Here is a 72,089-nt window from a genome sequence, read left to right as displayed (position 1 = left end):
GCTTTAAAATAGTATCAATCTAATCATTTTGCCAAGGAATGTAACCCCTAGAACAAAGGATTTGCAGTGAGGATGATTTCTGCCAGATACAGTATTCTTTCTTAGGCTCATGTCCATTATGAGGCCCATGAGGGAAAAGGAGATAGGCGGGCCCCTGTCAGAGGTTCTGGTCTTTCCCTCAGAGCCTTCGGAGTCAGATCGCAGCACTACTCAATATTAGCTGTATGATTGTATTAGAGGTGCCAGTCCTTGCCTCCCTGTTAACCTTCCAAGAGAGTCTGTGGTAATTTGTTACATCGGCAACAGAAAACTGATACACCTCCTGTTGCAAACATGGCCATCAAAAAGATGTGAGTAGTCATGTTTCCCTGTCTGACCACAGCCTGAAAAGGTTCTCCAGTTTTAAGAATCCCTGTGATCAAATTGGATCCACCTGGATAATCCAAGGTAATCTTCCCATCTCAAGAACTTTGTCATATCTACAAAATCCCTTTTGCCATACTCATAGGTTCCGGAGATTAGAAGTGGACATCCTTGGGGACCATTATTCTGCCTACCACACAGGGGAAACCTGACCCAAGCTGAACCAATTATATTCTCTTGTTGGATAATCCGAATTTAGAAAATGGTACCTGAATGGAAATGTTATACCGAATTAGGCTGGCTTACAGAGAGACAGAGAACACTAATCGTAGCTAATATTTATTGAGGGTCTTCTACCTGCCAAGCTCCATGATAAGTGATTTACAGAGATATGTCATTTATTCACCAAACAGTCCTTTGAAATGGTGCTATTATTCATCCTCATCTTACAGGTAAGGGAACTAAGGCAAAGAACCATTAAATAATAAGTATAAGAAACAGGGTCTCTCTGATCCCACAGGCATGCCATAACCACTGCCCAACACTGCCTCTTGGCATGGGTAGAGGCCATCTGTTATTCATCACTGCCACCCCACCGGACCCAGCTCAGTGCCGGGCACAGGGAGGTGGTCAGTCAGTGCTGGCTGGTATTGCGTGGAGCCGAAATGCCAGGGACGGTGAGCCCCTCTGCTGTGACTGACTGGGTGTCTGATTCTCCACTAGTGAAGGAAGTGCTGGATCAAACTCGCTCCTCTGGCTCCACTACCTGTGTCCTACTCATTGGTCCTGCTTCCTTCCCCTCCTTCCTAACTGCGCCTTATGGATTAAAACTTGGAGATTAGAGCAGATGAAGGGAAAACAGAACTCTGAATGACCTACATGAGATTAAAGGGATAATATGAAGTCCAGGAAGTAAAAACAGAGAGATTAAAATGTACTTTTTGGGAAATATTTAACCTAATGAGAACAAAATGTTTTCTGAAACTGGCATATTGCAAACAATGTCAAGGTTTCAAGTGCTGGTTCAGTGACCTTTTCATTCTGAAATAAGGTTGATTAAATAATACACTCTGTGCATGGTTTAAAGAATCCAAATTGCATGTTTAGAACTGAGAAATATGTCATCTCTGCCAACTGCTTTGTCAATGAAGCAAAGAATTCATTGAAATCTCCTGGAATTCAGAGAACAGAAGTTAAGCAAGTGCAGCAGGAAAAACATGCTTAAAAAGCTTCATGCAGAACTAGATTTTCTGTAAGTATAATGCATAAAGGAATGGCTTAATGCTTATATTTAGGTTAGGAATGACATATACTATGCTGACTTATCTTGGAAAAACAATATGTCTAAATATTTCAAAATGTATGCATCTTATCAACATCTGTATATCTATGAAAACTTTTGTTGAGGATTTATTACAAACTAAATATAACTGAATTAATAAATGTAAGATTAAGAAAGTCTCTCATCATGAAGTTATCATTATATAAAGAAGTCAACATTTACAAAGGCTGTATATACTTTGAGGTCTTAAACACCTGAAAGTTCAAACTGACAAATAGTTTTATATAAAAACTTAGAATCAGAGGACTCTGAATCATTTCTCTTACATTTCAGACCAAATCACTAAAGCATCAAGTCAAAGCACTAGAAATGTCAGAATTGGGCTGACAGGTTAGCTCACTCGGTAGCACATGGCGCTGATAACACCAAGGTCAGGAGTTCAGATCCGCTTACTGGCCTGCCTCCAAAAAAAGAAAAAGTAGAAAAAAAAGAAATGGCATAATTAAGCAAGCCAAATAATAAAATTGCAAAAAATCTTCTTATGCATATTATAACATTCTTCATAAAAGTTCCACAGAGCTTCTATATAACAGTATCTTCATCTTTTGAAAGTCAGCATAATCCTTATAACAAATGAACACATGCAGTTTTGACAATTTACTAGCATTAAAAACATATATTATGCTTCAATTTTATGTATACACATATGAGTAAAAAATTATATATGTATATGTACAGAGAGAGAGAGAGGAACTGTACACATTCAATACAGCTATTTCCAGTACATTTGTTGTGCTGGAAGTTGATCACATAGCCGTAACAATTTAAGTTATAGTTTCCGTGGTTTCTTAGCACAGCAGTATGGTTTGTACCAGATAATAAGTGACCAGTTCTCAAATGTTTTATTCCAACCTTCTTTATTAAATATTCATTCTGATTAGCATCTATAGTTGACTAGTGAATTCTAAATGAGGTAGAAAAATGATTGGCAAAAAAAGAATAATTAAATGTATCAAAGCCTGGCTAAAAAAAGAAAATCAATAAAGAACTCAAAAGGAAAAAGCATAAACTAATATTACTGAAGAAAAGAACAGTGATTAAAAAGGTGCTAAATCCCGCATGGGCCACATCAGGCGGTACTAAGTATTTAGTTTAATGCTTTCACATCTGCTTGCATTCACTAGGCCTCCACTAGGCCTCCACTCCCTCAAAAGTTAACAGTAACTCATAGAGTTGTTATGAGGATCAAATGATTTAATAAAATAAAGCATATGGTGCCTGGCACATAGTAAGAGCTAAATAAATGTAAGATATTAGCATTTATTATTATTATTATTATTTAACTTTTCAATAAGGCATTTTAAAACACCATAGGAAAAAGGAAAGAATAGAACTTTGGAACCAGGTAATACTGGATTCTATCTCATATCTGTGAATTATCAGCAATGTGATCGTGGGAAAATTGTTCATTCACCCTGAGACTCAATCTTTCATCTGTAAAGTAAGGCCTATAATTATTTTTATCATTTCCAAAGCATATTGACAGGAAGAACACTTGAAAGTTATATTACAAAAATGAATTGTGAAAAAATGCATTTCAATTGAATATTTCTTGGCACATTTGAGTGTACATCAATCTTGCCGTAGAAACTTTCTGACTGGTAACTTTACAACAGTGAAAAAGGAATGGATGTGAATGAACGTTAATTTAATTCAACACTGAAGTTCATGACTTAAAATATCTAAGCAAATTTAACTCCTAAGAATATTATTAAGCTGCCCTGCACAGAGATCCAAACCCAGTTTTCCTAGACAGAGGAAGCAGAAGAGAAGGAAAAAGAGAAAAGGAGAAAGCTTCACTCTTTGGTTTTGATTTCTGCATCTCTTGACTCAAATCTAACCTAGAAAACAGTTTCTACATATAGAACAGACAAAATAGGGTATACATGCTAAGTTCCAAATGAGTTATACAGACAAAAAGCACCTCATTCATTATGTGAAGAGGGAGCTAGAGGTGGTGAAAGCTTGCAGTAAAACTGAAGCAGGAGCCCTACCAGTGAGGCAGGAGAGAGAGGAGGGTAAGGGGAAGATACGTAGAATAAACACAGATTGGTTTGGCCGGGAAAAAACTGAGTCAAGGGCAATTGGACAGACACACGCTGCACCTTTTTATAGATACTATCAAATATTTTCAAGATAGAGCTTCATGCACTAACCCACAGTTGTGAGTAGACAACCACTTCCAGTACTGCGTTAGGAAATACTAGAAATAGATATCTTCAGGAGAAAAATAAATTATAAGAATGGGCTGAAATTCAACTTTATCTGAGTATCTTATTATGGTTTAATTCCATTTCTTTCTTTTTTTATATGAACCAGTAATTGTTCACTTCATATCTATGAGGTGCTTATTATTTTCCAGGAATTGCACAAAATGTTTTCCATACAAAGGTGCCTTTTCAAGTGGCCTTCATTCCTGCATGTGTCTGTGCAACCTCACCCCCTCCTCTTATAAGGACACTAGTTACATTGGTTTAGAGCCCACTCTAATCTAGTATGATCTCATCTTATCTTAGCTAATTACATCTGCAAAGATCCAATTTCCAAATAAAGCCACATTCTGAGATTCCAGGTGGACATAAATTCTGAGGGGACACTATTCAACCCAGTACAGTCCTCTCTCTGGTCCCCCAAAGTTCACATCCATCCCCTGTCTCTTGTGCAAAATACAGTCACCCCATCCCTACAACCCCCAAAATCTTACTCTATCCCAGCATTAACTCTAAATTCTAAATCCCATCTAAATATGTTCAACTCAAAAAGTTCCAAATCTTATCATCTAAATCAGGGGTGGGTCAGACTCTGGGTATGATCCATCCTGGGGCAAAATTCCTCTCCATCTGTGGACCTTTGAAACTAGAAAACAAGGTGTCTGTTTCCAAAGTACAATGGTGGGACAGGAACAGGATAGACATTCCCATTCTGAAAGGCAGAAAATGGAGAAAATAGAAAGAATAAAGGGGTCTCAGGTCTAAACAAAGTTCTTGACCCAACAGTGCAAGTTCCATTAGGTTTCAAGTCCTGAGAACAGCCCTCTGTGGCTCAATCCACGCTGTAGACCTTGGAGGCTCCACTTTCTGGGTCTGTTCCTCTGGCTTCTGCATCCAAAGCTCTCCACTTGGAGTCATTTTTCCTTTGTCTTGAAGGGTTGTACATGTTTGTAATTGAGTAGTTTTATCAGCCCATTTTCTATCTGTAGAATCCCAGAAGGCTAACAGATCTTCCTTCATTTCATCCTGTTGTTACTGGCTCCTTCAGGACAATCTGACAGTGTTTCTGCTGACAAAATGATCTCAAAAAAACCTCATCTGTCTTTTGTGTATGTCCAAGATCCACACCCTTGTACAAGAGAGTTCTCCACAGAGCCTTCTTGGCTTAGACGGTTGATAGGATTTATAAATCACATACCTAATCTCTTCATCAGAGGTCTGTCCAGCTGTACCCTTAGCTCTGTTTCCAGAGCATATTACCTGGATCATCAAGTACTGGCTTCTTTTTGCATAATAGTTCCTTCCTCATTTTACCTTTTGCTTCCTGTATTTACTCTAGGCAGCAAGGAGAAGCTAGGCCATGCCTTCCACACTTTACTTAAACATCTCCTCAGCTAAATATCTAATTTCATTGGTTACAAGTTCTGCTTTCCAAGCAGCACTAGAGCACAATTCAGCCAAGTTTTCTGCCACTTTATAATAGGGGTCCAAAAACACATGTCTCATTTCCTTCTGAGACTTCACCAGAAACCTTTAATATCTTTATTTCCATACTGATCATGACAACATATATATTCTCTAAGACTACAGAAGCTTTCTCTACCATGCTCTTCACTTCCTTCTGAGTCTTTACCAGAATCACTTTTTAACAACCATATTTCTCCCAATAGTCTCTTTAAAGAAACCTAGACTTTTTCTCTTTCACCTCAGAATTCTTCCAGCCTCTATCCTTTACCCAGTTCCAGAGCCACTACTGGATTTTTAGGTATTTATTACAATAGCAGCACACTTCCTCATACCAAAATTTGTATGAGTTTCTTAGGGCTCTATAACAAATTACCACAGACTGGGTGGTTTAAAACAACAGAAATCTATTCTTTCATAGTTCCAGAGACTAGAAGCCCAAAATTAAGGCATCATCAGGGTTGGTTCCTTCTGGCAGCCCTGAGGGAGAATCTGTCCCATGCCTTTCCCCTCAATTCTGGTGGTTGCCAGTAATCGTTGGAATTCCTTGGCTTGTAGTTCTATTGCTCCAATGTCTGTTCTCATCTTCCCACAGGCTTCTTCCTTGTGTGTACCTCTGTGTCCTCTTTTCTTCTTATAAGGACACGAGTCATATTGAATTTAGGGCCCATCATAATCCAGCATGACCTCATCTCAACTGATTATATCAAAGACCCTATTTTCAAATAAGGGCATATTCTGAGATTCTGGGTAGACATAAATTTGGAGGGATGCTATTAAACTCAGTTCATAAGGAATGTGCATGTTTAGTTTTTTAAGAATCTGCCAAACTATTTTCCAGAATGGCTGTGCCATTTCACATTTCCTCTGGCAATGTATGATTGCTCCAGCTTGCCCACATCCTTGTCAGCACTTTCTATTATTACTATTTTTAGTTTTAGTTCTAATAAGTATGTACTGATATCTCATTACAGCTTTAATTTGCATTTTCTTAATGGCCCATGATGTTGACCTCCTCCTTAGTGAAATATCTGTTTGTGTCCTTTGCCCATCTTATAATTGGATTGTTTTGTTTGTTTGTTTGTTTGTTTGTTTGTTTTAACTGTTTAATTTTGAGAAGATTTTTTATATTCTGGATATAAGGATATGAGTTGAATATTTGCCCCCTCCAAAGCTCATGTGGAAGATTGATTCCCCAATGTGGCAGTACTGAAAGGTGGGTCCTTTAAGAGGAGATTGAATCATGAGGGCCCTGTCTTATGAATGAATTAACCCATTAATGGGTGAATAGATTCATATGTTATCATGGATGTGGACTGGGGGTTGCTTTGTAAGGAGAACACATGAAAATGCTCTTGCCATTTTTGCCATGTGATTGTCTGTAATACCTCAGGACTTTGTAGAGAGTTCCCACCAGAAAAAGGTGCTCACCAGAAGTGCTCCCTGGGCCTTTAACTTCCCAGCCTCCAAAACTGTAACAAATAAGGCCTCTTTTCTTTATGCATTACCCAGTTTCAGGTATTCTGTTATAAGCACCAGAAAATGGACTAATACATAAAGCCATAGTCAAATATGTAGTTCGCAATTATGTTCTCGCAGTCTATAGCTTGTCTTTGTATCCTCTTGACAGGATTTATCACAGAGAAAATGTTTTTAATTTGATGACTTCAATTTACTAATGTTTTTTTTTTTTATGATTTGTGATTGTGGTGTTATATTTAAGAATTCTTCATCTAACCCAAGGTTCTGAGGATATGCTCCCATGTTTTCTTCTAAGAGTATAGTTTTATGTTTTTATATTTAAATTGATGGCCCTCTTTAGGTTAATCTTTTATATAATGTGAAGTTTATATAAACACACACACACAGAGACACACACAACACTTAGCTTGCACATCACAGTAAATCTAAGCATATCTTTTCAAAAAGTCAACAACTTCTGTTCAGAGCAATAGTCAAAATTATTATTTCCATATAATCTAAAGCAATACAAAATACTAGATTGGCCTAATAACTGTTAGAACCTTAGCAACCTACCCACAGCTTACGATAGCTTAAAACTGATTCTGAAATATTCTGAGAATATTTAAGACTTATTTAATTAAGGATTAAATAAAAGGGTACATGTGAAGTTTCAGCAGAGATCATGGCTTCCAATAACTACTCAAGAAATTATAGATATTAATTGCAGAAGAAACAATAAAAATTCATATTCTTTTCCACATTAGCATTTCTTCTTTGAGAAATTTCAGGCACAATAAAACAGAACTGAAAATGGTGCTGACAGTCAACAGCAACTGACTTGGTGGGACTTGAACACAATTCCTGGGGAGACTTTCCACAGACACAGGGTACAATATAGGCACCATAGCTTTACATTCTTGCTGTGTTTGTTCTAGACAGAGCTTTAGGTTTTCTTTCATACAGAAAATCCTGTTTCTGAATATCTTCTTTAAAAAGTCAGACTGTTACCTGTTACTTACTTAGGTATGTTATTTAAGGTTGTTTTGTTTATTACCATGAGAAATCTGTCATTTCATCAACTAAGCAATAATTAATAATTTAACTTTGTATAAATGAAATTTTTCTTTCAACAGTTGTTTTTTATAATAATTTCTGATATCTGGCAGTTAAGTCCTCCAGTTTATTGTCCTGTGAGTCTGCACTGGCTATTCTAGATCAATTGCATTTTTATAAAAATTGCAATTACCTTTAATAGATAGATATCTGTATTAGTTTATTTCTGTTGCTTATAACAAAGTACTTGAAACTGGGTGATTTATAAAGAAAATGAAATTTATTGCTTACAGTTTCTGAGGCTGGGAAGTCCAAAGTCCAGGGAACACATCTGGCGAAGGCTTTCTTTGGTGGTGACTTCAGTGATGGGGATATCACATTATGCAATGGTGGAGCAGAGAGAACAGAGAGAGAGCAAAAGATAGAAAGACAGACTCTCCACTCTCTTCTTTTAAAGCCCTTAGAACCACACCCCTGACCACCATTTTTAATCCATTTACTATGGCATGGTTCTACAATCTAATCACCTCTTCAAGGCTCCACACTTCAATTACCATAACAGGGTTTTCCACCCTCTTAATAGTAACAGTTGGGGGCCAAATTTCTAATACATAAAACTTGGGGACACAATTCAAGCTTCAATGAGTTTTGAGGGGACATAATTCAATCCACTATGTATCTATTACATGCATGTATCTTTATCTATATACAGTTTATGACCCAAAACTTCTACTTCTAAATACTTACCCAAAGTAAAAGAATGTAATGTTCACCAAAAGACATGTATAAGAATGTTCATAGCAACTTTATTTATAATAACCAAAAACTAGAAACAACAATACTAAAAACTAGTATTTAAAAGTTATAAAATATTTGGAGTGATGTGATTTTAAGAATTTTTATTTTCCCCTTTATGCTTTCTGTATTTTCTAAGTCTTCTAAAATGAGCATATATCACTTATAATAACAACAAATACTACTTTAAAAAAGAGATATATGAGAAGCATTTTGTCTAAAATTTACATATTTACACTGAAGATGATGCTTCAGGGTGAGCACAAAGTATAAAAGAACCGTTTCAATGTAAACATTTATTTCTAATCTTCTGCAGTTAGAGGGCAGGGAAAAGCTGGGAATCAGATTTGGGACTCAGTTACAGGGGTAGTGGGACTCCAGGGAGGCTAAATCTTCACACTCAGAAAGTGTGCTGTGCCAAAGTCAGGAATATGGGTGGAAATTGTTAATGGCCAGAAAGAAGAGAATGAAACTGAAAAAAAAAGTCAGAAGAGTAATAGCCAAATACGGAGGAAAAACCAGGAGCATGTTGAGCCAAGAAGTCAATGGAAGAGTTTGAAAGGGAGGGAGTGATCAGCAGAACTGAATTATCAGGATGACTACAAAAAAAATATGCCTGTTGCCTTTAACGAAATAGAGATAGCAAGTACAATAAAATATGGCTTTCAATAGAGTGCTGGAGGTGAAAATAGAATCACATGTGTGGAGAAGTGAGAGGCAAATGAAAAAAAGGAGACAATGAGTATAAAGGGTTTTTTCTTGAACTACTCTGATATAAAAAAAAAGTATTAAAAAAATCGTGTCTTTTCTTAAATGGTACAACCCTGGTTTATTGCTGACTTTGCAGTCACTGCCAGACACATCCTGAATCACCATAGAAACTTTTTGAAGCTATAAAGTCCCAACTACAGAATCAAGTTACATTTTGGTGCCCAATGACTCAAATTATAAAGTCAAATTCATATTGCTCTAATTTAAAAGTCAACTTATGAGTTAGGCAAATTGCAAAGTCCCTATTACTTCAGGACAATTACATTTCTCAAGCCCAATCAATGAAAGCCCAAGTTAGTAGTATGTGACTTAGAGCTCCTAACCCTCAATTCAGAGAGCCACTTAAATATCCATATCGACTCTCCCAATGGAGACATTGCAAAGAGATGTGGGGCAAAAGAGGGTTTGTTTCTATGTTTTCTTTTTTAATAGAAGAGAGATGAATATGTTTAAAGTTGACATCGCATTGAGAGGAAGAGGAAATAAACGACTGAGTTTCCTGAGCAGAGACAGGTGATGGAGGAAGAGAACAGGGTGGGTGTGAGTGCGGCTACATGACTAATAAGAATCTGAGCGAGTTCCTGTCTATCTTCTGTTTTAATCCATTGAGTCAGTACTTATTGCGTTCCTACCATGTATCAGGTACCTAAGGCAGAGAAAAATAACAAGAGTTCAAGGTCCCTACACTCACAGAAATTTAATTCTAGAGGGGAGATTTAGGCATTAAATAATAAGAAATTTGAGATATACTTAAGAGGCAGACCTGGCACAGCTTGTTAATGGATTAAATATGGAGAGGGAAAGGCTTTTGTCTAGAGCAACTAGGTGAATTTTCTGCATATAATAAGCTCATCTCCTGAAGGAAAAGGGAATGAAGGAAGACTGGGGATGATGCTCAGAGATTTGGGTGTTGAAAGACTGAGATAGCTATAGCAAGAAATTGGACCACAAGTTGGCTGGGAATTGCCAAACAATGTTGTTGGATTGCCAAACAATGCTGAGGCTTCATTTGATCTCGGTGATCAAGAATTTACAATGGAGCCAATCTGAACTGTGACTTTCTCCACCCACCTTCAGCTGCTCAAACACATCCACATGACTGTCATAATAGCTGACAAATCCTTCTCCAACTCCACAAATTTGGTTAGATTTCATTGGCCCAGGAGTGAGCACCTGACCCATGCTAAACAAAGACAGCCTCCCTTACATTTTTGAACTAAGATGAGACACTTCTGAACAACCAATGGGTCAATAAATAAATTAAAAGGGGGAAAATTTTAAACATCTTAAGACAAATGGAAATGAAAACACAGCACAACAGAACATGTAGGATGCAGCAAAAGAAATTCTAAGAAAAAAGTTTATAGCAATAAGCACCTACATCAAAAAGGAAAAGAGATTGCAAATGAACAACTTAATTTTGGCTCAAGAAAACAGAAAAACAAAACAAAAACAAACTAAGCCCAATGTTAGCAGAAGGAAAGAAATAATAAAGATCAGAGGAGAAATAAACAAAATAGAGACTAGAAAAACAATACAAAACTTAATAAAACTAAAAGCTGGTTTTCTGAAAAGATAAACAAAATCTGCAAATCTGTAACTAAATTAACCAAGAAAAAAAGGGAAAAGACCCAAAAAATGAAATCAGAAATGAAACAGGAAACATTACAACTGACACTGCAGAAACACAAAGCATTATGAGAGACTACTGTAAAAAATTATGTGCCAAAAAATGGATAATCTACAAGAAATAGATGAATTTCTAGACACATAAAACCTACCAAGACTGAATCACAAAGAATAAAAAATCTAAACAGACCAATAATGAGAGAAAAGATTGAACTGATAACAAAAAGTTTCCTATTAAAGAAAATCCCAGCACTTTGTCTTCACTGCTGTGTTCTACCAAACATTTAAAAAACTAATACCAATTCTCCACAAACTTTTCTTAAAAATTGAAGAGGAGGGTATCCTTCCAAACTCTTTTTACAAGGACAGAATTACCCTGATACCTAAGCCAGAAAAGGACCCCACAAGAAAAGAAAACTACAGGTCAATATACCTCATGAACATAGATGCAAAACTCCTCAACAAAATACTAGTGAACAGAATTCAAGAACACAGTAAAAAGATTATTCACCATGATCAAGTGGGATTTATCCCTGGGATGCAAAAATGATTCAACATACACAAACCAATAAATATGATACACCATATTAACAAAAGGAAGGACAAAAATCATATGATTATTTCATCAGATACCAAAAAAAAAAAAAGCATTTGACAAAATTCAACATCCTTTCATGATATAAACACCCAACAAATTAGGTACAGAGGAATGTACTTCAACCCAATAAAGTTCACATATAGTAAGCCTACAGTTAACATTATCCTCAGTGGTGAAAAATTAAAAATCTTTCCTCTAGCATAAGGATTCCAGTTTCACCACTTCTATGCAACATAGGATTGGAAGTCCTTGCCAGATCAATAAGGCAGAGGAAAGAAATGAAAGGCATCCAAATAGGTAAGCTGTTTGCTGACAACATGATCTTATACATAGAAAATCCTAAAGATTCCACCACAAAACTGTCAGAACTGATAAACAAATTCAGTAAAGTAGCAGGATACATAATCAATATGTAAAATTAGTAGCATTAGTAACAAACTTTATGAAAAAAAATTAAAAGAAATTAAGAGAACAATCCCATTTACAAAAGCTACAAAAATAAAATACTTAAAAATAAATTTAACCAAGGAGGTGAAAAACCTGTACACTGAAAAGTATAAAACATTAATAAAAGAAGTTTAAGATACAAATAAATAGAAAGATATCCATTTCATGGATTGGGGAATTATTACTGTTAAGATGTTCATACTACCCCAAATGATCTACAGATTCGGTGCAATCCCTGTCAAAATTCCAATGTCATTCTTTATAGATATAGAAAAAAATTCCTAAAATTCATATGGAACCACAAAAAAATCTAAATAGCCAAAGCAATCTTGAGCAAAAAGAACAAAACTAGAAGCACCACACTACCTTACTTCAAACTGTACTACAAAGCAATAGTAATTAAAACAGCATGGTACTGGCATAAAAATAGATACATTGATCAATGGAACACAATAGAGAACCCAAAAGTAAACCCACAAACACACAGTCAATTGAATTTTGACAAAGGTACCAAAAATATACCACAGGAAAAGAATGGTGTCTTCAATAAATGGTCTTGGGAAAACTGAATAACCACATGCAAAAAAACAAAATTGAACTCTTATCTCACACCATATACAAAAAGTGAAGTCAAAATAGCTTAAAGACTTTAATATAAGACCTGAAACTGTAAAACTACTAGAAAAAAAAAAATAGGTGGAAAACTACATAACCTTGGTCTCAGCAATGACTTCTTTTTTAGGTTTAATCCCAAAGCACAGGTAACAAAAGCAAAAATAGACAAATGGGATTACATCAAAATTAAAAGCTTCTACACAACAAAAGTAACAACTAACAGAGTGAAGAGACAACCAATGGATTGGAAGAAAATATCTGCCAGCCACACATCTGATAAGGGATTAATATCCAAAATATAAGGCACTCAAAAAACTCTTTGGAAAGAAAACAAATAATCCACTTAAAAAATGGACAAGGGTTAGTGATGTCACCAAGAGGGCAGAACAGACAATCCCTGGCATCATATACAAGGATACAATTAGCAACATTTTAAAGACAAAATAGCCATCTCTAGTTCACCAGAACTGGGGATAGCAGGGAGAGAAACCCACTGAGCTCACAGAAGAAAGAGGAAAGATTACTTCAGATGGCTCCATCCCCTCCCCCAGCCAGCAGAGCACCACTCACAGAGAAGTTACACTGGATCTGTGGTTTTCAAGGTGAGAAGAGGGAAGCTGAGGTGGGCCCTTGACTTACCCATTGGTCTGGGAATCTTCACAGGAAGCCTACCGCCTCTCCCAAAAGAAACATTTGGAGTGCCAGGAGGACTGACTGAACCTCTAGAGGTGTACAATTATATAAGAGACAGACAATGTGGAAAGATGTAAATACAGACAACAAAAAGTCAAAAGGTGAGGGGGAGGAGAGAGTAATTTCAAAGTGTAGGGATTGCTTTTGTTTCTTTTCTTTTGTGTGTGCAATCAAACTTAATTTGATATCAGTTTAAAATAATGTTACAACTATAAGATTTTTTTGTAAGCTTCCTGGTAACCATAAAACAAAAATGTATAATGGATACCCCCCAAAAAATCATGGGACCAAAATATACTACTAGAGAAAATCACTTATTTGCAAAGGAAGACAGTAAGAGGGAAAAAAATGATTTACAAAACAATCAGAAAACAAATAACAAAATGGTGGTAGTGAGTCCTTATCTACCAATAATAACTCTGAATGTAAATGGATTAAGTTCCCCAAAAAAAGATTTAGAGTGGCTGAATGGATTATAAAACAAGAACCAAGTATATACTACTTACAAGAAACTCAATTCACCTATAAAAACATATGCTCAGACTGAAAGTGAAGAGATGTGAAAAAGATATTCCATCCCAATGGAAACCAAAAAAGAGTAATAGTTGCTGTACTTATATCAAACGAAATAGGCTTTAAGTCAAAAATGATTAAAACAAAAAAAAGAAGGCCATTGTAATATGAAAAAGGGAGCAATTCAGCAAGAAAATAAAACAATTATAAATACATATGCACGTAATATATAAAACATATGTTATTAGACCTAAAGGGAGAGATAGACGCCAATAAAATACTAGCTGGGGACTACAATACCCCATTTTCAGCAATGGATAGATATCCAGACAAAAAATCAACCAAGCAACATCAGTTAAACTCCCATCTAGGCCAAATAGAACTAACAGACATTTACAGAACATTCCATTCAACAGCTTCAGAATATACATTTTTCTCAGCAGCACATGAAACATTCTCCATAATAGCCCATATATTAAATCACAAAAAGAGCCTAAGCAAATTTTTAAAAATTACATCAACTCTCTTTTCCAGCCACAACAAAATAAAATTAAAAATTAACAGCATAGAAACATTATGAACTGTACAAATACATGAAAATTAGACAACATACTTCTGAACAACAAATAGGTCAAGAAAGAAATTAAAAAGAAAATTTAAAAATTTCTGGAGACAAACAAAAATGGAGCCACAACATATTAAAACCTATGGAATACAGTAAAAACAGTTCTAAGAGAGAAGTTTAATCCCAAATTAGTACAAGGAGAGAAATAACAAAAATCAGAGGAGAAATAAATGAATAAATGACTTAAAGAATACAAAAGAGCAATAAAACAAAGAGTTGGATTTTTTAAAAGATAAACAAAGTCAATAAACCTTTAGCTAGACTAACAGAAAAAAGAGAGAAGATTCAAATAAATAAAATTAGAGATGAAAAAGGAGATGTTACAACTGACAGCACAGAAATACAAAGGATCATAAGAGATTATCACAACTATATGCCAGCAAACTAGAAAATCTAAAATAAATGGATACATTTCTCAGCACATACAAACTTTCCAAGGTTGAATCATGAAGAAATAGAAAACCTGAACAGACCAATAACAAATTATGAGATTGAAGTAGTGATAAAAAGTCTCCCAACAAAGAAAAGCCAAGGACTCGATGGTTTTATTGCTAATATCTACCAAACATTTAGAGAATAACTAATACTAATTTATTTCAAACTCTTTCAAAAAGTTGAAGAGGAAGGAATACTTCCAAACTCATTCTACCAGGCCAGCATTATCCTCATGTCAAAACCAAACAAGGACACAACAAAAAGAGAAAACTACAGACTAATATCCCTAATGAACATAGACACAAAGATTCTCAACAAAATACTAGTGAACAGAATCTACCATCACATTAAAAAGATCACTCACCACAATCAAGTGAGATTTATCTCAGAGACACAATGATGGTTCAACACATACAAATCAATAAATGTTGTACATTACATCAACAGAATGAAGGACACAAACCACCTGATTGTTTCAATAGACACAGAAAAAAATTGATAAAATTCAATATTTCTTTCTAATAAAAACACTAAACAAAATTAGGTACAGAAGGAATGTACTTTGACACAATAGAGGCCATATAAACAAAAAAACACAGCTAATATTATACTGAATAAACAAAAGTTGAAAGCTTTTCCTTTAAGATCTAGGACAAGACATGAAAGCCATTTTCCCCACTCTTATTCAACATAGTACTGAAAATTCTAGCCAGAGAAATGGTAAGAGAAAGAAATAAAAGGCATCCAAATTGGAAAGAAGGAAGTGAAATTATCACTATTTGCAGATACATGATCATATACATAGAAAACCCTAAATACTCTACCAAAAAAACCACTGTTAGAACTAATAAATGAATTGAGTAAAGTTTCAGGATACAAAGTCAACATACAAAAATCAGTAGCTTTTCTATAGGCCAATGTCAGGTCCCGACAGGCCAATAGCAAACTATCTGAATAAGAAGTCAAGAAAGTTATTTTATTTGCAGTAGCTACCAAAAAATAAAATACCTAAGAATAAATTTAACCAAGGATGTAAAACATATCTACATTGAAAACTATAAAACATTAATGAAAGGAATTGAGGAAGACAATATAAATGGAAAATTATCCCATGTACATGGGTTGAAAAAATTAATATTTTTAAAATGATCATAATACCTAAAGCAATCTACAGATTCAACACAATCTGTATCAAAATACCAATGGCATTCTTCACAGGAATAGAAAAAACAGTCCTAAAATTTGTATGGAACTACCAAAGACCTTGAATAGACAAATCAATCTTGAACAAAAAAAATAAAGCTGAAGGCATCACATTACCATATTTCAAAATATACTGTAAACAAGGCAGCATGATACTGGCATAAAATAGGCAAATGCACCAGTGGGACAAAATAGAGAACTGAGAAATAAATCTATACAGTCAACTGATTTTCAACAAAGGTGCCAAGAATATTCATTGGGGAAAAGGACAGTCTCTTCAATGAAAGGTGCTGGAAAAACTGTATATCCACATGCAGAAGACTGGAACAATGCCTATTTCTCACCATATAAAAAATCAACTCAAAATGAATTAAAGACAAATTTAAGACTCAAAACTATGAAACTACTTAGAAGAAAACATATGGGAAACCCTTCATGAAACTGAACTGGGTAAGGCCATTTTCAACAATACTTAAAAAGCACTGGCAACAAAAGAAAAAAAAAGACAAACAGAATTGTATCAAATGAAAAAGCTTCTGCACAAAAAAGAAAGAGAGAAAACAAGGCTACTTACAATAGCTACCAAAAAACTAAATTAAATACCTAGGAAAAAAATTAACCAAAGAGGTGAGAGATTTCTACAATGATAACTACAAATCACTGAAAGAAACTTAAAAGGACATTAAAAGATGAAAAGATATTCCATGCTCTTGGATTGGGAGAATTAACATTGTGAAAATGTGCATACAACCCAAAGCAATCTACAGAGTCAATGCAATCCCCATCAAAATATCAGTGACATTCTTCACAAAAATAGAAAAAACAATCCTAACATTCATATGGAACAATAAAAGTCACCAAATAGCTAAAGCAATCCTGAGCAAAAAAAGTAAAGACAGAGACATTACAGTACTGGACTTCATATTACACTACAAAGCTATAGTAACCAAAACAGCATGGTATTGGCACAAAAACAGACACTCAGGCCAATGGAACAGAATAGAGAACACAGAAACTAATCCACAGTACTTAGAGCCAAGTGATCTTTGACGAAGGCACCAAGAACATACATTGTGGAAAGGACAGCCTCTTCAATAAATGGTTCTTGGAAAACTGGATATCCATGTGTAAAAGAATGAAACTAGACCTTCACCTCTCACCATATACCAAAATCTACTAAAAATGGATTAAAGATTTTAATACAAGACCTGAACTTATAAAACTTCTAGAAGAAAACAGGAGAAACACTTCAGGAAATAGGACTGGGCAAAGACTTTATGAATAATACCCCAAAAGCACAGGCAACAATAGAAAAAATAAACAAGTGGAATTATATCAAACTAAAAACCTTCTGCACAGCAAAGGAAACAATCAACAGAGTGAAAAGACATCCTACAGAAAGGGAGAAAATGTTTGCAAACTATACATTTCAGAAGGGATTAATATCCAGAATACACAAGGGACTCAAACAACTTAACAGTAAAAAATAGTAGTATGATTTTTAAAAATGGTCAAAGGAGCTGAATAGAGATTTCTCAAAGGCAGACATTCAAATAGCCAACAGATACATGAAAAATTGCTCAACATCATTAATTATTAGGGAAATGTAAATCAAAACCACCTTGAGATATCATCTCACCCCAGTTAGACTGGCTATTACCAAAAAGACAGAATAACAAAAGCTGGTGAGGATGTGGAGAAAGGAGAACCCTTCTACACTGTTGGTGGGACTGTTAATTAGTACAGTAATTATGGAAAACAGTATGGAGGTTTCTCAAACAACTACAGATAGAACTACCATATGACCCAGCAATCCCACTACTGGGCATATATCCAAAGGATTGGAAATCATCATGTCGAAGGTATACCTGCCCTCCCATATTTGTTACAGCTCTGTTTACTGTAGCCAAGATTTGGAACCAACCTAAATGTCCAGCAACCAATGGCAGGATAAGGAAAATGTGGTACCCAATGGAATACTACTCACCCATAAAAAAGAATGAAATTCTGCTATTCACAGCAACTTGAGTGAACTTGGGGAAAATTATTTTAAGTGAAATAAGCCAAGCATAGAAAGAGAAATACTGCATGTCCTCACTCACAAGTGGGAGCTAAACAATACATAAATAGGAGGGAGGGAGGGAGGGAGGGAGGGAGGGAGGGAGGGAGGGAGGGAGGGAGGGAGGGAGGGAGGGAGGGAGGGAGGGAAGGAAGGAAGGAAGGAAGGAAGGAAGGAAGGAAGGAAGGAAGGAAGGAAGGAAGGAAGGAAGGAAGGAAGGAAGGAAGGAAGGAAGGAAGGAAGGAAGGAAGGAAGGATCATAATAATAGGTTTGAACTTTCAAAAGGAGAGAACAGAACTGTGGTTACTAGATGTGGGAAAGTGGGTGGGGGTTGGTGAGAAATTTGTTAATGGACACAAAGAATGCTTACATTTTGTAATGATGAATATGCTAATTATCCTAATTTGATCATCACACATTGCTCACAGGTATTGATATTCAACTCTGTACCCCACAAATATGTATAATCAATTGTTTTAATAAAAATAAATTAATTTAAAAAAATAAAAAGCTTCTGCCCAGCCACAGCAAAGGAAACAATCAACAAAATGAGAGAGAGCCAACCTATAGAATGGGAGAAAGTATTTGCAAACTATGCATCTGACAAGAGGTTAACACCCACAATATATAAGCAACTCAAACAACTCAACAGTAAAAATAATACTAATAATAATGATTCAATTCAAAAATGGGCAAAAGACTTGAATAGACATTTTTCAAGACATACAAATGGCCAACAGGTATATGAAAAAATCTTCAACATCCCTAATCATCAGGAAAATGCAAATCAAAACCTCAATGAGATATCACCTCATACTTGTTAGGATGACTGTTATCAAAAAGACAAAAGACAGCAAATGTTGGAGAGAATGTGAAGAGAAGGAAACCCTTCCACACTGTAGGTGGGAATGTAATTAATACAGCCATCATGGAAAACAGTATGGATATTCCTCAAAGAATTAAAAATAGAATTACCATGTGATAAAACAATTCCTCTTCTTGGTGTTTACCTGAAAGATTTGAAATTAGTATGTTGAAGAGATGACTGCACTCCTGTGTTCATTGCAGTACTATTCAAAGTAACGAAGTTAGGGAATCAACCTAAGTTTCCATCAGTGGATAAACGGATAAAGAAAATGTGGGATATACATACAATGGAATACTGTTCAGCCTTTCAAAAGGAAGACATTCTGTCATTTGTGACAACATGGGTGGATTTAGAGTACATCATGGCAAGTGAAATAAGTCCAAAACAGAAAGACTATACCACATATTTTCACTGATATGTAGAACATAAAACAATTGAACTCATAGAAGCAGAGATTAGAATGGTAGTTACCAGAGGCTGGGAGATGGGGAGAATGGGAGATCATACTCAAGGGGTACAAAGCCTCAGTTATATAGGAGAAATTTGGGGGGGGGGGGTTGTTGTTTTTTTTTTTTTTTTAGATGTACTGCACAGTGTGGTAAATATAGCTAATAACTGAGTACTGTACATTTCAATATTGCTAAAAGAGTACATTTCAAATGTTCTCAGCACAAAAATGTTAAATATTGAGGTAATTAATATGTTAATTCACTTTTTTTAATTATTCAGAAATCATACTATCACTTTGTACCCCATAAATATATATAACGTGTCAATATATAATAAAAAATTTCAAAGCATCATCAGTAAACATTCTGAGATCTGTTAACATATTGCAGCATTTATTCCAAACAAAAAACTAAGGGTTCAAATGTTTCGTTTTATTTTTTCTCTTACATATATAAAATAGCAAGTAATATATACAAATGGCCAACAGACATATGAAAAAATGCTCAACATCACTCAGCATCCGGGAAGTGCAAATCAAAACCACACTGAGATACCACCTAACCCCAGTTAGGATGGCTAAAATCCAAAAGACCCTGAATGATAAATGCTGGCGAGGTTGCGGAGAAAAAGGAACTCTCATACATTCTTGGTGGGACTGCAAAATGGTGCAGCCTCTATGGAAAATGGTATGGAGGTTCCTCAAACAATTGCAGATAGATCTACCATACGACCCAGCTATCCCACTGTTGGGAATATACCCAGACGAATGGAAATCATCAATTCGAAGGTATCCCTGTTCCCCAATGTTCATCGCAGCACTCTTTACAATAGCCAAGAGTTGGAACCAGCCCAAATGCCCATCATCAGATGAGTGGATACGGAAAATGTGGTACATCTACACAATGGAATACTACTCAGCTATAAAAACGAATGAAATACTGCCATTTGCAACAACATGGATGGACCTCGAGAGAATTATATTAAGTGAAACAAGTCAGGCACAGAAAGAGAAATACCACGTGTTCTCACTTATTGGTGGGAGCTAAAAATTAATATATAAATTCACACACACACACACACACACACAAAACCGGGGTGGGGGGGAGAAGATATAACAACCACAATTACTTGAAGTTGATACGACAAGCAAACAGAAAGGACATTGTTAGGGGGAAGGGGGGGAGGGAGAAGGGAGGGAGGTTTTGGTGATGGGGAGCAATAATCAGCCAAAATGTATATCAACAAAACAAAATTTAAAAATAAATAAATAAATAAAATGTTTTAAAAAATATTAATAAAAAATAATAAATAAAAAAAATAATAATAAAATAGCAAGTAATAATTTTTCACAGAGAGCAATTCCTTAAAGTTAAAAAAAACATGAGAGCGAGAGAGATCAGATTTCTCTTGTTGCAGTTGTTAGATTTAAGAATCAAACATTTTTTAGTGGTCATATTTCCTACTATATGGCAAAAGCAAGTCACTGATGATAAAATGAAACCAATGTTCTAAGAGGCACCATAATAATAATGGGTAACACTTATATACAGTCCCTGATGTGTTCTAAGCACAGTTCTAAACATCTGTCATGTGCTAACTCTCTTGATGTCCATAACAAACCTATGTGGTAGGTATTACTGGAATCATTCGCACCTTATTGATGGGGAAACTGAAGCACATGGTTGGTTTTCTTGTCTTATGTCACAGCACGTAAGACATAAAACTAATATTTGAACCCAGGGCTTCCAGTGCTAGTGTCCATGCTCTTAATCACTATGCTTCACTGCTTCACGTAAGACAGAGGAAAAATCCTGTTAAAGTTCAATTGGTTAGAGTTTCTGCTCCCAGTGGTATTCCTTTCCACTTTCTTTGGTTGTTCATTTCTTTCATGGTTTCTTTTAGTCAAAATCTTTCCTCTTTTCTCTAAGCTTATTCATGTTGGGTTTTTGTAACTTAGAAACAGAGTCGTGACTAGTGATATGGTTCACTGACATCCTTCAGTTATGGAACTCACTGAGTGGAGTGGGCTAGGGGGCAGTAAGGATTTCACCGTCCTTGACTTGGAAGACAGATGCGGTTGTAAAGCAATTAAGTGGTCAATTATCACCTGTCATCTTTAGGACTCAGACCACATGCCCACTAAAGCTCCAAATTTAGACTACATGGCAGGAAAAAAAAAGACTACTGTTGTTACTGAACCAAACTTGGGTCCACTCACCTGAACACAGCTAACCCAAGAGAGTGACACCCAGTTGAAGAGAGATAAATTAGGCATTTAATTAGAAGGCCAAAAAATTGGAGCAGGGGCGTCTAATGCTGAAAAAAAACCAGCCTCCCCAACAAGCAAGGATTTTTAAAGAAAAATCTTGTGGGTTGGGGCTGAGGCTGGGCGAGGAGCCTGTGGATGTTTCTGATTGGTTGAATCTCAGAAGACAAAGCAAGAGCTCTGGGACACTGTCCACCAATCTTCTGGCTCCAATCAGCCTGGTATCCTTGTCATCTACATCTGGTCAGCATTTTCATCTGGTGGGAAAATTTGGGTCCCATTCCCTGTAAAAATGTCTCAAGGATACATGTTAAGATAGTGCCTTTGATCCTTGGAGTCTAGTGCCTCCCTCCTCATGGCTTAGGCTACATAGGCTACACCCACAGGTTTGGCTATTTCTTTGTACTCCGTTCCTTGAATACTAGTCATAAAACTCAGCGCCCTAATTGTTAGTTGGGGAGACCAGTTCCCAGATTTTAAATCACTGTAATTTGGGGGACCAAGGCCACAGCATGCTTTCATTTAAATTTTTGAGGGGCTTTATGGAGGAGGGGGTTTCACCGTCATTACAGCCTTTAGAAGGTACTGCAAGATAGGCAAGCCCAAACTGTTTTCCTTCATCTGAGCAGTATAGTTCACACCAGAAAATTCTTTTTTTTTTTTCAAGTGTGTTGCGTATCACATTATTCAAGCTTTGCTGAACAGGAACAATGTGTAGATTGCAAGAGCAGGTGCGTGGGTGCAGAAATCCTGGGAACCAGGATCCTGCTGAACAAGGTTATTTAAGGAGAGAGAGGAACAAACAAGCCCACGTCCCTTTAGCCCCATCCAAGTACCTCCCTTCTTGTACCATCATGCCCATAGAGGTGATACTTCCCTGTATAAAGCATACCCATCTGGAATTCCTCCTAAGCGATTCTGTTGGCCAGGTTTTGGAGTGGATGAGCCAGGTCTCCCCATCCTGACCCTAGCCCAGATTCTGGTTCAAGTGTTAAAACAAAAGCTTCAAAAAATCCTAGGGGGAAGGGCAGGTCCCCACCTTGTATGCTAAGACAGACGCAATGTAAAGGGCCAGGACTCTGAGAGAATTTCTGATATATTAGCAGATACAAAACTCTTTGAATGAAACTAATAAACAACTGACTAGTGGTTTAAGACAGTTCTGTTGCCAGAAAAGCTCCAAACCTAGAGACATACAATTGCTGAACCTTATCCCATATTACTGTCCCATCTCAGTCTTACCTAAATTACTCTCACCTGACAGTAGCTGTGAACTGTGAAGATAATAGGGCCTCAGCAGAGAAACTTCTTCATTGGCCTCCTCAGGGGAGGCTCTGAGTATATTGGACAAATGATGTCTAAGGGTGGTGAATCAGAGGCAGAAGAAGTGACCACCCAAAGAACTCACTCTTACTCTGTGAATTGACAAATGACACCCTAGACATTTTTTGATCTGGTGTTTTGTTAAGTATCCTTGTCCAGAAGAGCTTCAAGGGGTAGGGCCCAGGATTATGACTTTTTAATAACCTCCCTATATTAGTCTATTTTGTGTTGCTATAACAGAAATACCTGAGACTGGGTAATTTATAAAGGAAAGGGGTTTATTTGGCTTACAATTCTTGGACAGCTACGTCTGGTGTGGCCCTCAGGCTGCTTCTACTCATGGAGGAAAGTGGCAAGCAGCCAGCGGGTACAAGCAGATCACATAGCGAGAGGAAGCAAGAGAGAGAGAGGGGAGGTGCGAGGGTTCTATAAACAACAAGCTCTTGCAGGAACTAATAGAGCGAGAACTCGCTCATTAATCCCCCTTCCCCCTGGGAGAGCATTAATCCATTCATGAGGGATCTGCCCCCATGACTCAAACAGCTTCCAGCACTGCCACACTGGGGATCAGATTTCCATATGAGTTTTGGTGGGGACAACACATCCAAACTCTATCACTCCCCCAAGGGATTCTTATGCCTTACGATGTCGAGAAACACTACACCAAGCAACTAGTAAAAGGTAAACATGGTGATCACCACCCTCATCGTTATCATTATCATCACCGTCATCATTAGCACTACCACACCTGCGTATTATTTCCTTTCACCTTACCTAGGTTGAGCTTACTCCCCTATTTTGAATATGCTACCCATTCTTTATTTTACATAAAATCTTCCTTCTAGATGCAGCTAAATTCTCACCTGAATAAAATTCTCTCTAATCATTCACGGTGACCTCACATCACCTTTAGCATCACATTTATCACTTATTTCTCAGCTTTTTTATAGTAGTTTGTATCATTGTGCTTTTCCACTTCTTTGACTCCTGGAGACCCAGTCTTATGCCTTTCTTTATCATCTAATCTAACGATACCTTTCATGCCATCGATACTCCAGAAATTCTTATTAACTAATTACTAGCTGATCTTTCTCTTAGGTCTCTCAAACATTTTATTCAGTTTTCTATAATCACGCCCTTGCCTTTTCACTTATTTGCCTACTCTCCAAACTTCTTCTCTCCTCAGTCAGCATCCCTGTTCTTAACCTCCTTCCTAATTAACCATCCTTTCCTGTTCTTTCACATTCCTTTCTCCTCTTTACCTTTACACTTCACCTTTCTGGTCTTCCCCATGTTGGTGAGTCACTGTGTAGTAGTTTTTAATGACTTTCAGTAAATGATCACTATAAATACTCACTCTAGTTTAACAAGCTGTAGAGTTAAAGTGAAGTTCTCTTGGGTGTACTCATAAGACACAAAGGAAACCAGAAAATTCATCATGGACACTTCAAGCAAAGTAAGTATGCTACCTTTTAAATAGATCTATATCATCTTCGTTAGTTATCAAACAAGTGCACATTGAAACAAAATTAAGATGCCACTTTCTCCAATAAGATTATCAAAGATTTCTAATAATATCCAAAGTTTTCCTGGCTGTGGGAATTCATGCACCACAGCTGGAAGGATAAATTGGTGGAAATTTCTTGTGTGATAATTTGATGATATTTTATCAATCACCTTTAAAATGTGCCTATTATTTGACCTAGGAATTTATTCTGACAAAATATAACTGGTCCCCAATTTATGCTGGAACAAAAGCAATATGCATTCAGTAGAAACCTGACTTTGAGTTTTGAATTTTGATCTTTTTGCAGGCTAGTAATGTGCAGTACAATACTTTTTCACAATGCTGGGCAGCAGCAGTGAGCTACAGCTCCCAGTCAGTCATGCAATCGCAAGGGTGAACAACCAATACTCTGCAGTGAACTGTGTTGCCCGATCATTTTGCCCAACTGTAGGCTAATGTGAGTGTTCTGAGCATGTTTAAGGTAGATTAGGCTAAGCTATGATGTTCAGTAGGTTAGGTGTATTAAATGCATTTTCAACTTAAGATATTTTCAACTTATGATGGGTTTATCTGGACATAACCCAATCAGAAGGTGAAGAGCATCTGAAACTTTTTATAAGCAGGTTAACGGCAGCATTATTTTTAAGGGTATACCATTGAAAGCAATATATGTCAAATACTAGGACACTGATTTTATAAATTGTAGTACATTAGTCTATAAAGTCCTAAGTGATCATTTTTAAATTACCTGCAAAATATTTATAATGCTAAGCAGAAAAGCAGACTATAAAACAGCATGCTCAGTATGAACATACAAACACACATACACATGCATAGAATATTGATGGGAAGAGCTTACCCTAAAATATTAACAGTGGTAATAGCTGGGTGCCATTTTTCCCAGTTTTTTCCCCTTTACATTTTCCAAGTGTTTTCTAAGTTTTTTGTATTGAGTGTGTATTGCTTTTGAGATTATGAAATTTTTTTGTAAAGTATGTTTTTTATATGCTCTTGGTAGATAAAAGACAAATTATTTTATCCTCAAAAAGAAGTAGTACTTTCTGTATCATTTTATTTGAACTTATTATGTGGCATTTGTCCCTTTTTCCTATATTACAAGGAATGTACTATCTCCTCCATTGGAATCTAAATTTCTTAAAGACACAACAGATTTACAAAGTTCAATACACCTTACAATTACTAGTGCAGTAATTGTACCTGCAAATGAAACACACATAAAACTATGAGGAGAACTAGTATCACCAGATATAAAGATATATCAAAAAGTTAAAGTATACAAATCATTGAGGTGCAGCTGCAGTAATAGACTGAAAGATATAAGGAAAAGTAGAAACAGCCTCCAAGGAGAAACTTGTGAATACAAGAACTTTTCCTATAGCAAAGGTGTTAATTTAAAAAGAAAGAGAAAAAATATTAGTCACCAGTTCATGCCAGGACAGTTCATTTAGATTCTAACTTCACACAACAAAATAATTTTCAGTAGAATTTAAGAGCTAAATGTTTAGAAATCAAACTATAAATATCTAGAAGAGAGGATAAGAAATATTTATTCTTTATATGGAGAAAATTTTCAAAGTATAGAAATGGAAGAAACAGCAAAGGACAAGATATTTTTATGAACCAAAATTTCAAAACATACACATGTAAAATTTCAGTTTTTTAAAATTTTTTTATTGAAACCTATTAATTGTATATGGTTGTGGGGTTCAGAGTTATATTTCTATACATGTATACAGTGTGTGATGATCTACCTCTGGTAATTAGCATATTCATCATTCGAGACTTAATCATTTCTTTGTAATGTGCACTTTTAATCTCCTCTCTTCTAGTCCTTTAATAACATGTAGTAAATCATTGTTAGTTATAGATTTCTGGGTTGACTATACACCAATAGGACTTATTTTCCCTCTCTAGCTGTAAATTTGGGTCCATTAACCAACCTCTCACTCTCCTCTTTACCCCCACCCCTTTCCCACCTTTAGTAACCACAGTTTTTCTCTCTCCTTTTAACAGTTCAACTTATTATCACTATTTATTTGTTTGTTTTCTTTTGTTCTCTTTTTTAGCACACACATATGTGTGACAATATGTGGTATTTCTCATTCTGACTTATTTCACTTAACGTAATTTTCTCCAAGCTCATCCATGTTGCTACAAATGGCAGAATTTTATTCTTTTATGGCTGAGTAGTATCTGATTGTGAATGTGTACTACATTTTCTTTATCCAATCATCTGTCAATAGACATTTAGGTTGGTTCCATATATTGATTATTGTAAAGAAAGCTGTGATAAACATGGGAGTGCAGGTATCTCTTCAACATGCTTTCCATTCCTTTAGGTGTATACCCAATAGTGGGATTGCAGGGTCGTAAGATAGTTTTATCTGTCATTGTGTGAGAAACCCCCATACTGTTTTCCAAAATGGCTGCACCGATTTACAGTCCCACTCACAGTATATAAGGATACCCTTATACAATGCATAAGGATATTGGCCTGTAGTTTTCTTTTTTGTTGTCTTTACCTAGTTTGGGTATCAGGAAGATGCTAGGCTCATAAAATAAGTTGGGAGAATACCCTCTGCTTTGGTTTTTGAAATAGTTTGAGAAGAATTGGTATTAAAACTTCTTTAAAGGTTTGGTAGAATTCAGCAGTGAAGCCATCTGGTCCTGGGCTTTTCTTTGTTGGGAGACTGTTGGTTACTGATCCAATTTCATTGCTTGTTATTGGTCTATTCAGGTTTTCAATTTCTTTTTTGTTCAGTCTTGGTTGTTTGTATATGTCCAGAAATTTATCCATTTCCTCTAGATTTTCAAGTTTGTTGCCATACAGTCGTGTATAATAGTTTATAATGATTCTTTGTATTTCTGTGGAATCAGTTGTAATGTCTCTTTTTTCATTTCTCATTTTTGCCTTTTGAGTCTTCTCATTTCTTCTCTTGGTTAGTCTAGCTAATGGTTTGTTAATTTTGTTTATCTTTGAAAAAGCCAACTTTTTTGTTTCATCGATCTTTGCGTTTTTTTTTTTTTTTTTTTTTTTAGTTCTGCTCTGATCTTTAATATTTCTTTCCATCTACTAATTTCAGGGTTGATTGTTTTTGCTTTTCTACTTCTTTGAGGTGTAACATTAGGTTGTTTATTTGGGATTTTTTAAACTTTTTGATGTAAGCACTTATTGCAGTAATCTTCCCTCTTAACTACTGCTTTTGCAGTGTTCCAGAGGTTTTGATATGTTATGCTTGTATTCTCATTTGTTTTAAGGAATTATTTGATTTCCTGCTTTATTTCCTTTTTAATCCATCAGTCACTCAGGAGCATGTTGTTTAATTTGTATAGTTTTCAAAGTTTCGCTTGTTATTGATTTCTAGTTTTATTCCGTTGTGGCCTGAAAAAATACTTGATATGATTTACAGTTGCTTCTTCTAATTTTTGGAGTAGTTTTTGAAGGGAGAAACTCTTACCTGTAGAAGTGTTCCATATTGACAGTCAGGTTGGACATTTTAGGTTTGGTTCCAGGTGAGTGCGGTAGTGTAGTCTTCATGTGACTTCTTTGACTGTATTCAGTCCTGGAGTTGTCTGTATGTGCCTTCATGGCCTATGCAGTGGGGCCCTCGGTGGTTTCTTGTTGGGGTGGTTGACACTGGGCAGGGTCATTACAGCTATGAGTAGGGCCTCAAGTACCTTGGGGGTGTGCAGACGTGCTCTGTGCTTTCAAAGCTGAGGTAAGTAATCCTGTACGGGGTCATTGGGGTCAGCATTCAGGCATCAACTTCTAGGGTAGGTGCTGTGGAAGTGAGCTAACATGGGCGGAGTTGCTGGGATACTGAATGGATCGCTAACCCCTGAGAGCAGCTCTGAGGCACTTATCTGAGTCCCTGGGTGAGGTCAGTGGGCACCCTGGAGCTTCCTCACCAGAGTATGTGGATCTAGACAAGTTTACCAGAATCGTGAGACTGTGTACACCCGGGAGGAGTCGGCTCACTCCCGGCACCTTCTGGGCTGGGCAGGCTTGCTGAGTCAGCGAGTCTCTATGTTCCCGGGAGAAGGTGGGCATGGATCCAGGTAAGTTTCTCAGAGATTTGTGGGACTGCGTGTACCCAGGAGGGGCTGGCTCATTCCCTGCACCCTCTCTGGCAGGGTGGGAAGCTCTGACAGGCTCACCAGAACTGGGAGGGTCTCCATGTCCTGGTTGCTATCCCAAAACGGCAATGTTCAGCAGCAGCCTGGGGTCAAAGGGGGTGGGGAGACTCAGCGTGCACTTCCCCTCTTGTCCCAACAGAGCAGGGTCTCTCCAGTCTCTGCGCCAGTCTTAGTCAGATGCTTCCCCTGTATTTCCACACTGCTGTCTCAAGTTTCCAGATTTTGGAGGGTTTTCCTCACTACTTTGCTGGATTTTTTAAAAAATCATTTCTCCTACACATTCTGTTCTACAGGTGACTATCTACTTGTTGCTTTAGACCTTTGCATTAGAAGTGAGGAGTGGCCACCTCTAGTCAGCCGTCATGCCAGAAACCACTCATACAAAATGAAAGGTCAAAAGTCAGAAGGGGAAAACCATGTATGACAAGCTGACAGACAACAGGTCACTCTTTTAACGTGTAAAGAACTCAAAAACGTTAATAAGAAAAACTAAGATACCAGTATATACTTACATGAAACATATGGCCAAACTTTCCACAGAAGAGGAAAACACAGATGATGAACATAAATGTAGAAAATATTCAACATCACTAGCATTGAAGAAATACAAATGAGAAGAAACAGTGAACTTTTCCTGCTTATCAGATATTTTGCGTTTAATGACTACAGTCAGTGCTAATGAGGGTGGAATATATGATGGTCTAGACATTTTATCACACTTCTAGGGAGTATGCCAAATGAGTCATACTTTTGTACAGAGATTTGGAAATCGATTTAGCACTAATAACGTCTATTTCCCAAATAATTCCCGCTTAAGGAAACAAAGCAATTGAAAATTATCAATAAAGTATACTGTATAATTTTGATTTATATTATAAAGTGTGCTTTATAATAGTCAAAGCAATGGAAATAATTTCATGTCTAGGTAATTACTGATTAAGCAAATTAGGACATATTCAAAGTCATGAAAAAATTCTTATGAACAAGTAAATGGCAACAATTCAATAAACGATAGCTGTTAGTAAAAAAGCAGAATAAAAAATTGCTTATACAATATGATCTCAACTATATAAAAATTATTTTAAAACAATGGAAGGAAATATACCCAAATTTAAGGAATTTGTTTCTGAACTTATGAGTAATCTTTTTTTCTTTTTCTTTATGACTTTTGCTTTTTTACATATTATAATAAGTTATAGTCATTAGTATAACCAGAAAAAAAGTTAAATGTTATCACCAAATGATGTCATTTTATTTTCCTTGTGTCTGCAGACAATCACATGCAGGGCAGCCATTGCCTGGGCAACAAATTCTCCTCTGTCAATTGAAGAAGTGCAAGTTGAGCCCCCAAAGGCTGGGGAAGTTCGTATTAAGGTAAATTTAAGACCTTTGAAAGCAAATAAAAGGAAATTCTGTTTTATTAAAAATATATAGAAAGACATGCAAATGAGTTCTATATTTCATTTGCATTTTGAGTCTATCCACTTTGTTTAGTAAAAGCAGAAATTTTAAAACTAAGACAATTGAATAAAGTTAATGAATGTTTGAAATATTCTTAATAACTGTAAGAACTGGTAACTCACTCACCACCAATTTTTTTTGTAATTATTAGGATTCTTACTTAAATTATATAATATCAGATGCTTATATGTTTTACAGTGTGACCTAGAAGATTTTTTAAGTGTTAAACTTTTCTTTTTTTGGAAGGGCCAGAGAATGCATTTCCCCATACTTCTATGATACGAAGTTGATACTCAAATGCATATTCACTGACTAACAGACCAATTATCCCACTCTATTGTTTTGTGCTCACACATTTTAAGAGTCTCAGAAAATTTGTCTAAAAAAGTGTACCATGTGGTACATTTCAATTTCCAGGAGTAAACAGCAAGGACTCCATGATTTGAAAGAATTTACAATTATCAAATACAGCTTAGAACAGAAATAGAAAAACATAGACCTATCGAAGGTTTCTTATCACTCTCAAATCAAACTCTCCATCAGTGTATCTCAAATTTTATGAAATTGTTAAATATCCTAGATTAGGAATGTTATTGATTAGAATCTCATTACACATTAAATTCACCTATCTTTTTAATTAAGTCCAGGAAATTTAATGCTTGGTTCAATGAATACAACAAATATGAAAAGCCATATCCTTCTAGTCCATAGCATATCTAACCCAGGTAGGAGAAGGTATAAAGAAATGGTTACAAGAGTAACAGAGAAAACTGATTATAGAGATTGAGAAGATAACAGGAAGAAAAAGGACGGAGGAACAGAAGCAGGGGATAGAAAAAGACAGAAGGGAATGAAAGACAAAACAGGAGAATAGGGGAGCTCACACTCAGTGAATTGCCAATGCCCGGTGCTGTGCCGAGGACTTCATCCCACCAGTGAGGGGAGGTAAAGACCAGAGTGAAGAGCGGTGAGAACGTACACAAAGGAGGGAGTTCAATAATTTGTTTTAACTGACTGCTCTTCAAACACTATATTCTTCTATTTATCATTCATCCAAACAGCAGTTAGTTAGTGCTTGTTGTGTGCTGGTTCACCATCCACTGAAATGTTTCCTAGTTCATTAGCCACCGTTCTCTGCTCTTGGAATGATATACCCCTTAACTACAAAGGCTGCCTCCGAAATAATAAATCCAGAATAGCCCACCAGGGTGAAGACTGCATAGCAGAAACTGAGCAATATCACTCTGAACCCTGGATAAAATCAAAGTTAAGAACTGGATCTGCCCCTCAGCACTGACGATCCCACCCCCAGCTTATGCGGTGAACAACTTCCCATAGATAATAATTCTTATTTGATATGCAGAACAAAACTGATAAGGAGATGCCAGCCCGCTGCATACCTAAGATAACTCTGTACTCTTTGAGAGCATCTTGAAGCCGTTTTAACACTGTGAGAGCCAAAACCACAGCATATTTCTCATGAGCATATCTTCTCACCTATTTGCTACAATCATACCATAGGTGTTCCCAGTGTTCCAGCTATAAAATGCTGCCTCTCCCAAGTTCACATACTGAAAAACTAGTCCATATGCTTTTCTGTCAGTATTCCAAGCTGAGCAGTAATATATGGGCTATGGTACATGAAATGTTTCATTTTTATGACCCGAAGTCATGGGGTTGGGCCTACCCACAGATAAGAAAACTTAGGCCATTAATTAAGAAGTTTTCAAATTTCTGAACATCAGTTAAATTTTGCAACAGTTAGCTTACTTAAGTTCACTTTTCATTATTACCTTAAAGAATGTTTTCAATGCTTCAAAATTTAAAATTTTGAAAATTTATTTTCCCAAAGCACTGGAGAAACATTCCATAATATTGGGCCTAAAATTATGTGTTTCTTAATGGTGGTACTATTGATATTTGGTTTAAAGAAACCTTTCGTTGTATGAGACTGTCCCTCATATTTTAAAACTCTGATGACAGGATATACAGACTAGATTTCAAAAGCTTAAATTTATTACCAGGTCTGAGCATGAGCCATGTGCTTTGCATAAGTCATCTTAAGTCTTTGAATGTCCCTTTCCTCATCTCTAAGTTGGAGGTGATAAGGCCTGCCCTCTGTTCTTCTGAGTGTTATTATAGAGATAATATGAGATGATTTATGCGGGGAAAAATTTGTTCATATTTAGTCTCAAATAAAAATAAGAGAAAAATCCCAGAACCAATTGACCCTATATCACTCAATTCTCATACAGATGACATCTTCAGGGATCTGTGGTTCTGATGATCATGTCTTGAAAGGAATAATCCCAGTGAAGTTTCCTTTAATCCCAGGCCATGAAGGAGCTGGGATTGTGGAGAGTATAGGTGATGGAGTGAACTCCGTGAAACCAGGTAGGAAGTGGGGCAGCAAAAACCTTCCCCCCAACAGCATGCCAGAGAACTCCTGCTGCACAGAGAAGGAACTTAAAATGCACTAACATATTTATGAAAAAACATAAATTAGTTTGCTCTGGATTATTCTGACTAATCATATATCATGAGTTTGGCTCTAGATTCTTCTAACCAAAGACATATCATGATATCACATGCATCCGGTGATTCCAAAAGTCACATCACTGTGATGTCTGTCTGCTGTTGCTGTCATCTCTGGCAATCCAGTGGGATAGTGACTGAGCCAAATCTATATATCCACAGCTCAGTGAAGGCTGAGATAGAACCAGCGCACTTCTAAATAAATTGAAAGTTCTGTAGGGATAGGGACTGCTCTTATACTATAGATTCTTGTCCCCCAGAATGCTTAGCATGGTGAGTGTTGAAATGTATTAGCACAGTGCTGGAATACATTGAATGTCTGACAAATGAATGGATGTTCTAATCAAGTAGAATGTAGAGCTTGAAATTTAGTTGACAGGATGATAGTGACATTTTGAAGAATCAATAGAAAGCAATTATATGCTCTTCCCAGGCTTATCAAAATGAATCTTAACATTGCTGTTCTTAGCATGTCTGAAATGATCAGAGTGAATAAGAGCAATCACTCAGATTAAGGTAATGTGGGAACTCCACAGTTTGGAGCCAGCTACATAAAGAGATTTAAGAAAGTGCATAGTCAGGACATTCATGAAGCCGTCATCAGTGTATTCATCTAGCAAGAAATTATGGAGTGTCTACCAGGCATAGTAGGAGAGAAAAAAGTAAAAAGGCGTGGTCTACATCTCCAAGAACATAATGCAAATAGGAGACATAAATACTCTATTTCCTCTTTAGCTAGAAAAATTCTAGTGGAAGTTTTGTGAGAAATGATGACAAGCATTTGAAGGTAAAGGACAGACAAGAGAGCAGAACCTTTCCCAAATCTGAGATCCATTTCCTTTGGAATATTTTAGGGCCAATGAAAGTAAGGTGTGCCTTACCTAAACATACAAGAGATTTTTTCATGCCGTCCAATCTCTGCAAGAAGCCAAAAGGGAGTCATTTCTGTATTATAAAAATTTGTAAGAACCGATATCGAGACAATGTTGTAGACCTCTGACCAGGTCCTCATAAGTCTGTGATGACTGTGTTAATTTTCTTCCCAGACCCCACTCAGGCTGTCACCCTAGTGCCCAGGAGGGCTAGCTACTGATAGGATCCAAACATAATCAACATTCTCTCCATAGCTCTGCAGCCTAAAAAACCACCCTCTGTACTAAGAGCTGCAGAAACAGCCTTTCTCTGCAGAGGAAGAGTTATTCCTTTGATTCTCTGGGGTTACCACATCTTAGGACTTAACCCCATTAAAGAAAACATGTCAAAAGCCTGCTATGTTTCAGTATGTCATAGTGGGGCAGGGGACTCAATGGAAAGAGCTCTGCCATTATCTAGTGGGCTACTTTAGGCAAGTGGCAACTGCTGTGACACTAAATCCTTCAAATGAAACACAGAAGGGTTAAACTGGATGACTTATCTCTAAGATTAATTTCTGGATATTCTATTTCCAGAGTAGGGAGAAGCAGACCTACAACTATCTATCCAGCAAGGAATATCCCCAAATTCCCATTTGCCCTAAAGAAAAATGGGATTTCTGAAACCAGGCGAAATGGTTTCTCCTTTGAAATAGCTATGGGTGTTATATTGTAAATTATATTTGTAAACATACTATTTTTATTTTTATTCCAATCATATTTTCAAATTATTGATCCTATCACTTTTTCCTCTACATAGGAGATAAAGTCCTTACAGTCATTATTCCACAGTGTAGAGAATGTAGTTCCTGCTTACACCCCAGAGGCAACTTCTGTGAGAAGCAAGAGTAAGTAGATTTGTCTCTCACTCTTTTATTGATTGCTTATATTGTACAAGCATTAACTGTAGCTAAAGATGCTCATTTCTCTCTTTGCAAATCCATGTATCTTGGCTGGTACCTATGCCTGTGTTTATGTCACTGCACAACAGTATTCTGCCTTCTTCTGGATTAATGATGGATGGGACCAGCAGATTTACCTGCAAAGGAAAGAAGATTTATCACTCTTTCCGCACAAGTACATTCACTGAATATACCATTGTGCCTGAGATTGCAGTGGCAAAAATTGATGATGCTTCTCCTATGGATAAAGTTTGTCTCATGAGCTGTGCAATGCCTACAGGCTATGGGGCTGCTGTTCATTCAGCCAAGGTGAGGAAGTTACTTGATTGTTAGCATATGTCACAGTGATTTGCCTGGAAAAACATCAAAACTAAGCCAAATCCATCCAAATGGTTCAACTGGTATTCCAAAAGTCTCAATGGTTATTTTTACCTTTTTGTTTATTTTCTTAATTACACAGGTGCCCAGCTTTGGTTTGTAATCCAAGTATGCCTTATGAATCTGTAGGTCACCCCTGGTTCCATCTGTGTGGTCTTTGGACTTGGAGGAATTGGCTCAGCCATTGTCATGGGCTGCAAAGCCTCTGGTGCTTCTAGGATCATTGGAGTTGACATCAATGAGGAGAAGTTTCCTCGGGCAAAAGCCTTAGGCGTCACTGATTGTCTCAACCCTCAGAAACTCAAGAAGCCTGTCCAGCAGGTGGTGATGGAAATGACAGGTGTTGGTGTTGACTTTGCCTTTGAGGCCATTGGACTCACGGAAACCATGGTATGTAGTCTTAACATGTAGATGTATTTTACATAGCCTCATAGAAGTCTCCTGGAAATATATTTTAGACCTGTGGACCCCAAATCCAAAAATAGAATGTAAATTCACTCTAAAACATTTTGAAAACTTTTCCATTTTGAAAATAAAAGCAATATACAGTTAGACATATGTCACTTAGTACACAAAGATTAAACATGCAAAACGCTAAAATACCAGTATTCCCTTTTCTCTGTTCCTGGCTCTTTCTTTATATCTATGTATTTTATACTTAGGTATGAATACACATATGATATTTACGTCTGTCTTCTAAAAGGACCTTTCATTCACTTGGAAAATTGCTTGTCAAACTACTATGTGTAAGTGCGTTAAGCTCTAGGGATACAAAGGGAAATAAAATAGGCACCATCCTCCTGGATCTTGCAATTTAGAGGAGAGAGTATGTACCTACTGTACTTGGTCAAAGAATGAAGGAAGCAGAGGTAGTGATGTAGACGATAAGGTAAATAAGGTGAGGCAAATAAGGTGAAATGGAGGAAAAGGGAAAGAAAACAGTTAAGAACCAGAAAAGGAAATAAAATAGATGTGAAGATGTATGCTGTGCATCCTCAGAAAATTGAATTAGCAAAAAAAAAAAAAAAAAAGAAGCTACACACACACACACACACACACATGTATATTTGTTTTCTCTTGTTTGAATAGAAATGAGTTGGGCAGAGAAGCCTGGCAAGTGAAAAGGTCAAGCAAAGAATACAGTAATGTAGCCTTTGATGCAGTGGGTAGTTTTATTTAATACACTACTTACTGTGTGCCAGATAGTGTCCAAGTGTTTTAAGAATGATAAATCATTTATCCTCATAACAACCCTGCAAAGTAGGTAGTTTTATTCTTGTTTTGGCTAATGAGGAAACTGAGGCATAGGGAGGTTAAGTAACTTGCCTAAGAATACACAAGTAGCAGTCTCTTGTTTTTACCACTAAATGCTACTAGTTCTCTAATGAGATTCCCATCATTCACCATGTTGAGGCTGACTTTGAAGTAGCATCTGCCCAACAGGAGGTTCATTAAGCCTATGGTCATTATTCTCATTATTAGATAGCTGCTTGGGAATCCTGCCACCTGAGCTATGGTGTCTGTCTGATCATTGGGGTGGCTCCACCAAATTCGAAGCTTTCCCTTGATGCAACACCAATTATCACTGGGAGGATACTGAAGGGCGTCTGTTTAGGAGGTAGGTATGTCAATAGTAGGGCCCTCACAGTTGCTCTTGTGAGATCCCTTTCAGCTTTGCAGAAACATGAAAGCCAAAGTTTCTCTCCTTGGGGAAACAGAGATATAATGGTAAAACTTTCCAAAGACTCCTTCTCTAATGGGTTGGCGTATTTTGCAAATCAATTTTAATTAAATTAACTAAATAGGGGGGTTTCAGTTCCAATAAAATTTTAATCTCCTGCAAAAAAAATTGGGGGGTTTTCCCAGAGACTGGAATAATTCAGATAACTTTGGTTCTACACAGGAGGATTCAATGTTTATTGTGCTATATTAACAGCAATGCCTTTTATTTACATGCACTTATTTGGTATTTTGGCACTGGTTTTTGTCTTCCCAGAGGAGACCTTATTTCTAACCAATACTGACTAACATCTTTAGTGAATTAACACTCCCATATCCACGCACTCATCTGGTGGTGAGTTTCCATGCCACCTCCACACATGAATCAAGAAGGGAGAAAAGTGTGTGCAATGGTAAGCCCAGGAGGTGGGTTGGAGACAGCTAGTTTAAAAGGGTCATTTTTCAACTCAGTAACATAAATGTTGGCCCAATTTTTCTCCAAAAGATTTCAAGATATCATAACTATCTATAGCAGCCACACTTAGCAACAGCTTCTGAGGTACAAGTAACTTCTCTTCCATGTTCAGTGGCAAGTTTTCAGAGAAGAACCTTACCCATCACATGACTTACTTGATTTATTTTTTCTTATGGTTGGCTTGGAATTTCTCAAATCTTATTACTATATCCTTTTTGTTTTGCAGAATATAAAACCAGAGACTGTATTCCCCAAATAGTGACTGCTTATCTGCAACATAAGGTTAATGTCGATCCATTAATAACCCATCAGCTGCCTTTTGACCAAATCCACAAAGCCTTTGAGTTGTACCATGCTGGAAAAACGTGAGTGTTTTGTTTGATGATCTTCTGTATGCCAATAACTCACAGAGAAGAGGACCCTTCAAATATTTCCCACAGTTTTTCTCTTTTCTGAGAAAGAGATGGTTACTTGGATCTTTGATATCTTTCACACACTTAACTCTATTTCATACTCTCACCAGGATAAGAAAAGGTTTTACTGCAGGCCCCTCTTTGGGAATCACCTACATCAACTTATTTCAGAGTGATCTTCAAGAATTCAGTATGACACTAAGAACGACTGTATCCCACATTGATCAATTATTTATTTTTTTCTGGTTAAAGAAATGAACTAAAAAAATGAGGTGACATTTCTGGAGTCAAAAAAACCTTGCAAGGAATCTCAGAAAAAAGGTTTAGATTCCCACCCAGGGCGCAAATCCTTTCTACATCATTTCTGATGATGGTCAATCTGCTTCTGCTAGCACACCTTCAGGGATGGAAAATAAGTGCTAATTTATTCATGTATTTATTCAACACTTTTATTGTTGATGCACTCTTTTCCAGGATTGTCATGAGTGCTGGAGATAGTAGAGAACAAGCAAGTAGCTGTAAACTAGTAATCACAACTGTGATGGACGCTTGGTTTTCTCATTCTGATTCTAAGCAAGTCTCCCTTTTATATTCTCTTCCCCAAGCCTACCTACATCCTTTGCTTGTTTAGTGATTTTAAAAATCTAGATCTTTAACTTTTCAATCTAGTTCTTAAATTTTAATCCTGCTAGTCCTTCTTGGTTTAAACTTATCATATCAGCCCATTTAAATCAGGAATGAAGATCTGAGAAAAATTGTGTGAAATTTCAGAAACAGATTATCAAGGATGGGAGCGGGGATTCAAGAGGCAGTGGACACACTGTAAAAGGAAAGAACCAGGGGAACCCCTTTTTTTCTTCCCCTTCCAGACATGGGACAAAATTCTAGGCTGAAGGAAGCTGATTAGAAGCTGCAGCAGAGGCTTGGGATGTGATTGTGGTCATGTATCCAGAGAGAGAGGTCCTCAAAGCAAGGACCTTCCTTTCAGGGGTAATGTTGAATCCCAATCCAGACCCTAGTCAGATGGTGATATTTCACATAGGTGAATTAGGATGAAGATGGAGGTAGGGATGGGAAAAGGTAGGCAATGAGGTACTTTCCCATGATATGGTGTATAATCATTTTGCTGAAATCACGATTTCCCAGGCAATTCAGTTATTTCATTATTGCACTTGTATGTTTCAGCATCCGTTGTGTTCTGCTATTCTGAGATCCCAGGCAACAAAAGTTGTGAAGATGTCCTTGGAGACTCCTTTCCTGTCCTGTTCCACCTCCCTGATGATTCCAGTACACTAGAAAGAGAAGCATCAGAGATGGAAATGTAGTACGGCTGTGCAAAAAAAAAAAAAATGTGCCTCTTGAATGCCATTATAATAAAATAAGTTCTGAGAGCTAATGTCATATCACACATTCTGTGACTTTAAAAAGGGAAATGATGGGATTTAATGGGTGATAATGCTGATATGTCCATCAACCCAACTGATCTCTGTCATCAGTCCATGGAAGTTGCCTCTGAGTTATCCTTTGTTCCCATGCTCAAGGTACCTTCATATCTGGCAGATTTTCCTGCATCTTTCATGCCACTCTAGGGTTGACATGATGATTTTGCTGCTTCTGCAACATGCTGGGGTATCATAAATCAGGACACTGTAAGCCATTTTCTATCCTGGGGTCTTTGCTCCATCCTATGCCTCTACCCATGAAGTGGTGAAGGATGGTCCCCATCTACTTTCAAACACACAAGCACATTTGGGAAATCTTGCTACCTCCACACTTAGGAGAAGATATGGGATCCTCTCAGAGGGAACTATCCACATTTACAACCTCATCTCTTCCTTTCAAGCCTTTTCTCTTTACCAAACTGGTATATTTATTTCCTCTTTTGGGGATGGGAGATAGGGAAATGAGGAAGAAAGAGTTGACTCTTCTTATCCTGCTTTTTCCTCTTCCTTGAGTCATTTCCACTCTCTTTAATACTTCACCTTTGGAAACACAAAATACAAGAGGAAAATTTATTTTACTACTCTGTTCAATTGCAATATCCCTTCCTGAGACTTGAGCCCAGAATGGTCTAGTTGACTTAATGGAGAAATGTCCAAGTATCAAAGAGAATACATGAAGACAACAAAAAAAGGTGAATATTTTAAATATGATCGTGCCAAAATAGCTCTGTCACCTTAACAAGCCCTTCCCTCTCTGAATATCAATTTTCACCTTGTAAAATGGGGAAAATGAGAGTAATATTGTATGATGATTTTTAAGACTGGAAATTGGGTGTATAGTGTAGAAATAAAACAGAAAAAAAACCTCCAAAAGTGTAGAGAATAAAATATATAGAATTTAAATAGAGGAAAAAGATGAAGCAAAGACTATTTTAAACTAAAAAAATAAAAATTAAAATTAAGTGTAGAATTAAAACTTTTTAAAGAATAAAAAGACAAGTAAGACTACGAGGAATTGAGCTTCAAAAAAATAAAATAACTATTTCAAATAAAGTATAAAAACAACCTAAAGGCATGAGAAAGGAAAGATAATAAAATGGTAATAGAATATATTAACTAAACATGAATAGAAAAAGAAAAGAGCTCAGAGCACAGTCGCATCTTTTTCAGAAGTTTGGGATTGAAAATGTCCAGCCGCTGAGGACAGTTTCCCGAGGTGGAGGACCTCCACACTTGTAGAGAAGCTTGGGAAGCAAAAAACATGAAGCATGCAGCAGGGCCAGAGCAGAAAGCACCTAGATGGAAGGATTTCCTTGGCCTTCACCGAGATCCTCATGTCCGTAGGCATGATTAGAGAGACATCAGGTTGACCCTACAGTCCCCAAATTATCCAGCTCATGCACAGACCACAAAATCTGTCCAAGAGGGATTGAGTACTCAAGAAATACAATTTTATGCATCACTTAGCGATGGGCATATATTCTGAGAAATGCATCATCAGGGGATTTCATCATTGTGTGAACATCACAGAGTGTACTTACACAAACCTGGATGGTATCACCTACTACACACCTAGGTTATAGGGTATAGCCATTATAATCCTATGGGATCACCATCGTATACGTGGTCCACTATTGGCTGAAACGAAGTCATCATTACACCGTGCATGGCGGTACTCACATTCTTTGTTTGGGACAACGACTGGCTAAATTTAGTGAGAAGGGGGGTATTAAGTAAGATTTCTTATATTCACTGCACTCAAAATAAAATTCCAGACATATTAAAAATTTAAATGGAAAAATTAAATGATAAAAATATTAAATTAACATAAACATGAATTTTTTCTTAAAACGTGAGGGTGGAAGAGGCCTTTCTTAGCTTGACACCAAAGATAGAAAGCATGAAGGAAAAAGCTTAAATATTTGCTTACTAAAAAATTAAGACTTTGATCTGGAGAAAAAGATTATAACAAAGCAAAAGATCCATGAAACAGTGGAGGGAAATTTTGTGACATACGTGACAAATATATAATATCTTCTGAAAGAAATAGTAATGTATAAATATCTAATATGTAAGTATTACTTACAAATTAATAAAAGTGTGATAAATACTCCAATAGAAAATTGAGTAAAAGTCATTAATAGGTAATTTGCCAAATAAATACTTAATAAAAAATGAGGTAATAATTCGCATATCAGGTTAGCAAAACATAAAATGAGTAACAGTATATGCCAGGATGTAGAGAAACAGGAGCAACTGCACTTCTATTTGGAGGCAATTTGGCACAATGTATCAGACGTCTTTAGTGTTCACTAAGCCAGTGATTTTTCCTCTGGCAATTTATCTTAAGTACACAACTAAAGAAATGGATGTTTTCATTCAGTTCAATACTTATTTTCAAGAACATTCTATATGCCATACATGGCTCTAGGTGGGGGGGGGGGGGGCATTAGCAATAAACAAAACACTGTGCTCCCCACCCTCAACTCTCATGGAAGTACAGGCAAGAAGGGAAGACTTTCGCTTAAACATTCAGTTACAATACAGCCTGGGCAGATCAGTGTACTACTAGTCTTAAGGAGTCCAGGAAATTTTCCAGGGGAAATTATCTCAGTGGAGTAGGAATTAACCTGGCAATGAGTGGTCAGGAAGAGTATTCTACAGAAATGGAATAACATTTGCAAATGCCCAGCTGCAGGAGAATGCATGGTATACGTAAGGAACTGAAGTTCATTGTGATATGCATGTAGAGAACAAATTTGGAAGTGGCAATGGATGAGACCAGAGAGATAAGAAGTAGGCAAATCTTGAAGAACCTTGTATACGAGGGTATTTCAATAAATTCATGGAAAATTGGAATTGAAAGATAATATGAATCTTTCCACGAACTTTTTGAAGACCTCTCATACGTGTTTGTACAAGGATAGTCTTATAAACATGGTTTATAATAGTAAACAATAGAAACAACCTAAATTTCCAGCAGTTGTGATTGATTAAATAATGATTTATCTATATAATATTATGCCACACAGTTTATTTAAATGATGAAATAGCCCTCCCTTTGTTGATATGGTAAGATAATTACAATATATTGTTAAGTTTAAAAACAAGTTGGGATAAATAAGGCAGTCTTCAAAAGCATATGTGTGTTATGATCTTGTTTTGGTATGTATAAATGAACGAACGAACGAATGAATAAATGAATGAATGTGGGAGTCGTTGTGCCAAATCTTAAAGTGGCTATCTCTGACTAGTAGATCACGTTGATTTGTGAGAACACATTGAGCTGCTTTTAAATACATCGTTAGGAGTATTACAGAAATCTTTTCCCTGTTCAGTTATGATATCCTCTATGGTAGATCAAGGTGGGCAACACCTCTGTGGATCCTCCAGATAGAAACTGTCAAAGAATAACTCGAAGACATTTAGTTACTTTGCAAACAGAGTATTCATCGCCTGTGACAGAGTCGATTGGTCAGAGGACTAAAGGAAGAGAGTCAAAAATGAGACTTAGCTGAGAGGGGAGAAAAATTCTGCAGAAAACAAAATCTGAGAAGAACAAATAGTATTTGCACATAGGTAGTGGGGTAGGTAAACTGGTTAGCAAGAAGCTAGCAAAGAAATCAGTCTGGGCATTCTGTCTTTGAATAAGCTTACTCGGGCTGTCAAAGAAAATAATTTCAGTTGTCTATGAATTCTCCAGGAACACTGAGAGTTTCTCTGTGGAGCATATGTGTCATGCTGTCTCCGTAATGTCTGCCAGTTTCCTTCCACAGAACCATATCATTAGTTAGGCCATGTGTGCATTTCCTCCTTAGAATTTCTCACCAGGTAAAGTCCACCCAATGCAGGTATCATAACAATAATGTATGTAGGTATTTAACTCTCAGACAACTTGACAATAATCTTTTGAACTAAAAAACTAGCCATTCTAATTCATAAATTGGCAAAAGTTGAAGACATTTTACAAACTTCATGTGTTTCATTTGGATGTCTAGAAACCTAATTTTGGATTCATTTTCACATCACTTTATTTCTTAAAAATAATAAATTTAAAGTAAGTGAAAAGATCCAGTATTTTTAAAAGTTAACAGATTTGGGCCGAGCCCGTGGCACACTCCACGGGTTCGGATCCTATATAGGAATGGCCGGTGCACTCACTGGCTGCGTGCCGGTCACGAAAAAGACAAAAAAAAAAAAGTTAACGGATTTGAATTGTTAACTGGAAGATGAGTCCTTAAGCCTATGACTAATCATGGTAGCATATTCTAATTTTGAATATTTTGTATTATGTTTATCATGTGGATTAAGCACTGCATTTTGAAATTGGTTTGGCCTGTTTAAGTGTTTAAATCCAAATAGTTGAGATTTTTTAATAGATGAGGCTAGAATTTAGAAAGCACTCGAACAATCAGAAATTGCAAAGTATCAAAATACTGACCTCAAACTTCCCACTAACAGATTTTCTGAAATTCCACCTGGATCCAGCTGATTTACTTGTTCTGGGTCAATCAAGACACAAGCAATCACGAGAAAGAAGGAAGAAAAGAAAGACCACAGTGGTGCATTGGACTTGCAGAGGGAGAGAACAGACCTTGGGCTACAAAGTGGAGTTGGGAGGAAGGCGGCGGGTGAGGGAGGTTGGGGATAATTGGGTGGGGGAGATGGAGTACAAACACAATGTGCGGTAGTGGGCATGCTCCCAGAATGAATCTGGCCTTCACAGTTTGGGCATGAGGGGTAACAATCAGCTTTGTGTCTCATGAATATTCATAACCAATAAAAAATAATAAATAAAAAAGGATGTGGGGTGGGAAATCACAATCACTTCAAGTGACTGCATCTTTAGAAAGTGAAAAGAGTTTAGAAATATAGAAAAAAGAGTTCATCCTTATATAAATGCATTTTTCAATAACATTCTCATAATTACCTGTAGTTCTTAAATAAAACAAAATGACATTCCAAAAGTGTATTAAGGTGTATTTCAGGGACTCCCACTGTCTAAAATAGCTTTCTCCTCCTCTGCTGAGACAGATGAAAGAAAGAATCTTGGCCTTGGCCATCCTTCAGCACTCTGAGGCTTTTGAAAGGAAAGATTTCCTTATTCTTGATATTAAGGGGCTATCCCATCTCCTTAGGTTCATCATTCTTAATGAGCATAGGTTTGGAACAATTTGTAAGTCTCTTTTGTGAACAACCTATCCCCTCTCAGAGACCCTCCCACCTGGGACAATTTCTTATTAGCTAGCTTCTCTTGATCTCACACAGTGAGGAACATATGCGGAGCTAAACTCCCAATGTAAAAGGACCTGAAGAGCTATCTAAGAAGACCCTCTAAAACACACAAAAAAAGAAAAAAGAAATGATCACAGAAAAAAAGAAATAATGAGGACAACACAGGATATCAAACATGCAACTAATAGAAATTACAGAGAAGAAGCAAAAAACTCAGAAAACTATCAAAGAAATAAATAGAGAACTTCCCAGACTTGAAGATATAGAATACATCAAAAAACCCTCATCAAGTTCCCAAAAATATTAATGTAAAAATGCCCACAAGTGAAATATAATTATGACATTTCAGAACACCGAGGCAGAAAAGATATTTTTTAAAAAAGAAGGAAGATGGAGTAGGAAGTGACATCAGGAAGATGCCAACTGGAAACGCTTACCGCTTTCCCCCTACACACACAAAAATCCTAAACAATGAAAAAACAAATACAACTTGACCAAAATAACTAAAGGAGAGCTTCAGAGAACAGCAAAGAAGCAGAAATCCTGTAGAGCACAGAAACCCAGGATGACTGCCTACAGAAGGGAAGAAAACACCTTGCCTCCACCACCCCAACACCTCAGTCAGGATCAGCTTAGAACAAGGAGGGACTTCTCCCTGCAGGAAAGAGATAAGCAAGAGGACCCCAGCAGCCCTCATCACCACTGTGGACACTTGCAGTCTTTGCTACTAGAGATTCGTGCAGTCCTCACAGTCTCTGAGCCCAGCTGAGGGAGCTCCCCAGAGTCCATGCACTGAACTACACCCAGAGAAAGAACTAACGTTGTGTCCCCACGCCCCCGTGGCCTATGCTGCTACTGTGCTGTGCCTTCTTAAAACCAGAGCCATTGCTAAAGTGTGTCTTTCTCCAGGGGTGAGTAGCCATTGCATCTCTTCATCCCTGAGGCTTTGCCACTATTGCAAAACCTGGTAGAGCTGGGCTGGGCTGAGCTGCTGCTATGTCCTACCCCCTAGGCCCAAGCCAAAGTGGCACCCCACCCCCCAGGGACCTCAGGCCTCCAGCACACCAGAGCAGGCAACAGCTCTCCCTTCCACCCATGTAGCCATGCTTTCTGGAACTGAGCAAGCATGAAGTCTCATGTCCCAGGGAATCAGAGCCTTGACTGAGCTGTCCCAACTCACCCTCCAGACCAAAGAAACATAGTGCCTTGCCTACCTGGAACTGGGCTAACCCCTACAGTCAACACTGCTGAGATGCCTCACTTCTCTGGAGAGTGGAATCATCACCATGCTGCTCCCCTTCCTCTAGGGTCAAAGCCACAGCAGCATCTTGCCATTCCTGGGTACTTGCTGCTACTACACTGTCCTCACAGAGCCTAGGTTGCTGACATGTCCTACCGTCCCAGGGTCCAGGGTCACCTCTGCATGGTACCTCATCCCCCTGAGCCTGAATTTCCTCTATACCATGTTGGTTCTAGATACTGAATTGCAGTTGTGCTCCTCTCCCAGGTCCCAAGCCTTCAGAACACCCATTCTTCCCCAGGGTTATGCCACTGTTATACCTTGCCCCACAAGGTCAGAACCACAATTACATCCCAGCACCCTGGACCTGAACTTCTGAGATATGCCTCAGAACAACAGACTTCTACTTAGAGGAAGAATTGCATACATTTGGGCCTTAAAAAGAAGACCTGTGCCTCAACTCCCAGGAGCTACAGTAGTTTCACAAGACCCTGAGCCCAGGAACCTAGCTCCCCAGCTACTCTGACCTGCCTGTTCCCTTGATTCCAAAGATACCACAACTGTCTGTGAGCTGTGTCAGATCCAACACCAAGAGATCCCCTCAGCTAAGATTCCACACTGTGGAAAAAACAGGAATAGGGCATTCCCTAAAACCCTTGCCCTAATAACCTATGCAGGCAGTGTCACTGCCACAAAATCCTGAAACCTAGACCACTGAGGCACCTGTAGACATCACTGATGGTAATCACTACTGAAGAAGCTACATGAAGACTACACCACTGCACTCACACAAAAACAGAACCACAACACCCTGCCCAACCAGCACCCTCAGGCCCATCTGAACGTGAAAGTCTTCCCCTGTGAATGCCAATCTGTAAAGTTTGAAAGAGGTGACTTCACCACCAAATGCACAGACATTAATTCAGGGACACAAAAACATGAAAAAGCAAGGAAACATGACACCCACATAAAATACAAATATTCTCCAGTAATTGACTTCAAAGAAATAAAATTTATAAAGTGCCTAAAAAGCAATTCAAAATAATGATCTTAAGGAAACTTAGGAAGATACAAGAGAATACAAACAGACAATCCAATAAAATCAGAAAAACAATTCATGAACTAAATAAGGAAGTCAACAAAGAGAGAGATATCATAAAATAGAACCAAACAGAAATCTTGTAGCTAAGGAATTTAAAAAGTGAAATAAAAATACAATAAAGAGCTTCAACAGCAGACTAAATCAAACAAAAAAAGAATCTGTGAATGCGAATATAGGTCTTTGGAAATGACTCAGTCAGAGAAAAAAGGAATGAAAAATAGTAAAAACAGACTACCAGACTTATGGGACATTATTAAGTAAACAAATATTCACATTGTGGGAGTTCTAGAAGAGACAGGGAAAGGGAACTTGTTTAATGAAATAATTGCTAAAAACCTCCCAAGTCTTTGGAGAAGTTGGAACATCAAGATCTATGAATCTCAAAGGTCCCTAGACAGATACAACCCAAAGAGCTCCTCGCCAAAGCACATTATAATCAAGCTATCAGAAGCCAAAGACAGACAATTTTAAAAGCAGCAAGAAAAAAGCAGCAAGTCAAATATAAGGAAATTCCTGTTACACCATCAGTAAATCTTTAAGCAGAAACATTGCAGACCAGGAGAAAATGGGATGATATAACCAAAGTGCTTGGTTGGCTGATTAGCTCACTTGATTTGAGTGTGGCATTGACAACACCAAGGTCAAGGGTTTGGATCCCTATACTGACCAGCAACCAAAAAATAAAAAGTTCCAGACAATACCATACCCGGCAAAAGTATCCTTCAGAAATGAAGCAGAAATAAAGTGTTTTCCAGACAAGCAAAAGATGAAGGAATTCATTACCAATAAATTCCCTACAAATAATGACCTAACTAAAAAAGAAATCAAGGAAACAATCCCATTTACGATAGCATTTAAAAAAATAAAATACTTAGGAATAAGTTTAGCCTAGAAGGTAAAAAAATCTGTACACTGAAAACTATGAAACACTGATGAAAGAAACTGAAGAAGACACAAATAAATGGAAAGATATCCCATGCTCACGGATTGGAAGAATTAATATTGTTAAAATGTTCATACTACTCCAAGCAATATATAGATTAAATGCAATCCCAGTCAAAATGTTAATGGCATTCTTCACAAAAATAGGAAAAAACAGTCCTAAAATTTGTATGAAACAAAAAAAGACCATGAATAACCAAAACAATTCTGAGAAAAAACAGATCTGTAGTATCATACTTTCTGATCTGAAATTGCATAACAAAGCTACAGTAATCAAAACAACATGGTACTGACATAAAAACAGATGTGCAGAATAGCAAAGCATAATAGAAAATCCAGAAATAAATCCAAACATATATGGTCAAGGGCACCAAGATAACACAGTGGGGAAAGAGTAGTCTCCTCCGTAAATGATGCTGGGAAAACTGGATTTCCACATGCAAAAGAATGAAATTGGAATCTTATATCATACATGAAAAGTAACTCAAAATGGATAATGACTTAAATGTAAGGCAAGAAACTATAAAACTCCTAGAAGAGAACATAAGGGAAAAGCTTCTGGACACTGGCCTTAGCAATGATATTTTATATATCACACCAGAAGCTCAGGCCACAGAAGCAAAATTTTTAAATGAGACTACACAAGACTAAAAAGCTTCTGTACATCAAAGGACAAAATCCACAAAATGAAACAGCAGCCCATGGATTGCAAAAAAAAATTTGCAAACCATAGATCTGATAAGGGGTTAATATCTAAAATTTGTGAAGAACTCATACAACTTAATAGTAGAAAAACAAATAACCCAATTAAAAAATGGGCAAAAAACCTGAATAGATGTTTCTCCAAAGAAAATATAAAAATCACTGACAGGTATATAAAAAGTTGCTCAACATCATTAATCATAAAGGAAAGGCAAATCAAAACCACTATGAGATACCACCTCATACCTACTAGTTAAAAAGTCAAAAGATAAAAAATGTTGGTGAGGATATAGAGAAAAGGGAACTCTTATACACTGTTGGTGGGAATGTAGATTGGTACAGCCATTATGGAAAACAGTAAAGAGGTTTCTAAAAGATATTTAAAATAGAGCAATTCCTCTTTTGGGTATATGCCCCAAAGAAATGATATCAGCACCTCATAAAGATATCTGCACTCTCATCTTCACTGCAGCATTACTCACAATTACGAAGATCTGGAAACAACCTAAGTGTCCATCTACAGAAGAATGCATGAAGAAACTGTGGTTTATATATACCATGGGATATTACCTAGCTCTAAGACAAAATGAGATTTTTCCATTTGCCACAACATGAATGAGCCTGGTGGACATTATACTCAGTGAAATAGGCAGACACTGAAAGAAAAACATTGCATGGTCTAAATATACAGAGATAGAGAACAAAATAAAATAGTGGTTACCAGGTGGAGACTGGGGGAGGAAATAGAAAGCTGTAGATCAGGGGATACAAAGTATTAGATGTGTAGGTTAAACAAGTCTATAGATCTAATGTACAACATGATGACTACAGTTAATATGATTGTATTGTATTTTGGATTCATTCTAAATGAGAGTTTAGCTGCTCTTGCCACAAAAACAAAGCAAAACAAAAAAAGGGCAACTATGTGAAGTGACGGACATGTTAATTTACTTCACCACGGTAACCTTTTTACTATTTACATGTATCCTTTAATATCACGTTGTGTACCTTAAATTAATTTATTTTTTTAAAAAAGAAAAAGCTTCCAGAGACAGAAAAACAGCACATCACTGACAATAAATAAATAAGTAAATAAATAAATTTTTAAAATCAGGCTGGACTCATACTTCTTATTGATTACATTAGTGCTAGGGAAAAAAGTGAAAGATGCATTCAAAATTATAACAGAAAGTATTTTGAACTATTCTCGATAGCCAGCTGTATCTAGACTGGAGTGAAAGGGCACAGGAGTCTGGGAGAAATCCAGAGACACAGAAAGTCAAACCTGCACAATAGAACCTATTTCTGAGAGCTTAGATACTACAAATGTTCCTGGCATATACCTAATGTTTAATTTCTTCCCTTTTTTTGCTTACACTATGTCATTATCAATCATATTTTACTTCAGTACTGGTCATACTTGCAGATTTTAATTATAAATACAAGTGTTGTACATGTTTGCAGTTTGGAACTGTAGATGTAGAAGATATTTGCTATTTAAACTTACATAGGTATGAGGATCATTTTTTTCTTTAGAGTTCCACACCCCTCTCCCAACTTTAGCCCACATAGTGGTTTAGTTTCTGACCTAAGCCAGGCTCATGAGGAATTATTCAAGGAGATCTGCTGGAGCTTTGGGAAAGAGGTGAGCTATTTCTGCCTGGGTTGTCAAGTTGCTAGAACATTTCTGCGCAGCTATTGGCAGCCAAAACAACTGACCTAAGAGCAAGACCAACACACAGGAGAATCAATCCAAGAGATGGAGAGAAGCGGCATCCCCATCTCATCGCTCTTACACACCACTCTATATACTACACTGAGCAGGGAACCCGGGTATCAAATTACTCAAGAGATGTGTGACTTACTTACTGATGAAGCAATCTACTTACACTTAAGTAATTACTGACATACTTGATTTTATCTCTTCATCATTTTTGTGCTCTTCTTCTGGGTTGTCTTTTATATATCTGTTTCTTTTCTCTCTTCTTTTGCCCTGAGTACCTCACAGCATTGTTTTCTGTTTACTAGTTTAGAAGTTATGTCAAAAATTTTAATATTCATACTTATAAACTATCCTTACTATTCTCTGAACAATACAAGGAACTTGTAACAGTAACTCAAGTCATCTTGCTTCTCTATCTTTAATCTATATGGTTAAGGGACCTTTTCCTTACAAACAAATATAATAAACTGCTAAGTCCCTAAGGGCATGTGGCACTGACAGAAGAGCTTCATTTAATATTTATAGTAGCTTCCAATTACTGAATGCTTTGAGGTTTCACACACTATGCTAAGTGCTTTACAGACACCCCCAGTTATCCTGATAAAAAGCCGTATGATGTAAATTATATTCATTCTACATATGATGAAACAGAAACTCAGAAGAACTAAATATTTTATTCAAGATCAGGCAACTAGCTAATGAGAGACGTGGGTTTCAAATCCAAGCCTTTCTGACTCCCAAGTCTGTGCTTCTAGCACTAAACTAGATTACCAAGAGAAAGCATCACTACAGTATACATTCATTTATTCAGAACACTTATTTAGCACTTTTTATATGCTAAATAGGCACAAATAATATAATAATGGACAAAATATACATGATGTATATCCATAAGCCACAAATATTGATATTACTCTTGAATACAGTTTTCCATAAAATTCAGGGAAGATAATTTACAAAGACTTTATGAGTATGACTCCAAAAGCACAGGCAACAAAAGGAAAAATAAACAAATGGGATTTTATCAAACTAAAAAGCTTACGCACTGCAAAAGAAACAATTAACAGAGTGAAAACACAATGTACAGAGTGGGAGAAAATATCTTTTTTTTTTTTTATTTTATTTTGTCGATATACATTGTAGCTGATTAATGCTCCCCCTCACCAAAACCTCCCTCCCTTCTCCCTCCCCCCCTCCCCCCCAACAATGTCCTTTCTGTTTGTTTGTTGTATCAACTTCAAATAATTGTGGTTGTTATATCTTCTTCCCCCCCCCCCGTTTGTGCGTGTGTGTGTGTATGTGTGTGAGTGAATTTATATATTAATTTTTAGCTCCCACCAATACGTGAGAACATGTGGTATTTCTCTTTCTGTGCCTGACTTGTTTCACTTAATATAATTCTCTCAAGGTCCATCCATGTTGTTGCAAATGGCAGTATTTCATTCGTTTTTATAGCTGAGTAGTAATCCATTGTGTAGATGTACCACATTTTCCGTATCCACTCATCTGATGATGGGCATTTGGGCTGGTTCCAACTCTTGGCTATTGTAAAGAGTGCTGCGATGAACATTGGGGAACAGGTATACCTTCGACTTGATGATTTCCATTCCTCTGGGTATATTCCCAACAGTAGGACGGCTGGGTCGTATGGTAGATCTATTTGCAATTGTTTAAGGAACCTCCATACCATTTTCGATAGAGGCTGCACCATTTTGCAGTCCCACCAAAAATGTATGAGAGTTCCTTTTTCTCCGCAGCCTCGCCAGCATTTATCGTTCAGGGTCTTTTGGATTTTAGCCATCCTAACTGGGGTTAGATGGTATCTCAATGTGGTTTTGATTTGCATTTCCCGGATGCTGAGTGATGTTGAGCATTTTTTCATATGTCTGTTGGCCATTTGGATATCTTCCTTAGAGAAATGCCTACTTAGCTCTTTTGCCCATTTTTTAATTGGGTTGCTTGTTTTCTTCTTGTAAAGTTGTTTGAGTTCCTTATATATTCTGGATATTAATCCTTTGTCAGATGTATATTTTGCAAATATTTTCTCCCACTCTGTTGGTTGTCTTTTAACTCTTTTAATTGTTTCTTTTGCTGTGCAGAAGCTTTTTAGTTTGATATAATCCCATTTGTTTATTTTTCCTTTGGTTGCCCGTGCTTTTGGGGTCGTATTCATGAAGTCTGTGCCCAGTCCTATTTCCTGAAGAGTTTCCCCTATGTTTTCTTTAAGAAGTTTTATTGTCTCAGGGTGTATATTTAAATCCTTAATCCATTTTGAGTTGATTTTAGTATATGGTGAGAGGTATGGATCTAGTTTCATTCTCCTGCATATCGATATCCAGTTATCCCAGCACCACTTGCTGAAGAGGGAGTCCCTTCCCCAGTGAATAGGCTTGGTGCCTTTGTCAAAGATCAGATGGCAGTAAGTGTGTGGGTTGATTTCTGGATTCTCTATTCTATTCCATTGGTCAGTGTGTCTGTTTTTATGCCAGTACCATACTGTTTTGGTTATTATAGCTTTGTAGTATAGCTTAAAGTCAGGTAGTGTTATGCCTCCAGCTTTATTTTTTTTGCTGAGCATTGCTTTGGCTATTCGTGGTCTTTTATTGTTCCATATAAATGTCTGAATAGTTTTTTCCATTTCTGAGAAAAATGTCTTTGGAATTTTGATGGGGATTGCATTGAATTTGTATATCACTTTGGGTAGTATGGACATTTTCACTATGTTGATTCTTCCAATCCAAGAGCATGGAATATCTTTCCATCTTCTTGTATCCTCTCTAATTTCTCTCAGCAGTGGTTTGTAGTTCTCATTATAGAGATTTTTGACCTCCTTGGTTAACTCAATTCCTAAGTATTTTATTTTTTTGGTGGCTATTGTAAATGGGCAGGCTTTCTTGATTTCTCGTTCTGCATGTTCACTATTGGAGAAAAGAAATGCTACTGATTTTTGTGTGTTGATTTTGTATCCTGCTACTGTGCTGAAATCATTTATCAATTCCAACAGTTTTTTTGTAGAGGTTTTAGGCTGTTCGATATATAGGATCATGTCATCTGCAAACAGGGACAGTTTGACTTCATCTTTTCCAATCTGGATGCCCTTTATTTCCTTCTCTTCTCTGATGGCTCTGGCTAGTACTTCCAAAACTATGTTGAATAGGAGTGGTGAGAGTGGGCATCCTTGTCTAGTTCCTGTTCTTAAAGGAAAAGCTTTCAGCTTTTCCCCATTCAGGATGATATTGGCAGTGGGTTTGGCATATATGGCTTTAATTATGTTGAGATACTTTCCCTCTATACCTAACTTATAGAGGGTCTTTGTCATGAATGAGTGCTGAACTTTATCAAATGCTTTTTCAGCATCTATAGAGATGATCATATGGTCCTTGTGTTTGAGTTTATTAATATGGTGTATCACATTTATTGATTTGCGTATGTTGAACCAACCTTGCATCCCTGGGATGAATCCCACTTGATCGTGATGAATAATTTTTCGTATGTGTTGCTGTATTCTGTTTGCTAGTATTTTAGTGAGGATTTTTGCATCTATATTCATCAAGGATATCGGCCTGTAGTTTTCTTTTTTGGTTATATCTTTACCTGGTTTTGGTATCAGGATGATGTTTGCTTCATAGAATGAATTTGGGAGATTTGCGTCCGTTTCAATCTTTTGGAATAGTTTGTAAAGAATCGGTGTCAATTCCTCTTTGAATGTTTGGTAAAATTCTGCTGTGAATCCATCTGGTCCTGGGCTTTTCTTTGTTGGGAGCCTTCTGATAACAGCTTCAATCTCCTTTATTGTTATTGGTATGTTCAAATTTTCTACGTCTTCACGGTTCAGTTTTGGGAGCTTGTGTGTGTCCAGAAATTTATCCATTTCCTCCAGATTTTCAAGTTTGTTGGCGTATAGTTGTTTATAGTAGTCTTGAATGATTCCTTGTATTTCAGATGAATCAGTTGTAATATCGCCTTTTTCATTTCTAATTTTTGTTATTTGAGTCTTCTCTCTTCTTTTTTTTGTTAGCCATGCTAATGGTTTGTCAATTTTATTTATCTTTTCAAAAAACCAACTTTTTGATTCCTTGATCTTTTGAATTGTTTTTTGGTTTTCAATTTCATTCAGTTCTGCTCTGATCTTAATGATTTCTTTCCGTCTGCTAACTTTAGGTTTGGATTGTTCTTGTTTTTCTAGTTCTTTAAGGTGAAGTGTTAGGTTGTTCACTTGCCATCTTTCCATTCTTCTGAAGTGAGCATTTAATGCAATAAATTTTCCCCTCAATACTGCTTTTGCAGTATCCCACAGGTTTTGGTATGATGTATCATTGTTTTCATTAGTTTCAATAAACTTTTTGATTTCCTGCTTGATTTCTTCTTGGACCCATATGTCATTAAGTAGAATGCTGTTTAATTTCCATGTGTTTGTATAGTTTCCAGAGTTTTGTTTGTTATTAATTTCTAGTTTTAATCCGTTGTGGTCTGAGAAGATACATGGGATAATTCCAATTTTTTTGAATTTATTGAGACTTGATTTGTGACCTAATATGTGATCTATCCTGGAGAATGATCCATGTGCTGATGAGAAGAATGAATATTCTGAGGTTGTTGGGTGGAATGTTCTGTAGATATCTGCCAATTCCAATTGGTCTAGAGTCTTGTTTAGATCTTGTGTTTCTCTACTGATTCTTTGCCTAGATGATCTGTCTAATATTGACAGTGGAGTGTTCAGGTCCCCTGCTATTATGGTATTAGTGTCTATTTCCTTCTTTAGGTCTAATAGAGTTTGTTTTATAAATCTGGCTGCTCCAACATTGGGTGCGTACATATTTATGATTGTTATGTCTTCTTGATGGATCAGTCCTTTTATCATTAAGTAGTGTCCCTCATTGTCTCTTTTTATGGTTTTTAGTTTAAAGTCTATTTTGTCAGATATAAGAATAGCCACTCCAGCTCGTTTTTCTTTTCTGTTTGCATGGTAAATCTTTTTCCATCCTTTCACTCTTAGTCTGTGTGAATCTTTATGGGTGAGGTGGGTCTCTTGTAGGCAGCATATAGTTGGGTCCTGCTTTTTGATCCAGTCAGCCAGTCTGTGTCTTTTAATTGGGGAATTTAAGCCTTTAACATTAAGAGTTGTTATTGAAAGGTGTTGATTTATTCCTAGCATGTTATTGGTTGTTTGGTTGTCTTAGGTGTCTTTTGTTCCTTGCTTTCTGATTTACTGTTTGGTTTCTTTGTTTGTTGGTTCCTTAGGTTGTAGATAGTGTTTTTGTTAGCTTGTTTTCTCTTCATGAACGCCATTTTTATTGTACTAGCGGGTTTAGATTTTTCTTAGGTTTTTATGGCAGTGGTAGTTATTTTTCAGGAACCAAACCCAGTACTCCCTTGAGGATTTCTTGTAAGGGTGGTCTTGTGGTAGTGAACTCCCGCAGTTTTTGTTTGTCTGAGAAATATACTATTTGCCCCTCATTTCGGAAGGATAGCCTTGCAGGGTAGAGTATTCTTGGCTGGCAATCTTTGTCTTTTAGTATTTTGAAAATATCATCCCATTCCTTTCTAGCTTTTAGGGTTTGTGATGAAAAGTCTGATGTTAACCTGATTGGGGCTCCCTTATAGGTGATTTGACGCTTCTCTCTTGCAGCTTTTAAGATTCTCTCTTTGTCTCTGAGTTTTGCCAATTTGACTATGACATGTCTTGGAGAAGGCCTTTTTGGGTTGAATACGTTTGGAGATCGTTGAGCTTCCTGGATCTGAAGATCTGTGATTTTTCCTATACCTGGGAAGTTTTCTGCCACTATTTTGTTGAATATGTTTTCAATGGAATCTCCATTTTCCTCCCCTTCTGGAATACCCATGACTCGGATATTTGAGCGCTTGAGGTTGTCTGATATCTCTCTCAGATTTTCTTCCATGTCCTTGATTCTTTTTTCTTTCTTTTTGTCTGCTTGTGTTACTTCAAACAGCCCATCTTCAAGTTCAGAGGTTCTCTCTTCAACTTCAACAAGCCTGCTGGTTAAACTCTCCGTTGTGTTTTTTATTTCGCTGAATAACTTCTTCAGTTCAGCAAGTTCTGCTACATTTTTTTTCAGGACATTGATTTCCTTGTATATTTCCTCTTTCAGATCCTGTATACTTTTCCTCATTTCATCATGATGTCTAGCTGAGTTTTCTTGTATCTCATTCAGTTTCTTTAGAATTATCACTCGAAATTCCTTGTCAGTTATTTCAAGGGCTTCTTGTTCTATAGGATCTAGAGTATGAGATTTATTAACTTTTGGTGGTGTACTTTCTTGATTTTTTGTATTTCTGGTGTCTTTTTTTTGGTGTTTATTCATTGTGGCCGGGGGTTTCACAGTCCACCGGTTTGAGACTAATGACTAACTAGGATGTTGCTGTGGTTGCCAATTTGGTATGGCTCCCTCCGTGACTGCTCAGTTGGCCTCTAGTGTCTTGTGTGTGTGGTTGCCTCCGGTCTTGGGCTTCTCCGGGGATCCACCTTTCTGGTCAGCTTGTACTCTGCTGGGCTGGTGGATCACGTACCACAGGGTGTGTGATCTCTGTTGAGCTTTCACTTTCTGTACAGGACTTCTCCCCGTTCCGTGTGCTCTGGCCCAGGCTGTTGGATCGTGCAGTGGCGACCCCACCGGGTGTGTGGTTTCTGTCGAGTCTCCGCCTCCCTGGCCGCACGTCTCCCCCCTCTGTGCACACTGTGCTGGGCTGGGGCGTGTCTTCTGCACCCCTCGTCTATCAGCTGGGCCTTCAAGACCCTGCTCGGCATCGCCTCGCCCAGGAAGTCTACCAGGTTTCTGCTAGGCACAGACGACCGGTCTCTCTGGGTGCCTTTGTAGCACTGTGTAGATCTTTCTCGGGTCTTGTTCACCTTTGTATCCCCCTGGTATAAACCGAGTCTAGTGCCCGTCTGCAGCCTGCTCTCCGGCAGGTTCAAGCGGACCTGGGAACTCTCCTACCACACTATTCCCAACCAGAAATTCGTTAGGCTTTTTTCCAAACTGGTGGTCGCAGAGATGGTATCTGCCTCCCAGTAACAGGAAGTTTACCGGGCGGAGTCCAGGGTGTGGTGGAGTGACAGTCGGCCCGCCCGTACTTCCTAGCCCTCCCAGCACTGGTCGGGATGCCCCACACCCCCAGCCCCGCCAGAGAACCGCGGAGGGAGTGGGAGAGGAGGCCGGCCCGCAGGCTCCGGAAAGCCCCACGCCAGGCCAAGCAAATGGGCTCAGTGATGGCCGAGCAGGGCGGAGCTGCCCGCACCTGGGAAAATGGAGGCAGCACCGGGGCAGTGAGTGGCCTGGTGGTGCAGGCGGGAGCCGCGTGGGCATCCACCCCCCGAACAGAGCTGTGCCAGGGATCACTCACAGTGCTGTGCCAGGTCGGGCGCTCGCTCTGTCTCTGGTTTGTTGCCTTCCGTGTTCTCGGCACTGCCGCCTCGGGCTGTTCAGTCACGGCGCCGCTCAGGCGCTCCCAGGAATCTTCTTTAATGCTGGCCTGAAACCTCGAATCCTGAATAGGGCAGCTGGCCGCCTTCAGTGCGGCCCCAGCCTCCAGGATCCTGGCTGCAAGTGGGAGAAAATATTTGTAACCTATACATCTGAAAAAGGATTAATATCCAGAAATTACAAGGAACTCAAACAACTTAACAGTAAAAAGACAACCTGATTAAAAAATGGGCAAATGAACTGAATAGGCATTTCTCAAAAGAAGATATATAAATAGCAAACAGACACATGAAAAATGCTCAACATCACTCATCATCAGGGAAATGCAAATCAAAGCCAAATTAATTACCATCTCACCCCAGTTAGACTGGCTATTGTCAAAAAGACAGAGAATAACAAATGCTGGCAAGGATGGTGAGAAAGGGGAACCTTCCTACACTGTTGGTGGGACTGTGAATTGGTGCAGCCTTTATGGAAAAAGGTATGGAGGTTCATCAAACAACTACGGATACAAGTGCCATATGATCCCGCAATTTCACTGCCTTGTATATACCCAAAGGAATGGAAATCATCATGTCAAAGGGATACCTGCACTGCCATGTATAACACTGCTCTGTTCACAATAACCAAGAGTTGGAACCAACCTAAATGTCCATCATCAAACAACTGGATAAGGAAAATGTGGTATACTTACACAGTGGAATACTATTCTGCCATAAAAAAAAGAATGAAATACTGCCATTTGCAGCAACATGGATGAACTCAGAGAAAATCATTTTGAAAAATCATGTTAAGTGAAATAAGCCAGACACAGAAAGAGAAATGTCACATGTCCTCACTCATGAGAGGGAGCTGAAAAATAAAGAAAGAAAGAAACTAATAAACAAACAATGACAATAATATGTTTTACTTTCAAAAGGAGAGAGCAAAACTGAGGTTACCAGAGGTGGGAAGCAGGAGGGGGGTGGGGTTAGGGGAGGAATTGGTAAAGGGCCATGAAAAACTATTACATTGTATATTGTTGAATATAATTATTATCTTGATTCAAGCATCACATATTGCACACAGGTATTGATATTAACTCTGTATCCCACAGATATGTACAATCAACTATGTCACAATAAAAAAGGAGAAATAATAATAAATAAATAGTAAATACAAGGCGATTAAATTGTGGGGACTATGCCCTTGTGAACCTATTGATCCATTCATGCAATAATGTGCATGGTTTTGATGGCTTTATAAGGAGGGCAAGTGAGAAGGTTCACCCTCTGTTGCTCAGTTGATTCTCACCGTGATACCCTTTGTTGCTGTGGAGAGTCACCACCAAGAAGAAAGCCCTCACCAAATGCAACCCATGGACTGTGGACTTACCAGTCTCTGAAACTGTAAGATATAAATTTTGTTCTTTATAAATTACCCAGTTTCAGGTATGCTGTTATAAGCAACAGCAGTTTGACTAATATAGTAACCAATTGCAAACGGTCATTTTTGTCTACATCTTATAATGAGTTTTTAAGCTTACTGGAAAATAGAATTGTTATGGTCTTCCAGAAACAAACAGACCCCCTTCCCAATTAGTAGGTAAAATATCAAGGCTGACGAGGCCACACTGTTATGACATCTATTGTTGTTGGGGGGGGGTTGTTTGTTTGTTTGTTTGTATTCTAATTTGATCTTGAGGCTTCTCTTTTGAGTGGCCAATATAGCCACTCCCTAGGAGAGCCCTGAGGGCAGGAGAGGTTGGAGGGATGGAGTTAGGTTCAGATGTGTCAGTCAAGTGAGACACATGAGGAAGTGAGCCCAAAATGCATAAAACAGAAAAAGTGTATTACTTGTAGTTCCCAAAGAGGTTAAGAGTGTTGAGGGGAAGCCAATGAGAAGTCCGGAGGTAGCAAGGAGCACAACCAGCAAGTGGAGAGCGAGAGAGAGAGGGATAGGACTATGCCTTTATTAAGGTCTGCAGGTATTATCCCTTAGGGGATGCGGGGGCTGTGGATTGGCTAATTTTTTTAAAATGTGTGCAAAGGCGGTAACTTATTTACATGACTCTGGTGTTGACCATTAGGCTTTATCATGGTAAGCAACTGTGGGGTCTGTTGGGTTCTTGTCCATGGGATAAGGAATAAGTGGTCCATATCACAAACAACCACACAGGGAAAAGAAGTTTTAACTAGGCCAAAAGGGATGGTATGACTGGGTTTCAAATAATTTACACTGGCCTCAAAATGAATGAACAGGAAGCAATTATATTAAACAAATTTATGACACATACATACATCAAGAGGGTATGAGAAAGTTTACTACTCACATAATGAGGTTTTCTGGCAAGAGTAGAGCAAACTCCAGCAGGTTCAAAACAACTTGACAGGACAAGTTGAAGTAACTGGCTTTGACTTGCAATGTTATTGAGGTGTGGAACTACAATAAGAGTTCCACAGGCTGGGGCTTGTGCAGTTTGAACTTCTCACCAACATCAAAGGTGAGAGTTTTCAGACTTTCCTATAAGCCTGCCCAGATGTGAGGCAATATGGGAAAAGGGAGGGGTGGGGGCTTAACAGTTGTTGGTAGTCAAACATCAAAAATGGAGTCAGATACTTTATTACAATTCACTTCTGTTGTCTGATGACTTAAATATGCCAGGGACAGTTTAATTGAATTTGAATGTAAGTCATCATGGAATTCTATGTGGCCTGCAGCCTGAAACTGATAAGGGAGATGAAAGATCTATTGAATACCTTGTTCAAGAGCCTAGTATTGTGTATTTTGAGAAGTGAAATGAGTGATTTGTTCACCACCAATAATGTGTGTAACTCAAAGGAGATAGGGAATGTCTTGGTGAGGGCTTGTATTATGGCTTTTTGTATATATAGGTTCATGTGTTTGTCCGGTCCGCCGCCCGCTGACCCGAACAGCCCTAGCCTCGTTCCTTTTGGTGGGCGAGCAAACGGCCCAGGATTCCTCTTTCCCTCCTGTCCCCTTTGGAAGGAGACGGGGGAAGAGAGCCATGAAGAGAGGTGAGCACAGCCGCCAGCCCCAACCAGCCCGGTTTAAAGGACACTCAGACGCGGCGGGGGTTCTGTTGAGCAGTTCCATTTATTATCATACAAGCACTTGCTTTTAAAGGCAAATGGGGAAGGGAGGTTTTTTACATCCTCCAATCAGCTTAAAGGTTACGAGAGCATGCAGTCTGTCTCAATGCCTAGCTATTGCAACCACACAGTGTTCACGAGGGCAGAAGCGTGTATTTGGCCAATAAGAGCTAAGGCAAGGTTCCCGCAGACACTCCCACCCTACTTCCTCCCGGCGCTGTCTTAGGCTGCCACATTAATACGCCCTTGTGGGCCCATAATGGCGCCACTTGTAATGTCACTTAAGGTGGCGTTAGTTTTTAAGGCCCGACAATTCCCACTTTTTGTTTTAATAAGGCAGCTGGAGGCGGCTAACCTTCCCAGCCTCGCCTCCATTTCCTCTGGTGGCTGTGCCTGTCTTAGGTTGTTTCCCTCTGGAAATCTTACCCGTCATTGACTATCCAGCCAAGCAGGGGTGGGGAGGAGCCTTACAGATTGGCATTGATTTTTTAAATGGCCATATCGACCCAAGGGCTGTCAGGGCTTTCATTATGGGCCACCTCCTCTACCACCTGGGTGAGCATTATGAGAGAAGTGGTGTTGCGCCTTATAAGGGACCCAACCTGGCGAATGGCGTAAGGCCCCAAGATGATTAAGACAAGGAAAATGGCTAGGGGGTCCGCCAGGGAGGACAGCAGGGTGGTGAGCCACGGGGAACTTGAAAGCCAGCTTTGGAACCAGTTACTGTTGACTTCTCGCTCTTTTTTTTTGCGCTTTTCTAGCTCTTCTCTAAGCTTAGCTATGGAATCTTTGACCACTCCAGAGTGGTCGGCATAGAAGCAGCACTTTTCTTTGAGGGCAGCGCATAATCCTCCTTGCTGTAAGAACAACAGGTCTAGTCCACGTCGATTCTGTAAAACAGCTTCAAAAAGTGATGTTAGTGATTTTTTTAAATGTGATACAGACACCTCCAAGCGGCCAAGATCTATGTCCACTGCCTCCCTAAGGGAAGCTACCTGTTGATGTGCCAAGGCTATTCCAGCGGTCCCAGTACCCGCTCCAATAACTCCCAAGGGGGAGCTGATGGCCACCGCAGCTGCCCCTGTGGCCCACTTGTTTCGAGTCTGCTTATTTCGAGTTTTGGGGGGCGGTGAGATTTGCCACAGTGCTGCAAAAGGGTTTGTTGGCACCTACACAGGAACCTTTGCCAAGGACCCGCGGGAAGGTGAGTCCGGGGTTGGTGGCACTGGGCAACGCTACTGCTTGATTTATCTCTGCCTGCACATGGCACTCTTCTTTAAAGAAGGCACAGAACTTGATAAACAAGTTTGGGGGGAGGACAGCTTTACAGAGCGTTTTCCAATCTTGGGTTGTGCAGGGTTGGTGCGCTAAGCCCTGGAGGATGGTTTCTGCCCATGGGGAATTGGGCCCATCCTCTGTGACAGCCTTTTTCAGCTCTTTAAGGTCATGAGCTTCCCAAGGGTACCAAGCGGCCGGCCTATTTCCACCGGGGGCTTTGTCAAATTTGGACCTACAGTCCTTTTTCCAATGTAATCCTTTTTTACATCGGGTGGCAAGGTGTGGTAGGGGGTTTTTTGCCTTTAGCCTTGGGACATTGGCTTTTAAAATGACCTTGTCTTCCCGCAACCAAAACATTGTCCCTTGAAGGGTGGGGAAGTATTGTTTCCTGAGGGGATCAGGGTGGTAAACGCCTTGAAGGCTTCGGTTAAGTTTTGTGTCTGAGCCTGCAAGGCTGAGGATAAAGTCCTGGCCTTGGCAACAGCCTTTTTTAGTTCTTTTACAACGTTGACCGGATAGGCCTGAGGGGCTGCTTCCCCCCACGGGCTGCGGATGGCTGGGGGTTCCCAGCGAGCCATGACAGGGAAAACCTGCGGCTCTGCCAGGGATGTTTTTAAAGGTGGGCTAGCCTCCTCCACTTCTTCAGGTGCCGCTTTCTCTCCTTCAGCTAAAGTTTGGTGGGGTGAGTATGCCGGGAGAGGAGGGTACAGGGTAGGGGCATAGGTATCACTCAGTGGCTCAGGGCCTTGCATTGGCAGCTTTGTTTCTTTTTTCTCTCCTCATCAAACTGCGCCCAATCCCTTTCTGCCCCTTCCTGATGCTCGGGATGGAAGCAAAGCTTTAGGACAGAGATGGTTAGGAAGAACCCTAAGGGGGGGTCTAGCCCGTGGCTAATCTTGTTCTTTCTGGCCAGGGTCTGAACCCGGCCCCAAGTCTCATATGAGAATAAGTTGGACGAAGGTGCCCAAGGGGCCACCTTCACCACATGACGCCAGGCATTGGTGACCATGGAATCATATATTTCTAGGCCTCTGCTTTTTAACATGTACTTTAGAGCTTTGCAGGCTGTCTCGTCAGATATTGCTAGGTCTCTGCTTTTTAACATGTACTTTAGAGCTTTGCAGGCTGTCTCGTCAGATATTTCTAGGCCTCTGCTTTTTAACATGTACTTTAGAGCCTTGCAGGCTGTCTCGTCACTCTTTCCACACACACCTCCCATGTTGCCCCACGAGGAAGGGACAAAGGGAAGCAACAGGGCAGAGAAGTGCAGGGACTTCCCCCTGTTATGGTACTCACCCTGACATGCAGGCGGATTACTTCACGGCAACTACCGCGGTTGCGGGGGCCACTCCACTGGTTGATCACCCTTTGTCGACCTTCTTTCAGGACCGAGCAGCTGGGGGCCTCACTCGCTCGCCTTTCACCCACGAGTTTTAAAAAACGCCTCACACGGGGCACCACTCTGTCAGGTCCACTGCCGGCCAACCCGAACAGCCCTAGCCTCATTCCTTTCGGTGGGCAAGTGAATGGCCTGGATTCCTCTTTCCCTCCAGTCCCCTTTGGAAGGAGACGGGGGAAGAGAGCCATGAAGAGAGGTGAATACAACCACTGGCCCCAACCAGCCTGGTTTAAAGGACACTCAGACACGGCGGGGGTTCTGTTGAGCAGTTCCGTTTATTATCACACAAGCACTTGCTTTGAAAGGCAAATGGGGAAGGGAGGTTTTTACATACTCCAATCAGCTTAAAGGTTACAAGAGCATGCATCCTGTCTCAATGCCTAGCTATTGCAATCACGCAGTGTTCACCAGCGCAGAAGCACGTATTTGGCCAATAAGGGCTAAGGCAAGGTTCCCGCAGACACCCCCACCCTACTTCCTCCCGGCGCTATCTTAGGCTGCCACATTAATACGCCCTTGTGGGCCCATAATGGCGCCACTTGTAATGTCACTTAAGGTGGCGTTAGTTTTTAAGGCCCGACAAACATGGATGCAAAATTTCTCAACAAAATACTAGCAAACTGAATTCAACAGCATATTAAAAGGATCATTCACCCTGATTGAGTGGAATTTATCCCTGGGACACAAGGATGGCTCAACATATGCAAAACAGTAAATGTGATAGACCATATTAACAGAATGAAGGGAAAAAACCATATGATCATCTCAATAGATACAGAAAAGTCATTTGACAAAATGAAACATCCTTTCATTATTAAAACTCCAAACAAATTAGGTACAGATGAAATATATCTCAACACAATAAAGTTCAGATAGGACAAGCCCATAGCTAACATCATACTCAATGGTGCAAAGTTGAAAGCTTTCTCTCTAAGATTGGGAACAAGACAAGGATTCCCAATCTCAACACTATTCAACATAGTATTGAAAGTCTTAGCCAGAGCAATTAGGCAAGAGAAAGAAAAAACATCTAAATTGGAAAGGAAGAAATTAAATTGTCTCTGTTCTCTGATGACATGATCTTATATATAGAAAACCCTAAAGACACCACCAAAAAACTGTTTAGAACTAATAAACAAATTTAGTAAAATTGCAGAGTACAAAAGCAACACAAAAATCAGTAGTGTTTCTACACAGTAACAACAAATTACCCCCCAATTTTTTTAAAATCCCATTTATAATAGCTACAGAAAAACACTTAGAAATAAATTTCACCAAGGAGGTAAAACACCTGTACATTGAAAACTATAAAATACTGAGGCCCCCACCAGAGCAGTGACCAGCAGCCCCATGGGACCCAGTCAAGCGAGGCCCACCCCCGATAGGCCCACCCAACTGCTGCAGAGGCCCTGCCAGAGCAGTGACAGGCAGCCATGTGTCAGCAATACTTCCTGCCACTGCTGCAAACACCAATGCAGAATGAGTGGGCTGTGACAGCCACTGTCACAGCAACTGCTGCCACAACAGCAGCCACTGCTACCTCATAGGTTACCTGGTGACCACCCATTAGCATAGACAAAAGGAGTATCACCAGCAGAACCCAGGGAAAGAGAAAACAAAAAAGAGAAAACCCATCCAGATTCACCCATTCAAATCGAGGAGGACTAGTATATCCCAGTGCACCCATCAGGATCAGGGTGAGCTAACCAGGGGGCCAACGGTCCTGCCCAAGAACACTCACTATAACCTAAGAGTGGCAAGACCCCAAGATGCTATACCCCAAAATTTGAGAGCTTGCCCATGTCCTGATGAACCAATGTAATGTCACTAACCTTAGCAAGGAAATAATAAGTGTCCCAGGGACTGGGTCACAGAGGCACTCTCAGGCAACTCCAACACAGAATTTTGCCAAAATACTTAAACAGAGACTACGCTATGGCATCTACCTGGAACCAATACTAAAACACCCCATTCAACCATCATTATAAAACACACCTGCAAGGGGAACTCCTTCTTTGCTAACCCCACTTCGGAGTACTAGAAAAAGTAACTTCTCTACCAGATGACTAAACACCAATGTAGAGATACCAGAAATATGAAAAACAAGAAAATACGGTACCACCAAAAGAATATAATTCTCAAATACAAGATTCTACAAAACAGGAAGTCTTTGAAATGACTGAAAAGGAATTTCAAGCAACAATTCTAAAAAAACTCAATGAGATACAAGAAGACTTAATTAGACAACACAATGAACTGAGAAAAAGTGTACAGGACCTGAAGGAGGAAGTGTACAAAGAAATTAATACACTGAAATATAATGTAGCAGAGGTTGTGGAGATGAAGAATTTATTCAATGAAATAAAAAACACAACAGAGAGCATAAACAGCAGGCTAGAACAAGCAGAAGAGAGAATTTATGACCTTAAAGATGGACTATTTGAAATAACTGAGGTGGACAAAAAAAAGAAAAAAAAAATTTTTTTAAAGAAGAAAATCTAAGAGATACAGCAGACAACTTTAAGCACTCAAATATCCAAATCATGGGTGTTCCAGAAGGTAAGGAAAAAGGAAAAGAAATAATAATGGAAAACTTCCCAGGTATAGGGAGACATACAGATCTTCAGAGGCTCCAATATCCCCAAACAAATTCAACCCAAAAAGGTCCTCTCCAAGACATGTTATAGTCAAATTGGCAAAGCTCGAAGATAAAGAGAATCTTAAAAGCTGCAAGAGAGAAGCATCAAATCACCTATAAGGGAGCCCCTATCAGACTAACAGTAGACTTTTCATCAGAAACCCTAAAAGCCAGAAGAGAATGAGATGATACATTCAAAATACTAAAAGACAAAAATTGCCAGCCAAGAGTACTTTACCCAGCAAAACTATTCTTCTGAAATGAGGGACAAACAGTTTATTTCTCAGACAAACAAAAATTGGTGGTGTTCACCAACACACAACCAGCCTTACAAGAAATTCTCAAGGGAGTACTGTGTCTGGTACCTGTTAAACAACCATCAATACCATGAATATTCCAGAAAGAACAAAACCCACCAGTAAAACAAAAATGCAAACTATATAGAGTAAAGAAGTTTATCTATCACACAAGAAATCAACACAGATGACAAATGGTAAATCAGAAAACAAAGGATATTTAAGACATCCAAACAAAAATCAATAAAATGCCAGAAATAAATCAACACCTTTCAATAATAACTCTTAATGTAAAAGGATTAAGTTCCCCATTCAAAAGACACAGACTGACTGACTGGATCAAAAAGATGGACCCAACAATATTCACCTGTAAAGACATCCATATGAAGAGTGAAAGGATGGAAAAATATATACCATGCAAATGGAAACAAAAAACCGCTGGAGCAGCTAATCTTAATTTGGATAAAATATACTTTAAACCAAACACCATAGAAAGAGATAAAGAAGGCCACCATATAATGATAAAGGGATCTATCCAACAAGAAGACATAACAATCATAAGTATATATATACCCAACATCTGAGCAGCCAGATATAGAAAGCAAACCCTATTAGACCTAAAGAAAGAGATAGATAATAACACCATGATACTAGGGTACCTAAACACCACACTCTCAACATTGAACAGATTGTCTAGGCAAAAAATCAACAAACACAAGATCTAAACAACACTTTAGACCAATTGGACTTAGCAGACATCTACAGAACATTTCATCCAACAACCTTGGAATATACATTCCACCATCAACACATGGAACATTCTCTAGGATAGACCTCATGGTAGACTCACAAATGAAGTCTCAACAAATTCAAAAAAATTGGAATTATTTCATGTATTTTTACAAACCACAATGGATTAAAACTAGAAATCAATAACAAACTAAACTCTGGAGACTATGTAAATAAATGGAAATTAAACAACATTCTACTGAACAACATATGGATCCAAGAAGAAATTAAACAGGAAATCAAGACACTTTTGAAACTATTGAAAATAATGACACATTGATGGAGTTTGGATGTGTTGTCCCCTCCAAAACTCATGTGGAAATTTGATCTCCAATGTGGCAGTGTTGGAAACTGATTGAGTCATGAGGGTGGATCCCTCATGAATGGATTAATGCTCTCCCTGGGGGAGGGGGGATTAATGAGTGAGTTCTCGCTCTATTAGTTCCCACGAGAGCTCGTTGCTTAAAAAGACCCTGGCACCTTCTCTCTCTCTCTTGCTTCCTCTCTCTTGCTTCCTCTCGCCACGTGATCTGCTTGTAACCGCTGGCTGCCTGCCACTTTCCGCCATGAGTAGAAGCAGTCTGAGGCCCATGCCAGATGCAGCTGTTCCAGAATCATAAGCCAAATAATCCTCTTTTCTTTATAAATTACCCAGTCTTAGGTATTCTGTTATAGCCACACAAAACAGACTAAAACACACATCATACCAAAATCTATGAAATACTACAAAAGCAATACTAAGAGGGAAGTTTATTGCAATAACTGCTTACTTCAGAAGAATAGAAAGATGACAAGTAAACAACCTAACACTTCACCTTAAAGAACTAGAAAAACAATAACAACCCAAATCAAAAGTTAGTAGATGGAAAGAAATAATTAAGATCAGAGCTGAACAAAATGAAATAGAGACCCAAAACACAATACAAAAGATGAAGGAAACTAAAACTTGTTTTTTGAGGAGATAAACAAAATAGACAAACCATTAGCTAGGCTACCTAAAAAATGGAAGAGAGAAGACCCAAATAACAAAAATTAAAGATGAAAGAGGAGACATTACAACCACTACCACAGAAATACAAAGAATTATTAGAGACTATTACAGACAACTATATGCCAATAAATTTGAAAATCTGTAGGAAACAGATAAATTACTGGACAGTCACAAACTACCAAGACTGAACCATGAAGACACAGAAAACCTGAACAGATCAATAGCAATCAAAGATACCGAAGCTGTAATCAGCAGTCTCACAGCAAAGAAAAGACCAGGACCAGATGGCTTCACTACAGAATTCTACCAAACCTTTAAAGAAGAATTAATACCAATTCTCTACAAACTATTCCAAAAAATAGAAATGGAGGCCATTCTGCCAAACTCATTCTTTGAGGCCAGCATCACCCTGATACCAAAACCAGACAAAGATACAACAACAAAAAAAAGAAAACTATAGGCCAATTTTCTTGATAAACATAGATGCAAAAATCCTTGACAAAATATTAGCAATCAGAATACAGCAACACATCAAAAAAATTATACAACATAATCAAGTGGGATTCATGGATGCAAGGATGGTTCAACATATTCAAGTCAATAAATGATGTGATATACCACATCAACAAAATCAAAGACAAAAACTATATGATCATCACTATAGATGCTGGAAAAGCATTGACAAAATTCACATCCAGCCATGATAAAGACTCCATAAATTAGGTATAGTAGAAAAGTATCTCAACACAATTAAAACCATGTATAACAAACCCACTGCCAATATCATCCTGAATGAGGAGAAGTTGAAGGCTTTTCCCTTAAGAACAGGAATAAGACAAGGATGCCCACTCTCACCACTCTTAGTCAACATAGTGTAGGAAGTACTAGCCAGAGCAATCAGGCAAGAGAAGGAAATAAAGGGAATCCATAGTGGAAAATATGAAATCAAATTGTCCCTGTTTGCAGATGGTAAGATCCAAAGAAAAGCCTAAAGACTCTACAAAGAAACTCTTAGAGCTGATAAATGATTTCAGCAAAGTTGCAGGATACAAAATCAACACAGAAAAATCAGTAGCATTTTTATACTGTCACAGTGAACTAGCAGAAAAAGAAATCAAGAAAGCTATACCATTTGCAATAGTCACCAAGAAAAATAAAATACCTAGGACTAAAGTTAACCAAGGATGTGAAAAATCTCTATGATGAGAATTACAAATCACTGTTGGGAGAAACTAAAGAGGACACAAGAAGATGGAAAGATATCCCATGCACTTGGATTGGAAGAATTAATATTGTGAAAATGTCCATACTACCCAAAGTGATCTACAGATCAATGCAGTCCCCATCAAAATTCCAATGACATTCTTCTCAGAAATGGAAAAAATAGTACAAACATTCACATGGAATAACAAAAGACCATGAATAGTCAAAGGAATCCTAACCAAAAAAAATAAAGCCAGAGGGATAATACTACCTGACTTTAAACTAAACTAAAGAGCTACAGTAACCAAAACAGCATGGTACTAGCATAAAAACAGGCACACAGACCAATGGAACAGAGTAGAGAACCCAGAAATCAACCCATACATCTACAACCAACTGATCTTCAGCAAAGGCACCAAGAACACACACTGGGGAAGAGACTGCTTCTTCAGTAAATGGTGCTGGGAAAATTGGACATCTATATGTAGAAGAGTGAAACTAGTTCCATACCCCTCTCCATATACCAAAATCAACTCAAAAAGGATTAAAAATTAAATATATGTCCTGAAACAATAAAACTCCTAAAAGAAAACATAGGGAAAACACTTCGGGAAATAGGATTGGGCATAGACTTTATGAATATGACCACAAAAGCACAGGCAACCAAAGGAAAAATAGGTAAATGGGATTATTTCAAACTAAAAAGTTTCTACACAGCAAAAGAAACAATTAACAGAGTGAAAAGATAATCAACAGAGCGGAAGAAAATATTTGCAAAATATACATCTGACAAAGGATTAATATTCAGAATACACAAGGACCTCAAAGAGCTTAACAGCAAAATGATAAGTAACTCAATTAAAAAATGGGCAAAGGAGATGAATAGGCATTTCTCAGATGAATATATATGAATGGCCAACAGACACATGCAAAAATGCTTAACATCACTCAGCATCCAGGAAATGCAAATCAAAACCACTTTGACATATCATCTCACTCCAGGTAGGCTGGCTAATATCCAAAAGACTGAGAATAATAAATGCTGGCAAGGTTGTGGAGAAAAGGGAACCCTCCTACACTGTTAATAGAACAGCAAAATGGTGCGGCCTTTATGGAAAATGGTATGGCAGTTCCTCAAACAACTAGAGATAGATCTACCATATGACCCAGCTCTCCCACTGCTGGGTATATGCCCAAAGAAATGGAAATCATCATGTCAAAGTGATACCTGTACTCCCATGTTCATCGCAGCTCTATCTGCAATAGCCAAGAGTGGGACAAGCCTAAATGAAATGAGCCCATCATGAAATGAGTGGATAAGGAAAATGTGGTATATCTACACAATGGAATACTATTCTGCTATTAAAAAAAAAAGAAATACTAACATTCACAGAACGTGGATGGACTTAGAGAAAATTATATTAAGTGAAATAAGCTAGGCACAGAAAGAGAAATACTGCATGTTCTCACTTATATGAGAGAGCTAATAAAAATAAATAAGTATACAAACAAATAAATGGGGGGAAGACACAATAATCACAACAACACCTTGAACTAGTCACGATAAGTGAACAGATATGATGTTGATGGGGAAATGGGGGGAGGGAGGGGAAAGGAAGAATTGGTAGAGGGACATGAAAATCAACTACATTGTATACTGATAAACTAAAAAATAAAAAAAACTAAAAACTAAAAGCACAGAGTAGAACAATGGATTATTAAACAAGAACCAACAACATGCTGCCTGCAAGAAACTTACTTAACCAATAAAGAAAAACACCTGCTGAAAGTGAAGGTCTGGAAAAAGATATTTGATGCAAACAGAAACAAAAAAACAGCAGGAGTAGCTACACCTATAACAGATAAAGTAGACTTCAAGTCAAGGAAAGTAAAAAAAGATAAGGAATGTCATTATGTAATGATAAAGGGATCAATTCAGCAAGAGGATATAACAATTCTAAAAATGTGCACACCCAACCTCAGAGCACCCTGGTATACAAAGCAATTACTATTGGACCAAACAAGAGAAATTGACTCTAACACAATAACAGTTGGGGACTTTAATACCCCACTTTCAACAAAGAACAGATCATCCAGACAGAAAATTAACCAGGAAATATCAGAATTAATCTCTACTGTAGGCAAACTTGACCTAACGGCATTTATAGAACATTTCATCCAACAGTGGCAGAATACACATTCTTCTCAGCAACACATGGAACGTTCTCTAGAATAGACCATGAGTTAGGACACAAAACAAGTCTCAACAAATTTTAAAAATTTGAAATCGTATCAACTACTTTATCTAACCAAAATGGACTAAAACTAGAAATCAACAACAAAAGGGACACTAGAAGCTATAAAAATACATGGACATTAATATGCTTCAAAATAACAAACAGGTCAGATAAGAAATCAAGACCGAACTTTAAAAATTCCTGGAGACAAATGAAAATGAAAACACAGCATACCAGAAACTATGGGGCACAGCAAAAACAGTTCTCATAGGGAAGAATATAGCAATAAATATCTATATCAAAAAAGAAGGAAGACTCCAAATAAACAACCTAACATTACGATTCAAGGAGTTGGAAAAACAAGAACAAATCAAACCTGAAATCAGTAGAAAGAGAGAAATAACAAAGATCAGAGCAGAAATAAATGAATTAAAGATTTAAAAAACAATACAAAAGATCAAAGAAACAAAGAGTTAAGTTTTTTTAACATAAACAAAATTGATAAACCTCTAGCTAGACTAATGAAGAAAAGAGATAAGACTCAAATAAATAAAATCAGAAATAAAAAAGAGAACATTACAACTGACACCACAGAAACACAAAGGATCATAAGAAACTACTACAAACAACTGTATACAAACAAACTAGGAAACCTAGAAGAAATGGATAAATTCCTGGACACATACAACTTA

The 72,089-nt window shown here is 38.0% G+C and overlaps 1 protein-coding gene across 1 annotated transcript; it reads left to right on the top strand.

The window, feature by feature from the left end:
* The first annotated feature begins 28,764 nt into the window (after positions 1-28,764).
* LOC134385756 (alcohol dehydrogenase 1-like) lies at positions 28,765-38,856 on the top strand. The gene is made up of 10 exons (XM_063107466.1): positions 28,765-28,774; positions 29,146-29,270; positions 30,125-30,226; positions 32,569-32,707; positions 34,520-34,607; positions 34,751-34,970; positions 35,169-35,429; positions 36,522-36,657; positions 37,460-37,598; positions 38,832-38,856. Exons 1-10 carry the CDS (start codon positions 28,765-28,767, stop codon positions 38,854-38,856), a joined length of 1,245 nt encoding a protein of 414 aa, XP_062963536.1.
* Positions 38,857-72,089: the final 33,233 nt, after the last annotated feature.

The sequence above is a fragment of the Cynocephalus volans genome, chromosome 9, assembly GCF_027409185.1.
Source record: "Cynocephalus volans isolate mCynVol1 chromosome 9, mCynVol1.pri, whole genome shotgun sequence".
NCBI classification, from domain to species: domain Eukaryota; kingdom Metazoa; phylum Chordata; class Mammalia; order Dermoptera; family Cynocephalidae; genus Cynocephalus; species Cynocephalus volans.
Note: the sequence above shows the minus strand (reverse complement) of the source record. Positions and strands in the feature narration are given on the sequence as shown.

Excerpts from the sequence above, each read along its gene's own strand:
- LOC134385756 (XM_063107466.1), top strand. Across the intron at positions 34,608-34,750 it reads AACTTCTGTGAGAAGCAAGA|TATTCTGCCTTCTTCTGGAT; the intron begins GTAAGTAGATTT and ends ACTGCACAACAG. Across the intron at positions 37,599-38,831 it reads TTGTACCATGCTGGAAAAAC|CATCCGTTGTGTTCTGCTAT; the intron begins GTGAGTGTTTTG and ends TGTATGTTTCAG.